Genomic DNA, 60,020 nt, shown 5'->3' with positions numbered 1-60,020 from the left:
AGGGTTGCAGTCACCTTAAAGTTGAATGATTTTAGTCATGGAGACGATGCTATGATGCAGCCTTTGGAACCTAAAGGATTTACATACTTCCTCTTCTTTTCACTCAATTTTATAAAATTGTTACTACTATCAAACAAGATGAATTGGAAATAAATTCTACTCTCTTGGAATTTAGAGTCTATTTGAGAAAAGAGACTACAAACAATTTAGAAATAGAAAGTGTAAAAACATAGGTCAGAAAATGTTACTGTTTGTCTTTTTTTACACTTTAAATTTTTAAAAAATTTTATTGTAACGATTGTACATATCTGTAAGGTACAGAGTTGAGTGCAATATGTGATGCTAAAATCAGGATAATCAGTATATTCAGTATTATACAATGTATCATTTTTTGTGGCCCTTTACCAATTCCTATGTTATTGTAACCTCAGTAAGTGGGGAGTAAATCTGCTTGGAGAGGTCAAAGAAAACCTTCCAGAGGAGGTAAAATCTGAATGAAATTTGACATTTGAGAAAGGCCAGCATGTTGACAGATATAGTGGGGGTGCTAGTGACTTCAGTCAGTCAGATGGTGCATTCTGGATGAGAGAGACATAAATAAAGGATAGAGACAAGAAAGCCAAGTGTTATCTGATAACGACAAGTAACTTGACTTGGATGGACCACAGAGTGGGACTGAGTAGGGCCGAGAATGCTTTTATTAAGACCTTGGACTCGAATCCATCTTCTAGTCAAGATGATAGGATAGACAGTCCCCAGCATCACTCTCTCTGACAAATCAATTTACAACTATAAAAAATCAACAATAGCCAAGCTGGGGCTGCCAGAGCTCAGGGGAAGAGGAGGAGAGGCCTACAGAGAGCATGAAGGTGGGAGAAGCCATGATGAGAGAAAGAAAAAACTGACCATTTTATGCTGTGGCTGCTTTAAGGCTGGAGCTGCTGAGTGCATGGAGCAGGAGCTGGCAAAAGCCACAGCTGTGCCCTTCGGAAGGAGTTGCTTGGAGGTGGCAGGGGAGAAGAGGGCCTTGGTGGACCCCAGGACAGCAAGACCACTAATAGGACTCCTGGGGACTCACATAGGAGCAAGGAGCCACAACAACTGAAAAAAAAGCCACTCAGAGGCTGGTGAGTCATTGCAAGGGACCAGTGTACAGCCCATCCCATGGGAAGTGTTTGCATCACGGGTGGTGAGGGAGATGGGCCCACTGGGGGAACACTGGGACACAGCAAGGACAGCTGATCTGCCCCCCAAGCAGTGTAGAACCACTCAGGGGAGACTGGTCAGGAATACAGAATTGCATGGGGTGCAGTTTGATGAAAAGACTTAGGCCCAGATTAGTTTCTACACAACACAGGTGCACCGGGTCTTTGGAGGGCCAGAAGTACCTACAAAGTCAACCATTACAACCTGAGCTGCTCAAAAAGCCTTTCCTAGGGAATCAGCAGCAAAGCAGCAATTTACCTAAACCACACAGCTCAAGTACTGGTCAGGAAGATCCCCCATTTTAGAAGTAAGCAAAGGACAAAAAATTAGTTCTCACTCAGGCACACGCCAGCACCTTGGGGCACGCTCAGGGACCTGAGGCATGAAGCTGGGGACCAGACCCCCTCCCGCAACTAAGCACACTGCCAGTGCCAAGGAGCATGCCAAAAATATCACCTCAATGTGGGTGGCCCACCACAGCCACCACAATAACCATGGTTGCTGCAAAAGTGGCTAAATGCCACAACCACCACACAGATGGTCTGCCAGTCACTGGAGTTCATTGACACAAGGAGAGTCACCAGCAGAGACCAAAGAAAAGAAGAGGATGTCTCTCTCCACAAAGCCTATTCCAGAGACAGAAGAAGCATCTGCTCTACAATAATGTTGGGGGACCTGAACACACCTCTCAGCATTGGACAGATCATCTAGGCAACAAATCAACAGAGTAACCATTACTCTTTCAGAAAGAGAGAAGAAATCTAGAGTAATTAGAGTGGGGAGAGGGGAGGAAGAGGGGGATAGGGAGAGATTGGACAAGGGGCATAAAGAATAAGTACAATTTGTAACAATATATATGCTAGTAATATTGATCTGGTCAACATATCTCAACATTGAACCCCCAAAATATGTATAATCAATTATGATTCAAAGAAATTTAAAAAAATAAATAATACAAAAAAAAAAAAAAGACCTTGGACTTGACGTTTTGGATGGTGAGTGTGATTTTTTGAAGGGAAAAGGGTCAGGAACATACTTCTAGTTTAGGAAAAACTCTAAATACAAAATGAAATATGGATTGGAGGGACCTGTATAGGAAGGAAAGTAAAGAAGAGTAAGGCTGATAGCCCAGAAAGAAAGGTGGAAGAGAGCCCTCTCACAGGATTAACAGAAGACATTTTCAAGAAGATTCCAATACTTTCAACTGCGGGTGAGGGGGCAAATAAGTTGAAAAATAAAATGCACCTGTGAAGTTCTCAATTAGAAGCTCCTTCCTGATATTAACCAGAGCTTTTCAGGAGGTTAATGGAAGGGGAAATCCTTTTGTAAGAGGTGTGAAGGGTGAATTGGGAGAGCCCTGGGTAAAACAGCAAACCAGCAGGGCCTACTGGATCACAGCCTCCAACTCATCCATGGAAAAACCTCAGAAAAGAGAGGCAAGCATGGATTTGTGGAAATAATGTCAAAAGAAAAGGGCAAGAAAAAAGGAGAAGGGGACAAAGCGGGTAATCTGGGCAGTAGAGACTTTTTTTTTTTTTTTTTTTAAAGATGACCAGTAAGGGGATCTTAACCCTTGACTTGGTGTTGTCAGCACCACGCTCACCCATGAGAGCTAACTGGCCATCCCTATATAGGGATCCGAACCCGTGGCCTTGGTGTTATCAGCACCACACACTCCCAAGTGAGCCACGGGCCGGCCCTTGGGCAGTAGAGACTTTGCTTACATGTGGAAAGTAACATCATGGGGCGTAGGACCAGAGAACCAGGTTACCTTATGAGGGCAATAGTTGGCAAAAGAGCTTTTGAATTTGGCTCTCTTCTCTCCCCCTAGCTGCCCTGGCTGGATTGTTGCCTGCTCAATCACCACCAAGGAATTGAAAGGAGGGGAAAAAAAAGCTCAGGCCAAATCAAGTTTGTAGCATAACAATAGGGCAGTGGGGATTAACAGCACAGTAGGCAGTGCTTGAACATTTCTTTCTTCTCTCTTTATCCCTCTGTAGGCCCTAGGTTTACAAATAATAATAATAATAATAATAATAAAATAACCAAGTGGTAAAAATCAATCTCAGGAGGAGACAAAGGGTGGTTGGGAATCAGGCCTATAGTCACCCAGATGGGGCAAAGTAACAGAAGAGGGTGGATTCTACTGCACCCTAAAACCTGGGCTCTGTTCCTGGGCAGATCACCTCCTTCAATTTAAATTCACCAGGAGTAACATAGGCTAAGACTTGGGCTTTAGTGCCTCTTCCTTATACCTTTTTAATCTGAATAAACTGACACCCTGTGCATTGGTCACAAAAGTAAACAGACACCTATAGAAATGCACATACTACAGAAAGTCATCAAGGAAACACTTTTAACATGAATGAGGACTAATGAGATAGAATATTGAGATTTCAAAATAAGTGTTATCTTCCCAAAGATGTAAGGAAGAATAATGGTAATAAACTATTAAGAGTTTGTTGAACCAAAAGATTTAACAATGGTCTTCAGTGCCCTGCGTAGCTTTCTCCCCCACTTCTTCAAATCTTTGCTCAAATATCATCTTAGCGTGGCCTATACTGACCAGATTATTTAAAATTGTATCCCAATGTCATTGCTTATTCCCATTTTCTGCTTTATCAAAGCACTTATCAACTTCTGACATAGTTCATAATTTATCTTTCTTATCTGTTTCTTGCCCTTAGAACATATTTTCCATGAGGGCATTTGTATTTGTTTGCATCCTCAGCACCTAGAATGTTGCTTAACTCATAGTGGATATTGAATAAATACTTGCAATAAATTAATAAAGGAGGATGGTACAAGAGATATGGGAATTAAGGATAAGGAATGAACTCACAGATTTATTATATAATGAAGCAAGAGCAAAAAGTAAAAAGGAAGGAAGGTAAAAAGGGCAAGAGAGAGGGAGGGAAGAAAAATGGGAGGGAGAAAAGAAGGAAGAAAATAGAAAACATGTTCATATCAACCTGGACCTAAAATAATAAAAGATACTTATGGAGTGAGGATGCTGTGGTTGGGCATTGGGAGAAGGACCAACAATAATTGAAAGCTTGCTAAAGGGCTTGCTTTACATGGGGGAAGATGATGATGTTGATACATTTAAGTTGCAAATTAAAACCAGAATGAGATATCAGTATACACCACTAGAATGGCTAAAATTTGAAACATGATTTCAAGAAATAGGGGCAACTAAAATGCTTATCACTTTGTTGGTAGGAATGCAAAAATAACCCAGCAATCCCACTCCAAGGTATTTACCTTAGAATAATAACATATTTTCACAAAAAATACACATATATGTTTTTCTTAGCAGTTTTACACTTAATAACAGCCCCAAACTGGAAACAATCCACATGTTCATCAATGTGAATGAATGAACAAATTGTGGTACATTTAAATAATGGAATTATATTCAGGAAAAAACTTACTGATACGTGCATGACAAAATGGATGAGTATCAAAAGCATTGTGTTAAGAAGCCAGAAACAACAGGCTATATACATACTCTGTGATTCTATTTACATGACATTCTAGAAAAGGGAATATTACAGCAGCAGAAAGCAGGTCAATGGTTTCTAGGCCTGAGGAAGGTCATTTACTGCAAAGGGGCAAGAGGCACATTTCAGGATGAGAGAATGTTGTGTATCTTGATTGTGGTGGTTATACAACTAGATATATTGTTAAAATTCACTAACTGATCACATAAAAGGGGTACATTTTATTGTATGTAAAATGCGTTCCAATAAACCTGTCTAAAATGAAAAAAATTAATAGGAAAAGAACAACATCTATGCATTGAGTATATCCCAGTTAGCCAGGGACACTCTTGCTTATGCTGATTTTCCTGGCATAATTATTAGTTATGTCCTCAATAAATATTTATCAAATTAATAAATTGATGAGGATGATAAACATCTTTTGTTACTGGAGTTTTTTACATTAGAGTAAAGTGGAAAATTGTCTACATATTCACTATTAAGGGAATATATAAATACATTGTGGTGTATGTATTTGATATAGCTTTGAAAATCCTGTATTTGAAGAATATTTAGTAAGAATGTAAAACAGTCTCAGTGTACTAATAAGCAAATAAGTCAGGATACAAATATGCATTTCTACTATGAGCTCAAATCTGTACCAAGACATGCATACATACTCAGACCACACAGATGCATGTATATATGAGTAGAAGAAATCACTCAAACTAAGAATGTCTAGTGGAGAGAAAAAGATGGAAAGTTCCTCAGTTCATTATTTGAAGTCAGTATGACTCAAATACCAGAACATAGCAACTACAAAAGAAAAGACAACACTACGGGAAAGGGGAGGTTCTCAGCCCAGCCTTGGATCCTGGAACAGGAAACTGTGTATGTACCTCCGGTGTGTGTTAGGGAGGTGGGGACTGTGGGAATTCAAAGCACAGACTGTATATCTGTTTTTACTGAATATTCAACATTCCCACAAAAGGCTTTAGGAACTCCCCCTCTCCTTTTCAGATAGGTCCTGAGGTTTTCAGAATTTTTCACTGATATCACCATTTTAATACCTTTATAACAATTGCAAGCCACACACTCAACAGGCTGAGTTATTTCTCAAAACCATTGTGTTATGTAAAAAATGTGAATGCCTTTCTTTTAAGCAGAAAGAGCCAGGAAAACTTCATCTTCTGTCTGTGTCTTATTGAGGACATGTTCTCCAAGTCAGTGCCACCCATGTTCACCTGCTGAAGGAGACACCTGTCCTGTGGCCAGTAAGTCCTTGTGAGGAGTGGTTATGAGCTACTCCTTCGACACACCCTAGCAGAGGCTCCAGGGTATCCCTGTGGAGGTGCTCCATATATGTGGGCAGTGCCTCAGTCTCCCTCTCCATGATTAAACTAACCTTCTAGATCTTAATCAGTCGATCTCTTTATTAGTTATCTGTTGCTGTGTAACAAATGATCCCAAAGCTTAGTGACTTAACATTTGCCTCATAGTTTCTGTGAGCTGGGAATCAAGAGGTTGCCTAGCTGGGTGCCCCTGGCTCAAGATATCTCATTTAATTGCAAGCAAGCTGTCAGGAGGGGCTATATACATCTAAAGCTTGGTTGGGGTGGTAGGCTCCACTTCTAAGCACACTTTTACGGCTACTGGCAAGTCTCAGTTTCTCACCATGAGTGTTTCTCCACAGGGTTGCCCCAGGACAGGGTATCTAACTGCCTTCTCCTCATCCCCTGCCCCAGGGCAAGAAATAAAAGAGAAAGCAACGAAGGCAGGCCACAGCCTTTATAACCTAATCTCAGGAGTGAGATACCCTCACTTTTGTGTTCTGTTAGAATCTGGTTGTTATATAAATGGGTTAAAGATGACCTCTGTAGTCTTGAAGGCCCAGCTGATAGACGAGGGTTGCAGAAGACATGCCCCAGCCCAGCACAGTGCGCACAGAGTGGGGAGACGTGCGGCCAGGGAGGTGGAGACTCGACAGAAACCACATACCCTGTGGGGTCACCACTGCACGATCCAACAGCCTGGGCCAGAGCACAGGAACAGGGAGAAGTCCTGCACAGGAAGTGAAAGCTCAACAGCGATCACACACCCTGTGGTACGTGATCCACCAGCCCAGCAGAGTCCAAGCTGACCAGAAAGGTGGCTCCCCGGAGAAGCCCAAGACCCGAGGCAACCACACACACAAGGCACTAGAGGCCAACTGAGCAGCCGTGGAGGTAGCCATATGAAATTGGCAACCACAGCAACATCCTAGTTAGTCATTAGTCTCAAACCGGTGGACTGTGAAACCCCCTGCCACAATGAATAAACATCAAAAAAAAGATACCAGAAATACAAAAAATCAAGAAAGTACACCACCAAAAGTTAATAAATCTCAAACTCTAGATCCTATAGAACAAGAAGCCCTTGAAATGACTGACAAGGAATTTCGAGTGATAATTCTAAGGAAACTGAATGAGATACAAGAAAACACAGCTAGACATCATGATGAAATGAGGAAAAGTATACAGGATCTGAAAGAGGAAATGTACAAAGAAATCAATGTCCTGAAAAAAAATGTAGCAGAACTTGCTGAACTGAAGAAGTTATTCAGTGAAATAAAAAACACAACGGAGAGTTTAACCAGCAGGCTTGTTGAAGTTGAAGAGAGAACCTCTGAACTTGAAGATGGGCTGTTTGAAATAACACAAGCAGACAAAAAGAAAGAAAAAAGAATCAAGGACATTGAAGAAAATCTGAGAGAGATATCAGACAACCTTAAGTGCTCAAATATCCGAGTCATGGGTATTCCAGAAGGGGAGGAAAATGGAGATTCCATTGAAAACATATTCAAAAAAATAGTGGCAGAAAACTTCCCAGGTATAGGAAAAGTCACAGATCTTCAGATCCAGGAAGCTCAACGATCTCGAAACGTATTCAACCCAAAAAGGCCTTCTCCAAGACATGTCATAGTCAAATTGGCAAAACTCAGAGACAAAGAGAGAATCTTAAAAGCTGCAAGAGAGAAGCGTCAAATCACCTATAAGGGAGCCCCAATCAGGCTAACATCAGACTTTTCATCACAAACCCAAAAAGCTAGAAAGGAATGGGATGATATTTTCAAAATACTAAAAGATTGCCAGCCAAGAATACTCTACCCTGCAAGGCTATCCTTCCGAAATGAAGGGCAAATAGTATATTTCTCAGACAAACAAAAACTGCGGGAGTTCACTACCACATGACCACCCTTACAAGAAATCCTTAAGGGAGTACTGGGTTTGGTTCCTGAAAAATAACTACCACTGCCATAAAAACCCAAGAAAAATCAATACCCACTAGTAAAATAAAAATGGCAATCATGAAGAGAAAACAAGCAAACAAAAACGCTATCTACAACCTAAGGAACCAACAAACACAGAAACCAAACAGTAAATCAGAAAGCAAGGAGCAAAAGACACCTAAGACAACCAAACAACCAATAAAATGCTAGGAATAAATCAACACCTTTCAATAACAACTCTTAATGTAAAAGGCTTAAATTCCCCAATCAAAAGACACAGACTGGCTGACTGGATCAAAAAGGAGGACCCAACTATATGCTGCCTACAAGAGACCCACCTCACCCATAAAGATTCACACTGACTAAGAGTGAAAGGATGGAAAAAGATTTACCATGCAAACAGAAAAGAAAAACGAGCTGGAGTAGCTATTCTTATATCTGACAAAATAGACTTTAAACTAAAAACCATAGAAAGAGACAATGAGGGACACTACTTAATGATAAAAGGACTGATCCATCTAGAAGACATAACAATCATAAATATGTATGCACCCAATGTTGGAGCAGCCAGATTTATAAAACAAACTCTATTAGACCTAAAGAAGGAAATAGACACTAATACCATAATAGCAGGGGACCTGAACACCCCACTGTCAATATTAGACAGATCATCTAGGCAAAGAATCAGTAGAGAAACACAAGATCTAAACAAGACTCTAGACAAATTGGAATTGGCAGATATCTACAGAACATTCCATCCAACAACCTCAGAATATTCATTCTTCTCATCAGCACATGGATCATTCTCCAGGATAGATCACATATTAGGTCACAAATCAAGTCTCAATAAATTCAAAAAAATTGGAATTATCCCATGTGTCTTCTCAGACCACAATGGATTAAAACTAGAAATTAATAACAAACAAAACTCTAGAAACTATACAAACACATGGAAATTAAACAGCATTCTACTTAATGACATATAGGTCCAAGAAGAAATCAAGCAGGAAATCAAAAAATTTATTGAAACTAATGAAAACAATGATACATCATACCAAAACCTGTGGGATACTGCAAAAGCAGTATTGAGGGGGAAATTTATTGCATTAAACGCTCACTTCAGAAGAATGGAAAGATGGCAAGTGAACAACCTAACCCTTCACCTTAAAGAACTAGAAAAACAAGAACAATCCAAACCTAAAGTTAGCAGACGGAAAGAAATCATTAAGATCAGAGCAGAACTGAATGAAATTGAAAACCAAAAAACAATTCAAAAGATCAAAGAATCAAAAAGTTGGTTTTTTGAAAAGATAAATAAAATTGACAAACCATTAGCATGGCTAACAAAAAAAAGAAGAGAGAAGACTCAAATAACCAAAATTAGAAATGAGAAAGGCGATATTACAACTGATTCATCTGAAATACAAGGAATCATTCGAGACTACTATAAACAACTATACGCCACCAAATTTGAAAATCTGGAGGAAATGGATAAATTTCTGGACACACACAAGCTCCCAAAACTGAACCATGAAGACGTAGAAAATTTGAACAGACCAATAACAATAAAGGAGATTGAAGCTGTTATCAGAAGGCTCCCAACAAAGAAAAGCCCAGGACCAGATGGATTCACAGCAGAATTTTACCAAACATTCAAAGAGGAATTGACACCGATTCTTTACAAACTATTCCAAAAGATTGAAACGGACGCAAATCTCCCAAACTCATTCCATGAAGCAAACATCATCCTGATACCAAAACCAGGTAAAGATATAACCAAAAAAGAAAACTACAGGCCGATCTCCTTGATGAATATTGATGCAAAAATCCTCACTAAAATACTAGCAAACAGAATACAGCAACACATACAAAAATTATTCATCACGATCAAGTGGGATTCATCCCAGGGATGCAAGGTTGGTTCAACATACGCAAATCAATAAATGTGATACACCATATTAATAAAGTCAAACACAAGGACCATATGATCATCTCTATAGATGCTGAAAAAGCATTTGATAAAGTTCAGCACTCATTCATGACAACGACCCTCTATAAGTTAGGTATAGAGGGAAAGTATCTCAACATAATTAAAGCCATATATGCAAAACCCACTGCCAATATCATCCTGAATGGGGAAAAACTGAAAGCTTTTCCTTTAAGAACAGGAACTAGACAAGGATGCCCACTCTCACCACTCCTATTCAACATAGTGTTGGAAGTACTAGCCAGAGCAATCAGAGAAGAGAAGGAAATAAAGGGCATCCAGATTGGAAAAGATGAAATCAAACTGTCCCTGTTTGCAGATGACATGATCCTATATATCGAACAGCCTAAAACCTCTACAAAAAAACTCTTGGAATTGATAAATGATTTCAGCACAGTAGCAGGATACAAAATCAACACACAAAAATCAGTAGCATTTCTTTTCTCCAATAGTGAGCATGCAGAACGAGAAATCAAGAAAGCCTGCCCATTTACAATAGCCACCAAAAAAATAAAATACTTAGGAATTGAGTTAACCAAGGAGGTGAAAAATCTCTATAATGAGAAGTACAAACCACTGCTGAGAGAAATTAGAGAGGATACAAGAAGATGGAAAGATATCCCATGCTCTTGGATTGGAAGAATCAACATAGTGAAAATGTCCATACTACCCAAAGTGATATACAAATTCAATGCAATCCCCATCAAAATTCCAAAGACATTTTTCTCAGAAATGGAAAACACTATCCAGTCATTTATATGGAACAATAAAAGACCACACATAGCCAAAGCAATGCTGAGCAAAAAAAATAAAGCTAGAGGCATAATACTACCTGACTTTAAGCTATACTACAAAGCTATAATAACCAAAACAGTATGGTACTGGCATAAAAACAGACACACTGACCAATGGAATAGAATAGAGAATCCAGAAATCAACCCACACACTTACTGCCATCTGATCTTTGACAAAGGCACCAAGCCTATTCACTGGGGAAGGGACTGCCTCTTCAGCAAATGGTGCTGGGATAACTGGATATCCATATGCAGGAGAATGAAAGTAGATCCATACCTCTCACCGTATACTAAAATCAACTCAAAATGGATTAAGGATTTAAATATACACCCTGGAACAATAAAACTTCTTAAAGAAAACATAGCAGAAACACTTCAGGAAATAGGACTGGACACAGACTTCATGAATACGACCCCAAAAGCACAGGCAACCAAAGGAAAAATAAACAAATGGGATTATATCAAACTAAAAAGCTTCTGCACAGCAAAAGAAACAACAGAGTTAAAAGACAACCAACAGAGTGGGAGAAAATATTTGCAAAATATACATCTGACAAAGGGTTCATATCCAGAATATATAAGGAACTCAAACAACTTTACAAGAAGAAAACAAGCATCCCAATTAAAAAAATGGGCAAAAGAGCTAAGTAGGCATTTCTCTAAGGAAGATATACAAATGGCCAACAGACATATGAAAAAATGCTCAACATCACTCAGCATCTGGGAAATGCAAATCAAAACCACACTGAGATACCATCTAACCCCAGTTAGGATGGCTAAAATCCAAAAGACTCTGAACGATAAATGCTGGCGAGGTTGCGGAGAAAAAGGAACTCTCATACATTGTTGGTGGGACAGCAAAATGGTGCAGCCTCTATGGAAAATGGTATGGAGGTTCCTCAAACAATTGCAGATAGATCTACCATACGACCCAGCTATCCCACTATTGGGAATATACCCAGAGGAATGGGAATCATCAAGTCGAAGGTATACCTGTTCCCCAATGTTCATCGCAGCACTCTTTACAATAGCCAAGAGTTGGAACCAGCCCAAATGTCCATCATCAGATGAGTGGATACGGAAAATATGGTATATCTACACAATGGAATACTACTCAGCTATAAAAACGAATGAAATACTGCCATTTGCAACAGCATGGATGGACCTCGAGAGAATTATATTAAGTGAAACAAGTCAGGCACAGAAAGAGAAATACCACATGTTCTCACTTATTGGTGGGAGCTAAAAATTAATATATAAATTCACACACACATACACACACACACAGACACACACACACACACTCACACACACAAAACCGGGGGGGGGGGAAGAAGATATAACAACCACAATTACTTGAAGTTGATACGACAAGCAAACAGAAAGGACATTGTTGGGGGGGAGGGAGAAGGGAGGGAGGTTTCGGTGATGGGGAGCAATAATCAGCCACAATGTATATCGACAAAATAAAATTTAAAAAAATAAAAAATAAAAAAATAAAGATGACCTCTGTATATTGGCCTCTATGTTGTTTACTTCTTTACAGCTGGCTGAAATCATTAACTCAAGCCTGCCAGTGCCCAAATCAAAATTTTACGCATCCAAATTCTTTAAATACTGACCAAGTAGCATATTTTTAGCCATTTCGAACCTGTCTGCTTTGTGTATCCCACAAAACTGCACTCAATATCTGCCAGCCATGATAAGAAAAACCCTGGGGCTATAAAAGACCCCAAACTGCTGCTGCCTTTCCTAAGCTTTCTGACCCTGAGACTCCTGGCTATGCTGCTGATTGACATGTCCTAGACATGTAAGCCCTCTTCTGATTGATTTCCTTCTCTCCAGAGAGTTCCCTTCCATCCTCCCCTTCTGGGTGGTCACCCTATGCTGTAGTCTCAAGAAAGTCTCTGGCTGGGAAAGACTTCTCCTCTCATCAACCTGTCCAAGTGCAGCCCAAATAAAGCTCCTTGTATGTTTCTGCCATCTCCTAGTCATGCCTTTTCCTTAATCAGCCCCTAAGTCCTTGAACTCACTGAGCAGTCACTCAGTATAGCCTACACTCAAGGGAGGGGATTATACCAGGGCATGAATAGGTGGAAGTAGAGTTCATTTGGGAGCCACCTAAGTCTGATCCCAATCTGCTCTCTGGTTCCCAAAGATTCACATCCCTCTCAGATGCCAGACACATTTCCTAAGACTTATATTCATCTTTGTACACAAGGATAGGGAGGTACTGAGGAGCAAAAGGTGAGGCGAGCCAGGGTATTTGTGTCTCACTTCCCCATCTGCACCTGTCACTGTAGAAGTGGTTGCTGTGCCAGAGAGCACAGTAATATTTGACCTCATCTTTGGGCTGGGCCCCTATGATGGTGAGGGTAGCCTAGTTTCCAAGTAGGGAGCCAGAGAATCAGGCAGGGACCCCTGGGACCCTGTTGCTGGTGTCACCTACTAGACCCTGGGGTACTTGGTTGGGTTTCTGTTGGACCCAGCGGGCATCATTACTGGTGGTGATGGCCCTGGCACTGGAGCCACAGGTGAGTGTAACTGTCCCTCCGGGAGTTGTGGACAATGAAGTTTCCTGAGTCACCACAGCCTGGGAAGTGGCTCCTGAAAACAGATGAGAGACCAAAAGATCCAGAGAGAAGATGGGGCCAAGAAGGTTCAGTGGTTCTTCCTCTCATTCCCAGCTCCCATCCCAGAAAGTCCCCTCTGACCTGTGCAGTGAGCCAGAAGTGTAAGTAAAAGAGGAGTCCAGTCCATGGTGTAGACAGTCCAGTGCTGTGAATTTCAAGACTGCTTACCACAGAGTCAGCCTACACAGCTCTCATTATAACACTGACAGCCTGTGAGGGTGGGGCTGTCATGCAAATGAGCTCCCCTCCCAGGGGGACTCAGCATCTTGGCAATGTCAGAGCTATTGAGTTGTTACATATCAGTGATCACTTGTTGATGGGACCCAGGACTTACAGAACCATTTCACAGCAGACTTGCTTTTCCAGGGTCCAGCTCATACCTCCCTCTAGTGTCCATAGTGGAAATACCACTTATGGAAGGATGCACTCCTGCAGGTCTTTTTCTATTCCCACCCCCGCTTCCCTTACCTCTGGAGCTTTTAGTCCTCTCGGTAGGTCAAATTCAGTGCTTGTGATTCCTTAGGCAGGAAACTGTTTGGAAGAATTTTGGGAAGGAGAGGCCTGAATGAATCACTGCCTCTCTTTCTTTGTTTCTTCAATTCATATACATCAATATGTTTGTTGAGTAGAGGAACTAAGCTCTTGGATTCTCCTGGTGTCTTAGCTTAGGTTTCTCAGGAACCCTCCTAATAATGTGCATACCTAATGACATAGGTAGTTGACTGTCCCATGGTCAGATGCTCAGTTTCTACTATGGCCAAGTAGCATTCCACAATTTATTTCTGAATGTTGTTTAGTTCTCTGCTGCTCCAGAAAACTGGCAGACTACACTGGTTTTTCTCTTAGAGCTTGTGAAATATTTTGTATGTGTGCATGTATCTATGTCTGCTCAGTCATATGGCTTAAATGTCAGGGCTGCGTGTATGATAGCTACAGAACACTTGTCTGCTTTGCCCCTTAAACCTAGTAACTTCTGTGTCACCTGGTAATTTGTTGGAGCAGTATTCCCAGTGGTGGAATATGGGCTTGCAGAAGCTAAAGAGGCCTGCTAAGTGTGTGCTTCTCCCTTAAGGATGAGAATTGTGAGATGTAATATTTTGTCTTACTCTGGAGGGAATGTCCTGTCATGTCACAGACTTATGGGCTTCTGGAAACCTCACAGATATGATGGGCCCTTGAAACTTCACAGTGTTTGTCTTCTATCTAGAGCACTTTTAATGCCAAGGTCGTTACTCTACTTGCCACCTTGTGCCCATCTGGTTTGATTAATATGATATCTTCAATATAATGAATTGGTGTGATGTTTTGTGGAATGTCCAGATGGTCCAGATCTCTTAGGATACTTAGAGTGGATATTAATGTAGCCCTGGAAAAAAATCTTAAAAGCATACCTTTGTCCATTTCATGAATATGAGTTGCTTTTGATCTTCCTTCTTGATAGAAATGGGAAAGTATGCATTCACCAGGTCAATGGCTTTATAATATAGCTGTCCTATATTGGGCTCCTCAGGAAACAGTGTCTGAGTTGGAGATTGTCCTGCAGGGGTTTTATTGGGAATGACCGATAAAAGAGAAAGGGAAGAGGATGGCAAAGAGGGAGAAACTGATTTGCAATGGAGTTGCAGTAGAGATCTCAGCTGGCCCTGTGTAGATTTATGGAGCTGGGAGGGTCCTTCAGACTTATTGCAAATTGTGGCAGGGTGTCTGTTGTACTCCTGCAACAAGCAATCATTTCATTTGGCTACCCTTAGGTAAAGGTGTAATTTTGGGTAAGTCAGTTTATTTAATCTTAGCGGAATTCCCAGAGAGCAATCACTAGCCAACTCTCTTGGTCTTGAAGGAGAGAACTGGGTGTCACACTAACATGTCCATATACCAGTTTCCTGGAGGATGATGATGGGCAGCACTCTTTTCTTTCTGAGTATGAGGAGAGCTTGGGGATAGGCAGGATACATAAAAGAGTGATATCAGAAAATGGGGGCTCCTGGCAAAGTTCTCTGTGTGTAGATCTATGGAACCCTCTTCTCTCCAAGAGGAGGGTTCATGCCAATCTGCTCCCCACGGAATGAGAAGAACTACCAGATGTGGGGCTGAGCCCTTCATATCCTTAAGGCCATTGGAGCTTCTTCATTTTCAGCAGAGTAGTCTAGGTTGTCCAAAGGCTTCTTCTACCTGGGCTCAGCGGGGCACTGAAGGCCTGCCAGCTCATTCATTGCTGGTCCCCAGGGTCAGGACTCCTACACCTCTCACTATGCTCAAATGACCACTGCTCAAGGAGCCCCAAGTCTATAAAGTGAGTCATGAGCAGACAGACAAAACAGCACCACATTTCAGGGGACCCTGAGGCCCATGGTGGAAGGAACAATATAGGATCTGGAAGAGGTGGGGCAGATTGTCAGAACTGCTGGAGGAGACAGAATGTAACTACTAGATAAAAAGCAAATAAGAAGAGTGTATAGGAAGATTCTACTGTGGCACAAAAAGTCCTCTTAAAATTAAGGAGCATTATTTTCAGGAACATATAAGGAACATGTGTTTGCTGAAATCTGAATAATCCATTTAAAGAAAGATTTCAAAACACAAAATATAGAATTTTGAGAAATGTGAAAAGAGATTTGGCATCTATGTCCCGGCATCCTTACATGGGAATAATGAGAATTTCAGAAGAATAAGGAGTAACATATATATTTTAGGGAAAATTAAAGTAAGAAACAGAATAAATTTAGCTGAGTTGGAAAGGTTTTGAGTGTAGATTTGGAATGACCTATGATCCAACTGGGTCCATCAAAAATCCTTGCTGGAGGGCCGAGCCCGTGGCGCACTCGGGAGAGTGCGGCGCTGGGAGCGCAGCGACGCTCCCGCCGCGGGTTCGGATCCTATATGGGAATGGCCAGTGCACTCACTGGCTGAGTGCCAGTCACAAAAAAGACAAAAAGAAAAATAAATAAATAAAATAAAAATCCTTGCTGGAATTAGAGATCCTAGAGAGGCAAATAGAAATACTCTTGGTCCTTTATGTCAGTAGCTTCAATTGTGTCAGCCTGGTAGTCATGCATGTAACATTTTGCTAATCACCAGTGATGTTGAATATCTTTCATTGTGCTTATTAGTCATGCAAAGGGCTTCTTTGTAGAAATATGCACTAAATACTTTGCACATTTCAAAATTGGTTTGTTTGTTTTGAGTTGTAAGAGTTTCTTTTTAAAAAATATATTCTAGATTCAAGTCCTTTATCAGATAAATGTCTTTCAAATATCTTGTTCCAGTCTATGGCTTGTCTTTTTATTTTCTTAATTGTGTCTTTTGAATATTTTGACTAACAAAAGCTTTCGCTTTTGATAAAGTTCAATTTATTAATTTTTCTTCATGAATCCATTTTTTTTGTTGTCATATCTTTGAAATTTTTGCCTAATGCAAGGCCACAAAGATTTCCTCTCAGGTTTTCTTCTAGAATTTTTAAAATTTTAACTCTTACATTTAGGTCTATGACCATTTTGAGGTTAACTTTTGAGAATGGTGTGAGATGAGGGTCTATGTTCTTTTTTTTTGTATATGTATGTCCAGTTTTTTCATCACCATTTGTTGAAGAAATATCCTTTTTTCCATTGTATTACCTTAGCACTTCTTTTGAAAATCAGTTAACCATAAATGTGAGTTTTTAAAAAAAAATCCTGTATCATGTTCTTTTGATCTATATGTCTATCATTATGCCAGTTCCACACATATTACTGTAATATTATAATAAGTTTCGAAATCAGATAGTGTATTCCTCTGGCTTTGTTCTGACTTTTCAAAGGTTTGACTCTTCTAGGTATGTTGCATTTTCATATAAACTTATCAAATAGCTTGTCCATTACTACAAAAAGTTTGCTAGTGATTCCAGTCTGAAAAAAAAAAGCCATAAAAGTTGGGAAACTCTGTTTTACCACACACTTCTTCAAAGTATCACTTTCTATACAGAGTCTTCCTGCTTCTCTTCACTGTCCAGGTTGTTCAGATAGTTGCTTTTTTACTATTTTTTCCAGAATGTGTAGTTGATATCTGAGTAAGGTTCTGTTCAGTAGGAGTATATACAGATATATCCAAAGCAGAGCTATTCTGGCTTTTCAAAGAATACTTCCAGAAATCCTACGCAACAGTTCATATTATGCTTTATTTACTAAAAATTTGTCACATGACCCCAAAGAGTTAGGGAGGCTGGAGAATGCAGCCATGATCCTGCACAAAGTAAGTGTTACTGAGGCTGTCTTACTAAGGAAGGAGAAAGAATATTGGGAGACAGTGCCTTCAACAAACTGAGAGAAAGGAAATATGATGTAGTTCTCTTTATTCAGCAATTATAACTTTGAACCTCTAAAAGTAAGTGTAACTCAGACTTCTGAATCATGATTATTATTAATATTATTTTTGGCAGCTGGCTGGTCTGGGGATCTGAATCTTCGACCTTGGTGATATCAGTACCATGTTCTCCCAGGTGAGCCACTTGCCAGCCCATAGTGAATCATGATTATTGACCATCCTGAGGCCCCCAAACAGGAACCAGCCTCTGAATTAAGAGGAAAGGGCTCATGGCAGGGCACTGAAGCTGAATCTAGGAGGTTTGTATCTGACTTCCTTACTGAGCTCTGTCACAGTGATAGTGATCAGTGAACAAGAAACACAGTAGTAAAATGCTTCGTTTTCAGGCTGGGCTCCTGTGATGGTGAGGGCAGCCTTACCTCCAAAAAAGGAATCCTGACAACCGCTCAGTAACACATGGGTTTCTGTGGGTGTTGTCACCAATCAGACCTAGGGTTTCTGTTGGACCCAGTGCATAGTTACTTGTGGTGGCAGCCCCAGCACTGGAGCCACAGGTAAGCGTGACTGTCTCTCCAGGAGTTGTGGTCAGTGAAGTTTCCCAAATCACTTTGGCCTGGGAAGCGAATCCTACAAGCAATAATAGAGATAGAAATGTCAGGGAGCAATCGTGGACAATGTTGGGACGGGAAATATCTCCACATTTCTCTTCCTCTGACAAAGCTCAGAGAATCTTCCTCTGACATGTGCAGTGAGTGAGGATTGTGAGGACGAGTAAAGTCCAGACCATGGTGTAGATACCCCGGGTGGTGTTTCTCCTGGGACTCTTAAACATTATTCTTGTCTGTCAGGAACTATCAATCCCTTAAACCCAGCAGGGGAAATTATGCAAATAATATCCCCAGGTCATAATGCTTAGTTACTTGAAAAGAAAATAGCTGTTGTTACATCAGACAACAGTGACTATAGGCTAGGTGCACAGCTACTCAAGGCTGGTGAAACCTGGACATTAGCACCCCCTGGTGACCTTGTATGATTCCTTTTTTGTTGTTGGCTGGTTGGTTTGGGGATCTGAACCTGTGACCTTGGTGTTACAAGATTCCTGTTTTTAAAAAATTGTGATAAAAGACACACAACATAAACTATTTAAATCATTTTACAGTGTACAATTCAATAAAATTTAGTACATTCACCATATTATGCAATAATCACCATTATCTAGGTCTAAAACATTTTCATTACTCCAAAAACAAACCCAGTTTACTTTAAGCAGTCATTTCTCATTCTCTCTTTCCCCCAGCCCCTGGCAACCACTAATCTGGTTTTGTCTCTATGGATTAGCCTATTCAGGATATTTAATACAGATTGAAACATACAAGATCTGGCCTTTTGTGTCTGGCTTTTTTCACTTAGTGTAATGTTTTCAAGGCTCATCCACTTTGTAGCATGTATCTGTACTTCATTCTTTTTGTTTTTTTTTTTCTTCTCTGAAAAACTATAGAATTGTTGTACTTCATTCTTTTCTATTGTATGGCTATACCACATTTTGTTTGTACACTCATAAGTTTATGGACATTTGGGCTTTTGGCTACCTTTTGGCTATTGTGAATGGTGCTGCTGCTAGGAACATTAGTGTACAATTTTTGTTTAAATACCTGTTTTCAGTTCTTTTGGTTATATACTTAGGTGCATAAAGCTGAGTCATATAGTTTTTCTGTGTTTAACTTTTTGAGGAACTGCCATACTGTTTTTCACAGCAGTTGTGCCATTTAACATTCCTACCAGCAATATATGAAGGTTTCATTTTCTCCACATCTTTGCCAACATTTGTCATTTTCCTTTATTTTTTATTATAGCCATCCTCATGGGTGTAAAGGGGTATCTCGTGATTTTGATTCTCATTTTTCTGATGAATAATAATGCTTATTATCTTTTCATGTCTTTGTTGTCCATTTGTATATCTTTTTTGGAAAAATGTCTATTTAAGTCTTTTTGCCATTGTTTGATTGTGTTAATTGTCTTGTTGTTGAATAGTAAGATATATATATATGTGTGTGTGTGTATATATGCATACACACGCATGTATTCTGGATACTAGGCCAATATCAGATATATGATTTGAAAATATTTTCTCCTATTTTGTGGCTTTTAAAATTATTTATTGTGACTATCTTATCACTCTCTTCATAGTGTCTTTTGATGCACAAATGTTTTTAATTTTAATGAAGCCCAATTTATTCTTTTTGTTGTTATTGTTGTTTATGCTTTTGGTGTTATATTTAAGAAATCATTGTCAAAGTCAAGGTAGGGATAGATATACTCTTTCATCTGAGAGTTTAATATTCTTAGATCTTTCATTTAGGTCTTTGATCCATTTTAAATTAATTTTGATATAGGCTTTTTTTCCCTTTTTCTGTATATGAACAGCTGGTTATGTCAGCACCCATTTGTTGAATTTATTCTTTATCCATTGAATGGTCTTGGCACCCTTGTGGAAAATCAGTTAACCAAAAATACATGGGTTTATTTCAGAACTGTCAATTTTATTCCATTTATCTTTATGTGTGTCCTTGTGCCAGTGCCACACTATTTTGATTACTGTAGCTTTGTAGCAAGTTTTGAAATCAGGAAGTGTGGATCCTCCTGTTTTTTTTTTTTTTTTTTTAAGATTGTTTTGGGTATTCAGGGTCTCTTGCATTTTCATATGAATTTAAAAACTAGCTTTTGCCGATTTTACAAAAAAGGCCATTGAGATTTCCATAAGCATTGCATTGAATCTGTAGATCATTTTGTGTAATAATTATGATCTTAATGTTAAGTCTTCCAATCCATGAACATGGGATGTCTTTTCATTTATTTAGATCTTTTAAAATTACTTTCAGAAGTATTTTTGTAGTTTTTAGTGTACAAGTGTACAACCTCCTCAATTAAATTTATTCCTAAGTATTTTATCCTTTTTTTTTTGCTATCATAGATGATACTGTTTTCTTACTATCCTTTTTATTGTTTATTGCTAGTAGGCAGAATACAATTGATTTTGCATGTTGATTTTGTATTGTGCAACCTTGCTGAAAATTTTGTTAACTCAAAATTTTTTTGGCATGGATTCTTTAGCATTTTCTCTCTCTAAAATCATGCCATCTGCAAATAGATGTAGCTTTACTTCTGTCTTTCCTTCTGGATGCCTAGTTATTCCCTTTCTTAACAGACTCCAGTTCTCTTTCTGCCAAGCTCCCACACAGCTGCTGCTGCTGCTTCCCCCCCCCCCCACAACTTCTTATCTCTCTTCCTTTTGGAATTCTGAGCATGATCTTAAAATTCATACATTTTTAGCCTTGGTGGCACTTTGATCCCACAGGAGAGGTCCCACAATGGTCTGCTGGGAACCTAAATGCTCATTTTTTTTTCATTACAGGATAAGCTGTGCCACAAAACAGGGAAGACACCAGTTGCTTCAGAAGCATTTCATCAATTGCTTGCTTTTTGGCTGACCTTTATTAGTCTTCCCTCCTTGGGGTGTCTCTAACAGGCATCCTTTTATTTCCTTGAAATTATATGATAAAATAAGTCTACATTTAAAAAATACAGATATTCTCACCAAAAACAGTGCCTTTCATCCATTCTTTAGAGTAATAATAAACTGGGATATATTATTGCAGAACAAGTTTTGTGTATACATGACATATTTATAAAAAAACAGTTCATTGTGTACATGTTGTTCTGAGGTATCATTTTCTCATTCCACAATGTATACTGTGAATATCCTTCAATAATATTATAAACAGAACAAGTTCAGGGATGAAAACCAGATTTATTCATTCGGGACAATTACAAATAAAAATTGTAGGGTCTTGCTAAAACACTGGGTTGAGAACTGTGAGGCCAAGTCTGAGTAGAGTGGGATGAATGCTATGACGCATCAGAAGTAACTACAGAAGAAGTGAAATATGCAAGGCACTGTCTGTAGGATGCCTGTTTATCATTCCTGATATACTTGATAATCAAAGGTCTTCCTTGAGTTACTATGGAGTGTCTTACACTGTGGGAGGACTCATGGAGTCAGAACTGGCTATATCTTTACAAGAGTAGGTTCTGTTTTCCCACTTGTAAAATGGGATTAAGAATAGTATCTACTTAATATCAGTGGAACAGATTCTAAGTATTTCTAAACGCCTTTTCTGGAGAATCTCAAAATTACCTTTCCATAGCTGTGATATTCTATTTAGGATTATGTCCCAGATGTCTCTGTAATTACTAAACACACACACACACACACACACACACGCACATGTACTTCAAAAAGTTCATGAAAAAATATAATTAAAAGATAATATGAATCTTTCCATTAACTTTTGAGGACCCATCATGTGTGTGTTTACATGTATATATGTGTCTATATGTATATATGTGTGTTTGTATATTTCTATGTATATGGATGGGGGAGAGAGAGAGAGAGACAGAGACAGAGAGAGAGAGACAGAGAGAGAGACAGAGACAAGAGAAAGACAGAGAGAGAGACAGAGAGAGAGACAGAGACAGAGAGAGAGACAGAGAGAGAGAGAGAGAGAATGTGAATTGTTTTTGACATTCTTTAATCCTGAGGATCCCTTGAATGGTGTGAGTTACTACATATGTCTCCTCTCTTCTCTAAATGCCAAGCCACTGTGCTCCATCTTGCAGACAGATTGCTCTTGGTACACCATGAGCTTGAGGCAGGGGGAAGAGTCAGAGGGATGAGTACACGTAACTGATTCTACACATCATATCCCAGAAACTCAGTACAGGTCTGAGGGTCTCTGAAATGAGATGGTGCGACCTCTTTAAACCATTTGATAGGGCCCTGATGTCATTGTATTCAATACCTTAACCAAAGCTGTCCTCAGGTTTTGGTAGGAACTATCCTTTTTTTACTTAAGAGAGTGCTTTTTTTATTTTCATACAAATATTTTTCATCTTTTATATTGTTTTTTCCCTTTTATTGAAGTATGACATGTAGAAAATGTGACTCTAATACATATCTGTACTTATTGACTGGGAAGGATGGCTTCAACATACAATTATATTTAAAAAGTCATTTCTATAAGTTCTGTATAGGAACACATACTCAAACTCATTTAATCTTCCCAGAGAAGCCGTGTCAAGAAGGTATTCATCACAAGATTCACATTATTTACTTCTTGACAGTCAATTTTATATGACTGTTTACATTCTCCATTATATATTGCTGTATTTTTCATTTCAAGTGGTTTCTTTCTACCAGGAGAAAGCAGACTCCAGCTGTCCTCTTGGATGACCTCTGAGAGCCTCAATTTCCTGTCTGGAATATATGAGTGATATTGGTGCAACAGACTGAAGCTAGATGTTCCCTGATGGGATATGGAGGGCTCTTGTATGTCAACCTCCTGTGACAGAGACAGATTGCTCTGTTATTCTTGGAGTTAAAAACTATCACACTTTTTATTTTTTCCTTTTCTGAATTAATTTTGATCTGGGTCATGCCTTTCTCACACCACTTCCCTTGTTAGGAGAGCCATGTGACTGACTCTATAACCAGACCACTTATCATCTCTTGTGGGAGCATGTTCCCAGGGGGCTCCACATCCATGTGCCAGCCTGGTTCATGGGGACCTTCTCCAGCACTGCCAAAGGCAGCCAAAGTGCTTAGAGCTCAGGTAATTTAGGGCCCTCCTCACCCACCTCATCTTAGGTCCATCTCAAATCACACTTGCGTGTAGCTCTGCAGTTGCCTGGTGATCAGATTTTGATGCCCAAAGGAACCTTAAACTGCCTACTCCTCTAGTCTTTCAGCCCAGTAAGGCCTCCTGTCCTTTTATTCCTCAAGGGCAAAGCCTGTTTCCACTCCTCTGATCAAACAACCTGGCCCAGTTCACTTGGTGGGACTCTAACTTCACAGCAGATGATTGTTCTGGGACATTATAGAGACGTTCTGTTTCCTGAGAACCCACTCCTGCATGGCACATTTTTCCATCTGGCTTTGAAACCAGCAGTTGAAATGCTTGGGATTCTGAGGCAGGGCTCCCATAGCTCCTACTGCCTGTCACAGGATGGTCTTTGGTCAACTCCAAAGCATCGACGGTCGTAAAGGGCTTTTGTTGCTGGTCTAGCAGTATCCTTAGACATGGAGATGGGGGGGGGGTGTTCTCAGCAAGATGTGCAATGAAGCCTGGAGGTGGACAGGTTCTCCCAGGATCATGTAGGCACTGAGAAAGGACGAGGTCTAGGTCTGAGGAACTGACATGGATGACTGAACAGAGAAAGGGCATACTAGGAAGGACCCCGTGAGCAGAGGCCAGAGAGGGAGGGGAACCCAGGAGAGTTCAACTGAGGCTCTTAAGAGCTGGGTATATATTCTGAGAGGCACAGGAATCACAGAGTATTATAGTCACAGGAATATCATGCCAGAACCCATCAGGCCTTTCCGCAGCTGGCTCTTCAGGTATATAAGCCCACCAGTTAGATGCCTTAAAGATGTGGAGAAAGGCTGTCCTGAGTCCATAGACCCAGACAGCATAGCTGGTTTGGCTGTGTACAGCCATAAGCAGGAGCACAGAATGCCTCAGTCCCTTTCCCTGAGGGACATTTGTGAAATCAAAGGCTGTTAAGGAACTTGGATGATCTAGTGAGGGGCCCTTGCTAGTGTATTTTTCTAAAGTCCCCAGAACTTTCTCTAAAGCAGACAGCATTGAGGATGAGGGGACTAAGGTGTTCTTTCACAGGGCAAGATAGTAGGAGGAGAGTAGTAATCTAGAGATTCTCATTTCTAGAAGTTCTGATGAATATGTTGACTTGTTCAGGTACCTGAAGTTTTCTTGAGAATGTGTAGCTACAGTAATCTTGCTTTAATATGATGGGTGAATCACATTTCAATTTATGGATTGGATCTCACTAGATGGTATAAAGAAGGCAAACAAAATCAAAACATCACCATTTTCAAGCAGAATCCCTAAGGGCACCTGGACAATTTGGTTCCTTTAGAGGGTTTAGTCATCAGACAACCTCTCTGTTGCTCTGTTTGTGATGCAGAAAGAACGGCAGAGACACAACAGCTCCAGAAACTTGTCTTGGGAAGGAGGGAAGAGGGGCAAAGAGGAAGGTGGATAAGGATGCCTGGGTGGGGCTGGACCCACTTCCCTTGCCCAGACATAGAATCCTGCCTTTCTACTGCTCTCAAGCTTTTCAATTGACCCTCCCCCCACCCCATAATGACATCTCAGTAGGTTCTTGCCTGTTCTGGGCCATTGCCATCACTCCCCTGCACCCCAAACCAGGGCTGCACACACTAACACATCCTTTCCTACGGTGTCTGACCATAGCTCAGGGAATGTTTGATCACATGCTTTAACTGGATACATACAGACCCTTCAGTGGGTAAGTGCATCCCGTGTGCTCTGGAATACTCTGCATTTTCTCTCAGTAGCAAGCAACCAGCTCTCTCTCACCTTGTCAAGAATGATTGTTCATATAAATCTCAGTGAATAAGTGTGAAGGGTAGCAACGATTCTTATGTGCTGTCCAGAGAGCAGAACATTCCTGTGACACCCTTAAACCAGGATGAGAAGGCTGTTGTTCAGGTTTCCATCACAGGGATGAGCTTGGGGCCTCAAACCCAACACCATCTCCCATCTATCCCTTCTCACCACAGTGTCATACACATTCCTCTCATTTCAACTGCTATGTCACTCACCTGAGACATCATTCTCTTATGTTATAATGCCACCATCTCTTAACTGGATCTCCTAACAGGATCCCAAGACCCATGCTGCATGTTGGTGCTGCTTCCAATGCAGGAGATGGTGAATGACTTAGCAACAGATTCAGACTATGCAGTCTCCTTAGTCAGCCCTGACTGTGCCCAGGACCCTGAGAGTCAGCAGGGAAACCAAGGTCAGGAGCAAGGCGGGTCAGTGGGCCAGAGGAGCAAGGCAGAGCCCTGGGCCCACACAATGTCAGCCGCTGATGCCCCATTTCCAGCCACCTGTGCAGAGAGTGAGGAAGAGAGGGGTATGGGCCATGGTGGGGATGCCCCCAGAACTCTGCTTTCTGAGCCACAGAGCTCAGGGTGAACAGCCCACTCCCACTCCCCCTGCCTCTCTTATTTCCTCCAATGCAATGAAAATATATCCTGCTCCCCCTGGAGTGCCTCCTAACATAGGATGATGAGTCTGGTTATTCTTTTTGAGGTGGGAGTGGGTGGGAGGTGAGGAGGCATGGTCAGTGACATTCCCTGAGCTATGGTCAGAAACTAGGGCAAAGGATTTGACAGTGTGTGCAGCCCTGGTTTGGGGTGCAGGGGAATGAGGGCAGAGGCCCAGCACAGGCAGGAGACTACTGAGATGTCCTGGGAGGACATAGCTGCTGGGCTCTGTGAGCACTAAACAGAGAGACAGGGAGACAGGTGTCTGGTGTGCCACTTGGGAGTTCAGCTATAAGCTCACTTCTCAGACTGCTCAGGAATCCATGTATTTCTTTCAGCCGGATTTTCTTACTAGATCAACACATAAGGCAGAGTGGTGGGTGTTGAGGAGAACAAATTATCATGTTTGTGTGGTTTACTGGATTTACTGGAAAAGGAGAATCCCAGGGTTAAGAGTCTCAGGAAAGAGAATGAGAGGGTGTTGGCTGAGGTGAAAAAAGAGAATCAGCTGACTTGAGGGTTCTTCAGAACTAGGGTATTAGAGAGGTTCAAGAAGAGGAAGGAAATATGGGTGTCAACTTCCAAAGAAAGATCTGGAAACGTGACATTGGTTTTCCTGATGTAAAGGCCTTTTTAATTAACTGAGAAGGTCGCAAGAAAGAATGGGGGTGGTAGGAAAGGCAGAGAGACCCAAGAATTGAGAAGGAAAATCATGAATCAGATATGGGGAAGGGGAGAGGGTTAAGATGGTCTGAACTTTAGAAAAGACCAGAGGAGAAGCCAGTAGGGAGATCGGACAAAAGCTAGAGGGGAGTTCAGGTCTGTTTGTTTCCTACACAAACAAATTTGGTTTTCATTTTCTAAGGAAAGAGGAACCTGTCCCAGCTTTGCATCTGTCCTCTGTTAGTCTCCCTGCGTGCAGTGTGGGGTTCTTCTACATTCCAAACTCATCAGTTCCCTATGTCAGGGATCTCTCTTAGGTTCTTGTCTGCCAAGTAGTCTTCTTATTCTATGTACTAAGACAGTTGTATGATCTTATTTATTTATTTATTTATTAAATTATATTTTATTTTATCAATATACTATGTAGTTGATTTTTTTTCTTCCAAATTTTATTTTATTTTGTCCATATACACTGTGGTTGATTATTGTGGCCAATTACCGAAATCTCCCTCCCTCCTCCCTCTCCCCCGTCCTTCCCAATGTCCTTTCTGTTTGATTCTCATATCAACTTCAAGGAATTGTAATTGTTATGTCTTCTTCCTGCCCGCCCCCCCCCCCAGTTTTTTTTGTATTTATTTATTTATTTATTTTTAGCTCCCATAAATAAGTGAGAATATGTGATATTTCTCTTTCTGTGCCTGACTTGTTTCACTTAATATAATTCTCTCTAGGTCCATCCATGTCGTTGCAAATGGCAGTATTTCATTCTTTTTTATAGCAGAGTAGTATTCCATTGTGTAGATATACCTCAGTTTCCATATCCACTCATCCGATGATGGACATTTGGGCTGGTTCCAACTCTTAGCTATTATAAAGAGTGTTGCAATGAACATTAGGGAACAGGTATACCTTTGACTTGATGATTTCCATTCCTCTGGGTATATTCCCAGCAGTGGGATAGCTGGGTCATATGGTAGATCTATCTGCAATTGTTTGAGGAACCTCCATACCATTTTCCATAGGGGCAGCACAATTATGCGGTCCTACCAACAATATATGAGAGTTCCCTTTTCTCCACAACCTCGCCAGCATTTGTCATTCACAGTCTTTTGAATATTAGCCATCTTAACTGGGGTGAGATGGTATCTCAGTGTGGTTTTGATTTGCATTTCCTAAATGTTGAGTGATGTTGAGCATTTTTTCATGTGTCTGTTGGCCATTCATTTATCTTCCTTTGAAAAATGCCTATTTAACTCTTTTGCCCATTTTTTAATTGGGTTGCTTGTTTTTTTCTTGTAAAGTTGTTTGAGTTCCTTTTATATTCTGGATATTAATCCTTTGTCAGATGTATATTTTGCAAATATTTTAGCCCACTCTGTTGGTTGTCTTTTAACTCTGTTAATTGTTTCTTTTGCTGTGCAGCAGCTTTTTAGTTTGATATAATCCCATATGTTTATTTTTCCTTTGGTTGCCCGTGCTTTTAGGGTCATATTCATGAAGTCTGCATCCAGTCCTACTTCCTGAAGTGTTTCTCCTATGTTTTCTTTAAGAAGTTTTATTGTTTCAGGGTGTATATTTAATTATTTATCCATTTTGAGTTGATTTTAGTACCTGGTGAGAGGTATGGGTCTAGTTTCATTCTCCTGCATATGGATATACAGTTATCCCAGCACCATTTGCTAGAGAGGCAGTCTCTTCCCCAGTGAATAGGCTTGGTGCCTTTGTCAAAGATCAGAGGGCTGTACGTGTGTGGGTTGATTTCTGGATTCTCTATTCTATTCCATTGATCAGTGTGTCTGTTTTTATGCCAGTACCATACTGTTTTGGTTATTATAGCTTTGTAGTATAGTGTAAAGTCTGGTAGTATTATGCCTCTAGCTTTATTTTTTTGCTCAGAATTGCTTTGGCTATTGCGTGGTCTTTTGTTATTCCATATAAGTGTCTGGATATTTTTTTCCATTTCCTAGAAAAATGTCATTGGAATTTTGATGGGGATTGTATTCAATTTGTAGATCACTTTGGGTAGTATGGATATTTTCACAATGTTGATTCTTCCAATCCAAGAGCATGGGATATCTTTTCATCTTTTTGTGTCCTCTCTAATTTATCTCAGCAGTGGTTTGTACTTCTCATTATAGAGTTTTTTTCACATCCTTGGTTAACTCAATTCCTAAGTATTTTATTTTTTGGTGGCTTTTGTAAATGGGCAAGCTTTCTTGATTTCTCTTTCTGTATGTTCACTATCGGAGAATAGAAATGCTACTGATTTTTGTGTGTTGATTTTGTATCCTGCTACTGTGCTGAAATCATTTATCAAGTCCAACAGTTTTTTGTAGAGGTTTTTGGCTGTACAATATATAGGATCATGTCATCTGCAAATAGGGACAGTTTGACTTCATCTTTTCCTATCTGAATGCCCTTTTTTTTCCTTCTCTTCTCTGATTGCTCTGGCTAGAACTTCCAACACTATGTTGAATAGGAATGGTGAGAGTGGTTATCCTTGTCTAGTTCCTGTTCTTAAAGAAAAAGCTTTCAGTTTTTCCCCATTCAGGATGATATTGGCAGTGGGTTTATCATATATGGCTTTAATTATGTTGAGATACTTTCCGTCTATTCCTAACATATAGAGGGTCTTTGTCATGAATGAATGTTGAATTTTATTAAATGCTTTTTCAGCAACTATAGAGATGACCATATGGTCCTTGTGTTTGATTTTATTAGCATGGGGTATCACATTTATTGATTTGCGTATGTTGAACCAACCTTGCATCCCTGGGATGCATCTCACTTGATCATGGTGAATAATTTTACGTAGGTGTTGCTGTATTCTGTTAGCTAGTATTTTATTGAGGATTTTTGCATCTATATTCTTCAAGGATATCGGCCTGTAGTTTTCTTTTCTAGTTGTATCTTTTTTTTTTTTTTAAAGATGACCAGTAAGGGGATCTTAACCCTTGACTTGGTGTTGTCAGCACCAATCTCACCCAGTGAGCAAACCAGCCATCCCTATATGGGATCCGAACCCGTGGCCTTGGTGTTATCAGCACCACACTCTCCCGAGTGAGCCACAGGATGGCCCTTTAGTTGTATCTTTACCTGGTTTTGGTATCAGGGTGATGTTTGCTTCATAGAATGAGTTTGGGAGATTTGCCTCTGTTTCAATCTTTTGGAATAGTTTGTAAAGAATTGGTGTCAATTCCTCTTTGAATGTTTGGTAAAATTCTGTTGTGAATCCATCTGGTCCTGGGCTTTTCTTTGTTGGGAGCCTTCTGATAACAGCTTCAATCTCCTTTATTGTTATTGGTCTGTTCAGATTTTCTACGTCTTCTTGGCTCAGTTTTGGTAGCTTGTGTGTGTCCAGAAACTTATCCATTTCCTCCAGATTTTCAAATTTGTTGGCATACAGTTGTTTATAGTAGTCTCAAATGATTCCTTGTATTTCAGATGTATCAGTTGTAATATCACCTTTTTCATTTCTAATTTGTGTTATTTGGATCTTCTCTCTTCTTTTTTTTTGTTAGCCATGCTAATGGTTTGTCAATTTTATTTATCTTTTCAAAAAGCCAACTTTTTGATTTGTTGATCTTTTGTATTGTTTTTTGGGTTTCAATTTCATTAAGTTCTGTTCTGATCTTAATGATTTCTTTCTATCTGCTAACTTTGGGTTTGGATTGTTCTTGTTTTTCTAGTTCTTTAAGGTTAAGTGTTAGGTTGTTCACTTGCCATCTTTCCATTCTTCTGAAGTGAGCATTTAATGTGATAAATTTCCCCCTTAGTACTGCTTTTGCAGTATCCCACAGGTTTTGGTATGATGTATCATTATTTTTATTAGTTTCAATAAATTTTTTAATTTCCTGCTTGATTTCTTCTTGGACCCATATGTCATTAGGTAGAATGCTGTTTAATTTCCATATGTTTGTATAGTTTCCAGAATTTTGTTTGTTATTGATTTCTAATTTTAATCCATTGTGGTCTGAGAAAATACATGGGATATATTCAATTTTTCTCAATTTGTTGAGATTTGATTTGTGACCTAATATGTGATCTATTCTGGAGAATGATCCATGTGTTGATGAGAAGAATGAATATTCTGAGGTTGTTGGATGGAATGTTCTGTAGATATCTGCCAAGTCCAATTGGTCTAGTATGTTGTTTAGATCTTGTGTTTCTCTGCTGATTCTTTGCCTAGATGATCTGTCCAATAGTGACAGTGGGGTGTTCAGGTCCCTGCTATTATGGTATTAGTGTCTATTTCCTTCTTTAGGTCTAATAGAGTTTGTTTTATAAATCTGGCTGCTCTGATATTGGGTGCATATATATTTATGATTGTTATGTCTTCTTGATGGATCAATCCTTTTATCATTATGTATTGGCCCTCATTATCTCTTTTTTATGGTTTTCAGTTTAAAGTCTATTTTATCAGATATAAGAATAGCTACTCCAGCTCGTTTTTCATTTCTGTTTGCATGGTAAATCTTTTTCCATCCTTTCACTCTTAGTCTATGTGAGTCTTTATGGGTGAGGTGGGTCTCTTGAAGGTAGCATATAATTGGGTCTTCCTTTTTAACCCAGTCAGCCAGTCTGTGTATTTTGATTGGGGAATTTAAGCCTTTTACATTAAGAGTTGTTATTGAAAGGTGTTGATTTATTCCTAGCATTTTATTGGTTGTTTGGTTGTCTTAGGTGTCTTTTGTTCCTTGCTTTCTGATTTACTGTTTGGTTTCTGTGTTTGTTGGTTCCTTAGGTTGTAGATAGAGTTTTTGTTTGTTTGTTTTGTCTTCATGGATGCCATTTTTATTATACTAGTGGGTTTTGATTTTTCTTGGGTTTTTATGGCAGTGGTCATTGTTTTTCAGGTACCAAACCCAGTGCTCCTTTGAGAATTTCTTGTAAGGGTGATCGAGTGGTAGTGAACTCCCACAGTTTTTGTTTGTCTGAGAAATATGCTATTTGCCCTTCATTTTGGAAGGATAGCCTTGTGGGCTAGAGTATTCTTGGCTAGCAATCTCTGTCTTTTAGTATTTTGAATATATCATCCCATTCCTTTCTGGCCTTTAGGGTTTGTGATGAAAAGTCTGATGTTAGTCTGATTGGGGTTCCCTTATAGGTGATTTGACGCTTCTCTCTTGCAGCTTTTAAGATTCTCTCTTTGTCTTTGAGTTTTGCCAATTTGACTATAACATGTCTTGGAGAAGACCTTTTTGGGTTGAATACATTTGCGGATCTTTGAGCTTCCTGAATCTGAAGATCTGTGACTTTTCCTATACCTGGGAATTTTTCTGCCACTATTTTGTTGATTATATTTTCAACGCAATCTCCGTTTTCCTCCCGTTCTGGAATACCCATGACTCGGATATTTGAGCCCTTAATGTTGTCTGATATCTCTCTCAGATTTTCTTCAATGCCTTTGATTCTTTTTTCTTTCTTTTTTTTTTTTCTGTCTGCCTGTGTTATTTCAAACAGCCTACCTTCAAGGTCTGAAGTTCTCTCTTCTACTTCTGCAAGCCTGCTGGTTAAAGTCTCTGTTATGTTTTTTATTTCACTGAATGCATTCTTCAGTTCGGCAAGCTCTGCTACATTCTTTTTCAGGGCATTGATTTCCTTGTACATTTCTTCTTTCAGGTCCTGTATACTTTTCCTCATTTCATTGTGTTGTCTAGCTGAGTTTTTTTGTATCTCATTCAGTTTCCTTAGAATTATCACTCGAAATTTCTTGTCAGACATTTCATGGGTTTCTTGTTCTACAGGATCTAGAGCTTGAGAGTTATTACCCTTTGGTGCTGTACTTTCTCGATTTTTCATATTTCTGGTACCTTTCCTTTGATGTTTAGTCATTGTGGTAGGTTTCACAGTCCACAGATTTGACACTATTGTCTGGCTAGGATGTTGCTGGGGTTGCCAGTTTGGCATGGCTACTTCAGTGTCTGCTCAGTTGGCCACTAGTGCCTTGCATGCGTGGTTGCCGCAGGTCTTGGGCCTCTCTGGGGAGCCACATCTCTGGTCAGCATGCACTTGGCCAGGCTGCTGAGTCGTGCAGTGGCACCGCAGGGTGTGTGGTCTCTGCAGAGCTTCCGCCTCCCCTGCGGGACATCTCCCTGCTCTGTGCACACTGGACTGGGCTGGGGTTGGAGACGGGTGGTGGTGGTGAGGCCTACCTGCTGGATCACACAGCAGCGGCACTGTAGGGTGTGTATATTATTAAGACTTTAAAAGAGAGAATCCAGTCACATGCTATAGGATGAATTAGCCATAAGGACATTATGCTAAGTAAAATATTTCAGTCTCAAAAAGACAAGTACTATATGATTTCCATTTATATGAACTACCTAAAGTAGTCAAGTTCATAGAAACAGAAAGAATAGTGGTTATCAGCAGCTGGGGAGGAAGGAATAGGGGTGTTGACTTTTAATGGGTATAGAGTTTTATATGTAAAAAATTCCTGAGGATCAATTTCACACCAATATAAACATACCTAACACAACTGAAATATATTTAAAATTGTTAAGATGGTACATTTTATGTTATGTGTTTTCTTCCCCAACAACAACAAAAGGAAACGAATAAACAAAAACCATTGCATAAGTACAATGATTCCAATATCAATATAAGCATGTATCATGATCAGAATTGTGTAAACCAGTGTTCACTCCAATAGCACATATACTGAAATTTGAACTATACCAAAAAGATTAACATGATCCCTGTGCAAGAATTGTGGAGACCATTCAGAAAAAGAAAAAAAGATTAAATGGTCTCAAATCTGAAATCTATATATGATAATAATAAATAATATGTTTTCTAAAGCTTTGCATTATTCATTTTCTTAGGTTGTATTCAATTAAATTGCATTTATTTATAATGCAATGAAGTGACAGAACTTCAAGTCATGTACAGAATGAGTGTTGCTTTCATTTCGACTTAGCTGGCAAAGTACATCAAGGGACACCTATTTCTAGAGAAAAAATGTTTGCCCTCAGCACATTCAGCTGATTCAGGTTTTACTGCTTCCTGTGAATTAAAAAACAAATGGGCTCTGGCTTAAATGGACCAGCTTCTCTTTAATCATTCACTGAGATTTTCTCCACTTTAGGGCTCAAAGTGGGATGAGAATCATCTGAGTGTCCTTTTTTCTTTTTCACCTTTCTCTCATTTAGAGTTCCTGGAGAGTTGAGACCTCTGAACATGTTACCTCCAGTTTGGGACATCATTCAGAGACTCAGGCTGGGCCACTGGCTGGTTTATATCTTGGTTCCTCATCTGAGTTTGTCACTGTGTCATACTCCATTATATACCAGCCAGCAGTAGTTCCTGGGAGGGCCAGGGCAGCTTTACCCCTAACGAGGGAGCCTGACAACCGGACAGGGGTCCAGGTGTGTCTGTTGCTTGTATCGTAAGTCAGTGTCCTGTGGGCTTGGCCAGGCTTTTGCTAGAGCCAGTATGGATAGTGACCACTCCAGTGCTGGAGCTACAGGTAAGAGTGACTGCCCTTCCTGGGGACATGGTCAGCAAGGGCTTCTGAGTCACCACAGCCTGAGAATTGGACCCTAAAACCAAAAACAAACACATGACAGGAATGATGAAGGAAGACAGAGGGATCCCTCCAAAGCCTGGACAGAAATCTCCATGAATCTGAGCAAATAGTGATGAGGGTGTACAGGAGAGGCGTCCAGGCCATGGTGTGGACGTTGCAAGATCCCTGGCCCTCAAACTGATCCTGGATTCCCTGAGGGCCCTTTTATCCTCTCTCAACTCCCTGGGTGAAAGGTTGGTATTTGTGTGGTGCATTATGCAAATCTGAGCCCTTTGTCACCATGACAAACACTTCTGAGTCCTCAGCCCTGAGAACAGCTCCATTCTGAGAGGGAGGTGTGGAGTGGCTGTGAATGCAGAGTTTGCCCCTGGGAGAAAGCATCTGCTCTAATATAACACGGGTCTGTAAGCAGGAGTGCAGGGCCATTTGAGTTTGCTTCAGGCCTTGTTCACCTCTGAGAAGTTCCACATTGCTCCCTGGCTACATCTTCCTTATTCATGGTGATAGAAATAAAGCAGGGAGACAGGTCTTCCTTTCTTTCAACAAAGAAATGGGATATCAAGCCTGACAGGTACAACCTTGCTCAGTCTTGTTGATGCCTTGTGGGGCGGAGGCTCAGCTCCCACTGAACCCCTCTGACCCTACCCCAGCTGGGCAAAGTGAGAACTACCCACTTGTGGATGGAAGGACAGCTCTCTGCCCAGACTACCGAAACCCGTGGGGCAGGAGGCAGAGTTCCGGGATATTCATGAAACAGGCTGGTGTTGGGTGGATATTGACAAAATGATTTTCTTTTGTTGGGCCATCTGATTTCCAGGTCATTTCAGAAAGTGGATAGGCTTTTCTTGGAGAGCGTTGTTTCACTCTATGCCTCTAAGAATTTCTGTGTTGGACGTTTCTGCAGCATCCTGCCCTGGATATTGGGGAGGTGACAAGGAAATCAAGGGGACTGACTGCTGTGTTGTTCCTCAAGTTTTGAGGTGTGTAGGAAGTCAGACTTTTTCTTTGCACATTTTAGAATCTTTCTATACTTCTTTCACATATCGTATCCAGATTTTTAGTAGTAACACAGAAGAATGAGGCCCCAAATGGAAATTCTCGTAGTACCTATTCTTAATGATTTTCTTCAGTAACTGGACTGATAAAAGATTCTCCTTTTATGATTCTGTGGAGGTTATTTACCTCGATCATCAAAATAAATAAACAAACATATAAAACAAATAACTACTTTCATCTATTTCTTCAGAGAGTATTAAAGGGAACATTGATTACATGACCCAGGATTGAGTGTGAAAAGTTTTATCAGCAGGCCTGGGAACTCGTAGAGCAAAAAAATTAGACTTTGGTTTCAAACTCAGAGGAGCCAATAGCGGGTTTTTTTGTTTTGTTTTGTTTTTATTGTGTGTTTGGGTGTGTGTTAAAAGTTTGCATTCTGCAGTATTTTTTGTATTAACTGAAAACTTGCAAAGATAGTACGGACAACTCTTATGTATTCTTCACTCTGTTAGCATCTTGCATAAATATGTATTTATAAAAAGTAAGAAATTATCATTGGTACAATAATATTATCTATGATGAAATTTTATTCAGACTTCACAATTTTCTCCACTAATGTCTTTATTTGTAGCTGGATTTGATCAAGAAATCCACATTGCATCATTCATCATGTGTTCCTGGACTCCTCCAATCTGTGATTGATTTTTAGTCTCACCTTGATATCTACAACTTTGAGATTTTAAAGACTACTTTGTGGAATTTTTCTAATTGTTCAAAATTTGGGTTTGTCTGATATTTTCTCATGATTACATAAGGTTATGGTTTTGGTGAAGAATAGCCCAGAGGTGAAGTGTCCTTATCCTTCCTTTATAAGAAATTACTTCATGCTAATATGACTAATAACTGACGATATTAACCTTCATCCTGTGGGTAAGTGGGTGCCATGTTTAGGTGCCATTTTAATTGGTGGTTTTGTTTTTCCTTCTTCAAATTCCAGTTGTTGTTCATAGTTGATATTTAGAGATATGTTTGACTCTTATATACTGTCCTTGTGTTCCTTTAATTTGCTGAACTTAATTATCAGTTTAATGAACTTTTTTGTGGTTTCTTTATAATTTTCTGCATAGAAAATTTCTGTGTAGACAATTATGTTCCCCATACAGGACACATCTTCTTCTGTAGGTATTTAACTTCATATTTTCCAGTCAGTTAAATTGTATTAGAAATGAGTCATCCTGAATAATCCCATAATATGCCCTTTATCACTTGCCTTTATGCCAGAAACATCGGCAGGAATCTGGTGAGTACAATGTCTCAGAAAAGAGTCTGAACAACTCAGATCTAGTCCTGAGAACACTTGAGGTGCAGAATAAAGGAAAGATTTTCTTAAAATATTCATTCTATCTCCAGATATGCTTCAGTACAGACAAAGCCCAGGGGGTCTCACAGGAGTTCATTCAGGTGCCCTCTCCTTCACTGTTCATCCCAATCGCAGAGTCCAGAACCTACAGGAGAAGCACCATACTGGTGAATTTCAATGTCCTCCCTTCACCGACTCCCTGGGTTTTGTTGTTATGGAGCCCCTCCCAGTCAGGGGTGAGGACGTTGCTCAGTCTGTCAGAGTAAGGATCTGGAAGAGAGATGACAGACACAGAGAGACACAGTGAGAATAAGAGAGAGACAGGTTTGCTGGTGCTCCAAAGCTGCCCTTCCATGGTTAAAACGGGACCCCACAGTCCTGAGGGTAGACCAGGGAGTGAAGGTGGTGTGGGGCTTCATGGTAGGCTTAAAGTCTTGGAAGAGGCAGTTGTGCCTGCGTCTCCCAGGCCAAGACCACATCCCACTATGTGCTCTGGTCCTTGGGGAGATGCTCTGACTTTGTGTCTGTGTCCCAAGCACCCCCAGACCTCATGCAGCACCACTTTAGTGCTGGGTCCTGTGTTTGAGGTGTCCAGAAGGCCGTAAGCTGAGCCTCCCTGCCTTGTCTTCCTCATACATCAGAGTGAGATTGTCCTGGGAGAGACCTGGAGTCAAATGATCCAGAACTGTGTCATCTGTAACACTTAGGGTGACTGTAACTGAGTCATTTAAAAAGACGTGCATTAAGTTCAGGTCAGAATGAAATTCCAGGTGATGAAGGAGAGAGGATATCCCATTGGCTATTTGGTCACCAGGTGGAGCCAGTGAGTCCACGTCCTGGGGGCAGCCTCCCTTCCGTACTGAGAAGCTCATCTTTGGGGTCAGAGGTACCCAAGTTCCAAGACTGATGCAGCCCCTGACTAGTGAGACCCCTGAGTGAGTGATTCCAACCCCATGAGCCTCAGCGTCTAGTTACATATAATAAAGAAAACACCGATCACACAAACAGCCCTCAATAAATGTTTTCTAGCTATTTGTAGTATGATCGTTTGTGGCTATTTAAGAACAAAGCTGTATGATGTAGGTTAGGTATTTGATACGAGCCATCTTTTCCAAGTCCCCTTCCAAAATCCTGGGGAAACACTTAAGAATCTTCTTTGTTCTGGTTCCAGAACTTTCCCTCAGAGCATATCCTAAATTTATTGCACTGTCCCAGAAGGTCTTCCCTTGTCCAGGCACACAAGGGATGCTCTGTAACCTTGGTCTGAGAACAGATGACCTTCCCTCCTCCAAGACCTCAGCTGTGCTGATCTCTGTCTGTTCCCACATAAGGTGAGGCAGCCAGGACCTGTGACATTCTCAGTAACCAGGAAAATCACACGGTGGCTCAGGCTCTCATTATGTGCAGGCACATAGGGTGGGTCTGTCCTGTTTTGTCCCAGAGTCAGGTTCTTGGGTCTCAGTGAGGGCAGCTGGGATCTTACTGCTCTGTGTGCGGAAGAGCTACCCACACACCCTCCTCAATGTGATTTTTCTTTTCTATTTTCAAATGTTTTAAAATCACAAACTGCCATTGAATTATATTGAGTCAGTCCTGTTAATGGTGTTTTGGCAGCATCTGAGATCATTGACCTTGCACAAATACACATGCTCAGTTTAAAATTTTATAAAACACAAAAGTATATATAATTAAAAAAAAAATCTCTTTACACCTTCTACTCTCGTGAAACTCCCCCAAATTATTTTCCCTTCCCAGAAGTAACCACAGATATAATTGTCATATGCTTGGTCAGAAAACTATAATTTCAGGGCCCATCTTTAAGATAAGAATTCATCCAAATCCCCAACCGGATAGATGTTAGTCATCTTAGATTTTTCTCTTTTCCTGATCTCCAACAGACATTCGATGGACACGTTTTGCCAATTACTTCTTCACTTTGAATTTTTAATTGCTCCTCTTTTTTTCTTCTGCACTGTCATGAATCTTGCAAATGACATTGTCATCTCCCCATTAATAATTGTCCCCGGTGCTTAACTAATATTCCTGTCTCAGATATTGGCCCAGTTTACCCTTCAATCCATTCTCCACTCTGCAGTTGGAGAGCTTATTGTAAATGCCAGATCTTAATGATCTGTGCACATCTTCCCTTTACCTCATGCTGACTCTTCTAGAATTGCTTCCCCTGCCCCTGTCCCTCTGAGATATGCCACACCTAGTCCAGATGTAAGTTCTCTTAATTACTAAGATGAACAACCAAATTTTCTTCTCTTCTATTCTTGGCAAATACTGTTACCAACACCTGGCATGCTCTTCCCTCACCTCTCTTTGTAGCTAATTTCCGTTAATTATAAAGGTAACTAATTAGATACCACTGCTTGGGGTCAGGCCCCAAATCCTTCCCAAGCACAAACTGTCACTGGGGACTTAATTCCATATATACCCTTGTGGATACCTTTTATTCTCCTCATACAGCTGCGTTCAGGAGCTGGTAGGAAAAGGTAAAGATGGGGCTCTCCAGGTGTGATTAAGAAAACCAGCGTCCTAAAAACTAAAGAGGAAAGTTGCGCTGGGGCATCACTGTTCCGGTGTTAGGGATAACAGGAAGGGGCCAGTCTACATTGTAATGGTGGGGAAATCACATAATTGATTATGACACAGAATTGAAAGATTGTTAGAATGAACTTGGGTATGTGAATAGTACTTTAGCTATTCTAGGCATTACTATTTATCAGTTTCTTTATAAAAGAGGTTATGTAATATATCTAGCCTCTCTGTTCTTTGTTATCATTATTAATCAATATATGTAAGGACTATAACCAAACAGATCACAACAGGATTAGAATTGGGCTGCATATAGATTTTTGTTGAATAAGTAATTCTTTTAAAAATTTTTTCATTGAATCAAAATTGATTATACATATTTTGGGGGTTCAACATTGAGATATGTTGATCAAATCAATATTACTAGCATATATATTGTTACAAATCATAATTATTCTTTATGCCCCTTCTCCAATCTCTCCCCATCACCCTCTCCCTCCCCCTCCCCCCTCTAATTGCCCTAGATTTCTTCTCTCCTTCTGAAAGAATAATGGTTACTCTGTTGATTTGTTGCCTAGATGATCTGTGAAATGCTAAGAGGTGTGATCAGGTCCGCCAGTATTATCACATAGCAGATACTTCTTCTGTCACTCTGAAATGGGCTTTGTGGAAAGAGACATCCTCTTCTTTTCTTTACCTCTGCTGGTGACTCTCCTTGTGTCAATGCACTCCAGTGGTTGGTGGACCATCTGCATGGTGGTTGTGGTATCTGGCTGCTTTCATGGCAGCCATGGTTATTGTGGTGGCTGTGGTGGGCCACCCACATGGAGGTGATGTTTTTGGCATGCTCCATGGTGGTGGTGGTGGTGCGCCTGGTTGTGGGGAGTGTCTGGTCCCTAGCTCCACACCTCGGGTCCCTGACTGGGCCCTCAGGCGCTGGCGCAGTGTGCCTGGTTGTGGAAGGGGGTTCTGGTCCTGAGCTCCATATGCTAGGTCCCTGGGCAGGCCCTGAGGTGCTGGTGTGGTGTGCCTGGTTGAGGGAGGGGAGTCCGGTCCCTGGCTGCATGCCCCAGGCCTCGGAGTGTGCCCCAAGGTGCTGGCAGTATGCCTGGATGTGGGAGTGAGGTCTGATCCCTGGCTTCATGCCTCATGTCCTCTTGCAGGCCCCAAGGCACTGGTGGTGTGCCTGGGCTTGAACTAATTTTTTGTCCTTTGCTTACTTCTAAAACGGGGGAACTTCCTGTGGGAACCAGTACTGGAGCTATGTGGTTGAGCTAAATTGCTGCTTTGCTGCTGTTTCCCTAGGGAAGGCTTTTTGTGTAGCTCAGGGTTTAATGGTTGACCTTATAGGTACTTCCGGCTCTCCATAGACCCAGTGCACCTGGGTTGTGTAGAAACTCTGATCTGGGCCTGAGTTTTCTCATCAAACTGCACCCCATGCAATTCTGCATTCCCGACCAGTCTCCTCTGAGTGGTCCTGCGCTGACTGGGGGGCGGATTGGCTGTCCTTGCTGTGTCCCAGTGTTCTCCTGGTGGGCCTGTCTCCCCCACCACCCATGTTCCAAACACTTCCCATGGGACGGGGCATGTGCCGGTCCCTTGCGATGACTCACTGGCCTCTGAATGGCTCCCCTTTTACAGCTGTGTTCTGGCTCCTTGCTCCTGTGTGGGTCCACAGGAACCCTATTAGTGGTCTTGCTGTCCTCGGAGCCACCAAAGCTCTCTTCTCCCCTGTCACCTCCAAGTAACTCTATCTGAAGGGCACAGCTGCGGCTTCTGCTGGCTCCTGCTCTATGCACTCAGCAGCTGGAAGCTTAACGCGGCCACAGCCCAAAACATTCAGAGCAGTTTTTTGTTTCTGTCATCGTGGTTTCTCCCGCCTTCATGAACTCCATATGTCTCTCCTCCTCTTCCCCTGAGCTCCAGCGGCCCCAGTGTGGCTGATGTTACATTTTTATAGTTGTAAATTGGTTGATTAGTGGGAGAGAGTGACACTGGGGACCGCCTATTCCACCACCTTGACCGGAACTCTTGAATGAGTAATTCTAATCATTCTTAATTGAATTTATTGAGTTTTGTTAGTAGTCCCAATTTAAAAGAGACCCTTTTGTAAAAGTACCTTCAAACCCTGAATATTGCCCACCAGGAACCCAGCCTACATCCTCTAACAGGTCCATTGCACCACTATGCTCAGGATAGTGAATAGACTAGACAGGAGGAAGTTCAGTGTTTTTATCTGATTTCCCCTTGGACCTCCAACACAAGCATCCATTTCACTGTCCTGTCCTAGCTAGTGATGATCAACCTTGTCCCCAGGCTGGAGCCCAGAGATGGTCAGAGAGCCAGGTTGCCTTACCTGGAGCCGGAGAATCTCACTGAGATTCTTGCTGGCTATTATTCCTGTGGGACAGAGGTTTGGGGGTTGGTGCAGCCAAGCTGTGCCCTGGTTGAAAACATTGTTGTTGTTTCCAGTGCAGGTGTCTGTGACTGTTTGTCCAGCAGACTTGGTCACTGAGGGAGGCTGAGTCAGCCCCACCTGGGCCACAGACATTGGAGTGGGCAGTGACAGGGAGAACGATGAGCCAAGTGGATAAGGGAGTGGAGCAGAGGTGGCTAAGTTCCCCCATGGAGCCTTCCACCCAGAGCAGGTTGGCCTCACCTGGGCAGAGAATGAGGAGGACAATGAGGAGAGGGACCCAGGTCACGGTGCAGGTGCTCAGGAGATCCACATCCCAAGATTCCAGCATGGACATTGGGGTCCCCTATTTCTCTTTTAGTCTGTGCAAGTCCCAGTGGGGGAGGGGTTTCTACATTCAAATACATCCCTGCACCCTGACCACCTCCAGCGCCCCTCAGCCCTGGGCAATGCCTCTGCTGACTGGAGGAGGAAAAGGAGGATGAAGATTTCACCTGAACCAGGCCCCCTGGGGTGAAAGAGCCTGGCCCTTGATGGCCTGTGAGTCCCAGGAGGTGCTGACAGCTGCAGTCACAACACATCACAGCTCAGTGAGCTCGCTGTTTGCTCAGCTCCCCTGAGCTGACCATGGACACAAACATACACGAAGGCCACGTGCCCAGGCATCTGGGATGAAAAAGAGCGTTTGTCACCAGAGCTGCATGTCTGTATGAGGTTGAGCAACAACCAGGCTCACCTTAATCCTTATAGCTTAGTACAAAGATTGGGTTGAATAGAAAGTCACAGGCCCAGGGAAGGGCCTCAGAACCTTGGTCCTAGAGGGAGAAATGCCTGCAGGAACTGGGTGAGAGTGGGTCTATGGGTCAGGCTGGGGATTAGATGGGGGCTTGTAACTCATTTTCCTGTGGGGCAGGTGCACTAGGTTAGCACTGGGCTCCTTCAACATCTTGAATTGTAATAATCACCCTTATCCTCAGATAGGAGTTCAGACAATTACAGGAGCCCATGTGGCCAGATCTGGAGTCAGAGAAGCAGTTAGGGATATAAACCAGCAGACATCACCATTTGGGGCTTCTCCTGGGAGCTGGTGGTGCCACCCACACTGTCCTCCCAACTCTGCTGCTCTTTCCAGTGTAGGGGGAGGTGACCAGATTATCACTTCCAGATGCTGGGGCCAGCTGAGTGAACACAGGCTGCATGCAGGACCCTGGAAGGAGCCCACGGGGCTCATCACTGCTGGCACAGAGCCTGACACAAGGAAGGCATAGTCACCCTGCGTGTTGATAAGTGACTGGTGTTTGCCATTTACCAATCCCTCCTGCTGATGTCCGAGGTTCTGAGCTGTCTCCTTGGCTTACACCCACCCATGTACCTTCTCAAGGCATAAGATATGTAAATAAACAATAATGAAATAAAAGAGAAACCCAACGCCACGAATGTATGAGTCAGCACAGCCTGAAAACAGAAACCTTAAAGATGTAAAGACAGAGAGAGGTGAGATTGGGGTCACTGCTCGCTTTGTCCACAGCCTAACTGACTTTAGTATTCAGAACTCAAGGTTTGGGACTGACAGAGAGGTTGGTTAAAGAGGGGTGGGATTACAGAAAGAGAGAATCACTGAGAACGGGAGCCCAAATTCTGAATATAAACTAAGAACAAAGCCTTGGATTTCTCTACAATATGAGTATACACATGTGGGAAAACTGGATTGAAGGGTAAACTGGGCCAATATCTGAGCCAGGAATATTAGTTAAGCACCAGGGACAATTATTAATGGGGAGATGACAATGTCATTTGCAAGATTCGTGACAGTGGAGAAGAAAAAAAAGGAGCAATTAAAAATTCAAAGTGATGAAGTAATTGGCAAAACGTGTCCATCGAATGTCTGTTGGAGATCAGGAAAAGAGAAAAATCTAAGATGACTAACATCTATCCGGTTGGGGATTTGGATGAATTCTTATCTTAAAGATGGGCCCTGAAATCATAGTTTTCTGAACAAGCATATGACAATTATATCTGATCATGTGATATGTATTGTTTTATTCACCCAGATATACTAAGTAAGATATACTATTTAATGGAATATGCTATTCCATTAAAGCAGTTGTTTTCCACTTACGTTACCATTAAAAAATACCTGTCTTTTAAATATATAGCACAAGATTCATTGAAAAGAAGGATAAATTGGCATATTTACAGTTATCATGGGTGGCATTAAAACTATCGCAAAATCAGTTATTATTTTGGTGTATAAAGAATACATTTACAAAGCAAATGTTAAATAACTTTATTGGAAAGAATTACTAAATAGGCTGATAGGCACAAGGACAAGTTTACCAGTACATTAAGAAAACACATAATTTTTAAATACCAGAAAAATTTTTTGAAAATCACATGGTTTTAGGCTCCAGAGTTGCTAATAATGTATGAAAGCAGAAATATTACAGGTTGTACTTTCTGTCAACTCTTAAGTAACAATAAAAATTACTAGTTAAAGTATAGCCAACAAGTATTACCTAGCCACATGCAAATGTAATTTTTGATCTTTTAAAATCTAGATTAAATAGAAAATTTTAAATGAGATTCCTTTGAAGGTTAGGAAAGTGCTAAGGAGAAAGCATGTGATTAGAACCCATACCTGAGTTCAGGTAACAAACTCTACAAAAATATGTTAAAATTACTAAAAAAAATAAATTTTTGTTATATTCAGTACTCTTCACTAAAGTGTAGTGTTATAACTTTAGAAATTTGTTCAACACATGAAACTATTTCTAATATATTAAAAAATTTCAGTCTACAGTCATTATTAATATATGGTATATTGTCAGAGCCAGAGGATATTCTGAAAGAAGAAACTTGGTATTTGTTATGAGACACTACTGTCTGTGATGGAATATCTATGTGAAATACCTTACTCTTGAGCATTGTGGATATGTGTACTTTTGGAACAAATATACTACATAACTCCAAATCTCTTATTTTATTTTATTTTTGATTGACATTTTCATGACTGTTTGTTTTTTTCTTTTTTTTAATTGGTTGTGAATATTCATGGGATACAAAGCTGACTGTCATCCCTTGTGCCCAAGATGTGATGGCCAGATCCATACTGGCAGCATGCCTATTATCACAAATTGTGATTATACCCTGTGTTCCGCACCCAATTATCGCCAACCTCCCTCCCCATCTCCTTTTGCCCCACCTCACATTGTATCCCTAGGTATGTTCTCTCCCTTTGTAAGTTCAACACACCACTGTGGTCTTTTTTTCCTTCCTTCTTTCTCTTTTAGCTCCCACTTACGAGTGAGTACATGCAGCATTTATCCCTCTGTGCTTTGCTTATTTCACTCAACATAAGTTTTTCCAAGCTCATTCATGTTGTTGCAAGTGGGAGAATTTCATTGTTTCTTATGGCAGAGTAGTATTCCATGGTGTATATATACCACATTTTCCTTATCCAATCATCCATTGATGGACATTTAGGTTGGTTCCATATCTCAGCTATTGTAAACAGTGCTGCAATGAACATGGGAATTCAGGTATCCCTTTGACATGATGACTTCCATTCCTTTGGGTATATCCCAAGAAGTGGGATTGCTGGATCGTATGGAAGATCTGTCTATAGTTGTTTGAGAAACCTCCATTACTGTTTTCCATAGTGGTTGTACCAATTTACAGTCCCACCAGCAGTGCAGGAGTGTTCCCTTCTCTCCACCCCCTCGTCAGCATTTGTTATTCTCTTTTTGATGATAGCCAGTCTAACTGGGATGAGGCAATATCTCAATGTAGTTTTAATTTGCATTTCCCTGATGACTAGTGATGTTGAGCATTTATTCATGTACCTGTTGGCCATTTGTATGTCTCCTTTGAAAAATGACTACTCAGCTCCTTTGAATAGTTTTGAATTGGGTTATTTGGGATTTTTTTTTTTTTTAACTGTGTAATTGCTTGAGTTCCTTGTATATTCCGGATATTAATCCTGTTTTGGATGCATAGTTAGCAAAAAGTTTCTCCCACTCTGTAGGTTGTCATTTCACTCTGTTGACTGTTTCCTTTGCTGTGCAAAAGCTTTTGAGTTTCACAACATCTAAAGATACTCAGGAAGTTTTAAGAATCCTTCAAAAGCCCAGTAGAGTTGGAAGGAAAATATGGATATGGAAACTTTCCAGGAACAAAAGTAAGTCAAGAGAAGGACCTAGAAGAGTAATCAAACTGAGAGTCAAGTGCTGCCCATAGGACACTGGATTATTCTGTGATTCTCAGACCATGAGGCCCTCAGGTCAATCAGAATACACAAGAAATATACAAACTGGAGACTTCCCAGGCATTAAGGTATCTCAAATGTGAGAATCAAATTAGAAATTATGAATCACACAGGAAATAAGTCACCAGAATGGAAGTTCATAGAAATTAGATATCCCCCAATGTAGAGGATTCATAAAGCAAATGTACCTCAGAGGGCCTGGTTTTCCAAAGCCTTGCAGTTTCAAATATTGACCTTGCAAAGGACAGGAAACTTCCCCCAGGCTATTGAATCTCTGTTGCAAGATAAGAATCCTAACACAGCAAGGCTGCTGGTTCTAAGACAGACAAATTACTAATTGATATGTAAAGTTACTAAAAAGCTGCTGAAAAGGAATGTCAGCTAAATCAAGCCTTTGTTAGTGCATCACTTAATTGCCTAACAGAATGTCATCTGACTTGTTTTTACTGAATGTTACCAGCTTCTATTGTAAAACTTGTAAAACTGTACTTAGCAAGACCCTACCTATGTCTCTTCCTGTGACTTCTTGGTCTGGAGAATAAATGCAGGAAAATAACCCCAATTCGTGGTTAATTTCCCAAATGGAAGGAATGCCTCTATCTTGAGGGTTCTGGGAGATTAACCCCTTTCTGGGGCTTCTCACTGCTCAAAAGAGATAGGCTTTGAGTAATCTTTGGTGGCTGCATCACCCAGGGGAAAAGGGGTGACAAATCCGTGGCAGGCAAAACAACACCCCAAAGTTCAGATGTTGGGATTATTTTTTAAATTAATACAAAGGGAAAAATGAGAAATCAAAATAATGTGTAAAGAGCAAGAAAGTACAGACTTTATAAATCATATTTGGAAAAGATCCAAATAAAATTTATACATTTGAATAACATAATAAAGTTAATATATGATGCACAGGAAAACATTAAAGAAAGTTGATGAAAGGATTACTTAAATGAAAGACTGTGCTGCCAAAATGCATTACTGCATGACAATTAAATAAAAAGTACAAATATAGACATATGATAAATAGAATGAGAAGGAATAAAACTCATCTATTTTGATTACAAGAATTAGATAATTTATAAATTATGAAAGATAAAAAACCAATAAAATGATTTCTAAATAACTAAAACAAATGATTTATATCTATCTTATTTTATATAATTATTCTACTATTTTAAATATATGGCTTATACAACATGTGGATTTCTCGTGGGTTTTTACTTATTTGTATTAAAAACTTTTGAAATACATTTTTCCCATAAGCACAAATATCCACATGTGTAAAATATTTGACATATGTATTTTCCGGGAGACAACATCATCTCACAATATATTGCAAATTTCTTTATTTAGAACATTCCTCCCCCTCAATATACCATATGTTAACAATAAATTGTAGAGAATGATTATTTTTAATGCATAACAATTTATTCCATGTTATGCAAATTTCTGAAACGATATACTCCACTGCAGTGAACAGTACCGGCGTATGGCCAGAATTGCTGTGTTTATAGAGCGTAAGCTAATAGGGTAGAATTATTTACCTGAGCTCAGGTCTCTTGGCTTCAATCACCATGCCACCTCCTTAGCATGTACCTAACTCTGTAAAAATAATCTGTTTGCCTTTTCCATTTAATCAAGAAGTTAATTAAAAGGGTTTTAAATGAAATCAGCATGAGGCTAGATATTACTGTTTGCTTACACATTAATTCAGTTTCTAAAATTTCACAGTGCCTAGAAAATACAACCTCTTTGGTTTTGGCTTTCATGAAGTTAGTGAGACTTTTAGGTCTAAAATCTTACCATTTTAAATAATTTTCTCTTGTATTACAAAATAATGTGTATCTCATGTTTATTGGTGAATAATGTTGTCCATCTGTCATTATGCCTAATTAGTCAAACTTTCTAATAATGTTACTTAACATTCTTTATGTTCATTTACGTGTCGTAGACCAAAACATTTTATTTCTGTAATGGTTTTAATATCACCTAATATGATTATGTGTCAACGTGTCACTGTCTGTGAATTGGTGTGTCATACTCTTTAAACTATTAGCTATTTAATCTATATGTGTAAATGAATTATAACAGTGACTACTACATTGCATGGACTAAATAAGTACTTACCTCTCTGATTCATCAAATTCCCATTTGTTCTTCTGTTCTATCTAAATATTGATGAAAAAGAGGAGGTATTCTCAGTATACTATCTGGATAAAATACAAACTCAAATGGCATGCTTCACTAATTTCCATTAGATTGAATAACTCACGTGACTCTCTCAATGAATATGAGTGTAAAGCAAAGAATTTATAGTTATATTCTCCATCCTACAACAGAGAAACTTTTGCTCATTCATTGAGGACACCAAACCTCATTCTTCTACATTAAACTTCCTGAATCGTCAATGTTAACTGCCTAGAAAATCTAAAAACATGGAATACCACAAATTCCAAATAAATAACAAGATAGGCACAAATTATCAAAGTATACCCAAGAAAAAATAGAATCTGTGAATACACATATAGCAAGTAAAATGATTCATTTAATTAAAAATCTTTCCACAAAGAGAAGCCTAGAGCACATACCTTAACTGGTAACTTCTACTAACTTTAAGGAACAATTAATACCAATTCTTCACAAGCCTTTCTGGAAAACAGAAGAACACTACTGGGAACACTTTCTAATTCATTGTATAACAGCAGTATTACCCTGATCCTAAAGCCAGACAAAACCAATACAAGAAAAGAAGATTATGCATGAATATCCCTGGTAAATACACGCACAAAATCCTACAAAAAATTAGCAAACTGAATCCAGTAACATATAAAAATGATTGTACACCACGGCCAAATGGGATTATTTCATAAATGCAACACCGACTTAACGTCCAAAAATTAATCGGTGCAATACACAAAATAATAAAATAAAGAAAAGAGAAGATCCTTTCAATAGATACAGAAGAACATGTGACAAATTTAACACTAATTCACGACTAAGCTCTCTGGAAACTGGGAATACAAGGAAACTTCCTAGATCTTCTAAAGGGAATCAAAGAAAAACCTATAGCTAACACATAATGGTAAAATACTGGGTGTTTTATCTAGACATTTGGGAACAAGGCAAGAATATCTACTCTACCACTCTATTCACCATGAAACTGAAGGTATCTTCCAGAGAAATTACACAAGAAAATTAAATAAAATCCTCCATATTGGAAAGAAGACGTGGAATTGTATTTTATCGCAGATGACAAAAACTTGAATATAATAGTTTTTAAGAAATTCACTGAAACCCACTAACGTTAATAAATGAGTTCAGCAAGGTCACAAGATATAAGATCGATACACAAAATTTAATTGTACTTTTATATACTAGCACTGAACAATCTTAAAATTAAATTAAGAAAACAATTCCATAAATAACAATATAAAAAAATATTGGGAAGTAAATTTAACAAGCCAAGTGCAAGTCTTGTATGCTGAAAAATAATTTTTCAAAAACATTGTTAAAAGAAATTAAAGAAGAACTAAATAAATAGAAAGACATTCAATGTTCCAAGATAATAAATTTAATATTGTTAATCCTTCACAATACTCCACGATATGTTGATGCTCCACAAATTGGTCTAAAAATTAAATGAAGTCCCATCAAATTCCATTCAATACACAATATTTCAGGTAGGGTGAGTTGTGATAGATTATGTTATTTTAAGGATTGGTCTATTTTGTCTAGGTTGTTAAATCCATGGGTGTGAAGTTTTCCATGGTCTTCCTTTATCATCCTTTATAGGTCTATAAGGTCTGTAATAACATCAGCTCTTTCATTCCTGATATTGGTCATTTGTTCCTTCCTTGTCAGTCTTGTTAGCAGTTTGGCACTTTTACTAATCTTTTCAGAAAACCAATTATTTGTTTCATGGATTTTTTCTATTCTTTTCCTATTTTCAATTTTATTGATTTCTGCAAGTGTATGCAATAGTCCATCCTTACGTTTCCCTTTTGTTTATTTTGTGCTTCATTTTCTAGTTTCCACTTCCTTACTGAGACTGTTGATTTGAAAAGTTCTTCTTTGTTAATGTGTACCTTTATGTCAATCTCAGCACTGCTGTAGCTGTGTCCTACAAAGTTTTAAGTGTACACTTACGCAGCACTGACAGTGGAACAGTCATTTTTTTTTTTCCCGAGGGTTATACCTGTATTTTGTCATTTATTCTTTATATACTGTGGTATGTGAAGTGGTAGCAGAAAATATTTTTTTCTGCTTCATTCCCACTGTTTCCAAAATGAGAAGTCTGAACAGCTCTTCATTATTGTCTTTTGAGTGCTGCTCCTCTAATCTGATGGATACATTTCTCTTAACATATTTCCTACTTCCTACTTGATATTCTGTTTCAATTTGGCATTCAGATATGTGAATCTGTTTTCTCATTTGTTGCATTTTTGATGCATTTAGAATAGATACATATTAGTGTATAAAATACTACAATTCAAATGTATATTTATGGTCTTGTATGTATTTTTATATATGCATATATCCATATATATTTATATATATTTGTTCAAGCTGGAGTCCGTTAACACTCTCTGTTTACAACAGTATAGAATCACCTGTCCTTTCTGCACCTACCCAGTCACTCCCTCAGGTGGATAATAACTGGAGAAAATATGGGACCATTGATATTAGTACAGTTTTTATGAATCATTCATGATCTATCTGATTTATTTGTGGTAGAAGTTTTGAAGGATCAGCAGAGATCAGCATCTATAATGTGGTATTTCATACCATTAAAGGTACCTATTCTCTTTAAACATGGCAGATCTCTCATCTTCATCCTAAATTTTTACTCATTCCACTTATTGGGGGGCTAGTCACTAATTTCCTTCCAGTAGCTTGTTTTCATGAGCAGATCATATGAATATATTGGATTGGGTGTTGATTTATGAGCCAGAATACCCATTAAATTTAACATTATGAAGATGCTTTGAAATTCTACTTATATGTTTTTTCCCAAAATTTTCACCCCCCCCCGCACAAGAATGAACTAATTAAAATATAGTGATTACAGTATTTACTCATATACATGCACAATAACAGGGAAATTTCTCAGTGAATTTAGAGATTGAGAGGCAACTAAGTAGAGAGTAATATACATTTATATGATAAAAATATAGTTTAATAGTTATATCTTTAGAAAAATAGGACTTTAATAACTGAATATCTGTTAATGCTGCCTTTTATCTAATCTAGGGCAAAGTTTAATTAGTGGTTCTAGAGATATTTGGTGATTCAGGAATGGTAGAAATGGGTGGGGATGTTATTATTTTATGTTATTTTATGTATTTATGTATTTATTTATTTATTTTGCTGGCCAGCACAAGGATTGAACCTGAACCTTGGTGTTATTACCACCATGCTCTCTAACCAACTGAGCAAACCAGCCAGCTCAGGGATATTGTTTTTAAATCAATGATGGAATCTTTGTCCTAAACATGTCAGCTTTGTTCCTTTGAATTTGATATTCACTACTGACTTTATTTGTTGGTATGACATTTCCTCTAATATAATTTGTTTTCAAAAACAGGGAGTAACAATGTGTGGGTTTTGGAATCACTTTTTCAAATAAAACATTTATTCTTAAATGACATGATTGTACATGTGAAAACCATTGTCTGTATAGAAGCAGTTGGCCTCACACAGCAGACTGTGCTCTCACTCTGAAAGTTCTGTGATGCCCTGTCGCCGTGGTGATGTGATTATGTAGGTGCAGCCCTCGGAACTGATTGCCACTGTCTGTGTTGAGTTGCTCAAAGCTCATAGCAGGTAGAACATTTCTTGCTTTTTGTCTTCATCATGGGGAACCTGTGTTCCTGCATTAGAGGTATGTTAGATATTAGCCTCACAAATGCTGTCCTTTTACATGGACTAGTTAATATGTCTAAAAATATTTAAAATATTTTTCTCTGTATTTTGTCATATACAGTTATAAATGTGTTCTGTAGTTCAGTTTTATTTTTCAATTTATATACGTAGTAGTTATCAAGCAGTTTGCCTTTAAACTTTATTTACATATAAGAAACATATCATTTTCTATTATATTCTGCACCCCTAAAGCTCCCCATCATTAGGTATTCCCTTGGGGAAATTAGTACAAATTACTTTTTAATGCAGTTTGACATAAGTAAAGATCTAGTACATTTATTAATTTCAGAAATTTGAATAGAATCCAAAATGGGGGAGATGGTTTTGAGGTATTTTACACAATAAAGTGTATCTATCTTTGTTATTAACATGCCTTTCCTCTCCCCATTTCCTAAAATGAGTATTTAGTTTAGGAAATTTTCGGTATGTCATTCTCATTCATATAACTCGTTTTAAAAAAATAGATCATGAGAATGTGTACTGTCTAAGTTTCAGTGTATGAACCAAAACACAGTTTGGGGTTTATTCAAAATTACAAAGCCATCAATTATAGGTGATTAGTCAATCTTTCCAGAGGTAAACATAATCAAATGCAATGATTTTTTTTCCCTCAGTTACCCAGTAAATAGCCACTATTTCAACACAGAAAGATAAATAGGACGAATTTGTAGAGACTAATAATCAAGAACAGAGATTTATTTAATCTGAGAAACAAGTAGATAACATATGTACATATAAAGCCAGATAAAAATTGTATACAGTGACAATTGTATAAATTTGCATGTAGAGTTGTAGCTTTAAAAAATGTGCTGTTAATGCTGTGTTCATGTATTGTGTGACTCAGTTCTCCTGACCCTTCATCCACAACTCTCCGAAACCTCAGCCACGATCATTTCCATGATGTAGCAACTAAGTTTAAAGGCATTTATATTTTTGAAAAATAATCCAACATGCTATTTTTTTCACAGATTTTAGAATTCAGACTTTTAAATAGATCATGCTGCTCCCCCCAGTAAACTAGTGTTCATCTCATTTGAGCAGGTATCTGTTGACCATGGCTCAGGCAACTGGATCATTCTGGTGAACAGTGCCGCCCTTTTCTGTAGAATGGCCACTGAGTGGGCCCTCAGGCAGACACAGACAGTGTTTTTGACATCTTTATCTGACTCCTTCAAAACTCGGTCTGTGTTAGGATAAACTGGTTGATTTTAGGCCAAGCAGCTATATGTCATAATAAGAACAATGGTCTGGGAATTTGGAATCCTGGGCTTGCATGAGTCTCTGAGTCTTGGTAAGCTGTGAGATCTAAGGCAGGACCTTTCACCAATAATCCAGCCTTATGAATATTTATATTTTACACTTAACGTACATTGAATCATTCAACACTTGCCACAGACATATGTCCTGGTTTATTTACTATCCCCGTTTTCTGGGTGAAGGAAAAGACATAGAGATGAATGTGTCCAAGCTCATGTGCTCCTAAGTAGAAGAACTAACATGGAATGCAGGCATGTGACCCCGATGCTGAGGCTCTGAACTACTGACCTGCACTCATCTCTCAGTTGTGGGATCACTGGTCACCATGCAAGGAATGTTCATCATCTGTATATATGCCTGAATTATCCGAGCATATGGAAATCCTTCACGCAATCCATATTATATGGTAGTGTCAGTGGTCACAAAGCCCAAGACATGTATTAGTACATTAATGTCACATATTTTGTCATAGTCATTATATGGAAAGCACATAGAAAGCCCCAATGTTTTTGGACAGTTCGCAGATTCTGAGAGTTAGGAGGCACTACTTGGGGGAACTGGTCAGTCTCTTATCAGTGCTGAGTCACTTGTTAGCGCCTGTCCTAAAGCTGATAATAGGGAGATCATTTAGTGATATTTGATGGCATTATAAATATGATCCTTAGGCTGAAATCCTGTGAGATACACACCTGGAGACAGCGACAAGTAAAGACTCAGAGAACACTCTGTTATTAGCCTGGTGTGTCACCTGCATGCAGCTCTCACGTACAGCTGGGTTAAAGAGCCTCAGTGCTCAGCAGGGGCCTGCTCCCTGCTATGCCCCTCTCACTGAGGGTTGGCCAGTCTGAAAATGGACAGCCAGCTCACACAACAAATACAAATGCATGACACAGAATCGGAAGGCTGGAAGGAAATTATGACTTATAGTGGTTATTTTTAAAAGTTAGAATTTCAGCATTTTCTACTATTTAGTAACTGATCACTTTATAACAAAGGACCAGTGAATAAATACAATTCTCTCTTGTGCCCAGTGTTAAAGCCAGTTCCCTGATTAAATTTTGCACAGATCAAAGGCAAAATCCTATCCACGAGACAATAAGTGCAGTAGCAGCAGATGTGCACCTGTGCAGGTTGAAGTAGACTTGGTAGAGGTCAGGAGAGCAGTGGCAATTCTACTGGGCTTCAACATGGGCTGAAGGAGTGACAGGACTCTGTTAATTTGCCATCACCCAGAAAGCCAGCACTGTATTCCTCAGTTGTTTCCCACTCATCTCTTTGCCTTCCTTGTTCCATTAAGCAGGATGGTCCTGCAGCTGCTTAACTCCTGCTTCCTACCACACCCATAAGTTCCAGTCCTTGGTGCACATCAAGCAAAGTTCCCTGAGTAATCAGTGAGCAGCACCACCAATAAACTGACAGTTATTCTGTGTCCTTCTCCCTTCCCCAGGAGTTCATGTTAAAAAGATATCGCCAGAGAAGGCAAATGAGGGCATACTCTCCATCCCTGCGGTAAGAATCACGATTCTTTGTTTAAAGTAGAAATGTTGCTTTACTTCTGAATTGATATCAGATTTGAAAAAAACTGATCATGTGTATTGTAGGTGCTAGATAATGTTTACATGGTGGGTGGTGGAGGAGAATCTTACCAACTGATACCTCATTCAAGAAAGCACGCAGCATTGGCGGTGTCAGGTTACACATGGCACGTTAGGGGGCCTTTTCCTAGTAACAAGTTTTCCATTCTAGATGAACAATTTTGTAATTGCTGCTTAAAAATTGACTTGACTAATATACCTCCAAGGAAAGCTCCTGTGTTTTCCATAGGTGACACCTAGTATGCCTTTTGGGGCCTTTGACTTAAGAATTCTCTCCCACCTTGATTACTCAGAGTCACCAAAAGCACAAAGGCCTGAGCAAATAGCACACATTATCTAGTCTTCACAGTGTTTTCTTTTTTCTAATTGCAGGTGGCCTCAAGCCAAAAAAGAAAGGGTATGTATCTTGAATCACCCACTGGCTAAAAAAAGAGAAATGTACAAAATATGTTGAGCTGACTTGCTGGCTTTTGTCTGCAGAGGTATCAGGATCCCAGCCACCTGGTGGGAATGAGGATTGGGCTGTAGTTTAAAAAACTGGTTTTCAAGGTAGCAAACTCTGGCCATGTGTCTACAGTCTCTGGAAACTCCAGTGTCTCCTTTAGGTGGTATGGGTTTGTGCATCAGTGTGTTTATGTATAAGCCTGTTTGGTGTGATTGTAAATGTGTTTCTATGTGTGTTTCCCTAGAAAAATATCCTGGTTACCCAGCAGAAATCTCAGTGGCAACTTCCTCAATTTAAAAAAATAGACTATATACTTTACCTAAATTAACTATTCAAATCTTGTCACAGTCATGTATGGTGGGCTAGTTTACTATACCAACTTCACAGATGGAGATACTAAGCCACAAAGATCAATGTGCCAAAACTCACTACCTTCTAGATAGAAGAGCCAAGTGTACCCAGGCATGCGGTCCTGGTGTTGATGCGCAGAACTACAACCTCCCATCATCACCCAGCCAAGGGATCATTAGTCACCACGCAAGTGAGATCCAGCTTTCCAGTATATGCCTGGAATAACCCGATCCTACAGCAATTCCAAAACTCATCCATTATGTAAGAAAGATAGCCTCAGTGGTCACATAACCCAGGATAGCTACCTATGCATCTTGCTGCAGATTGTCACATAGTCGTTAGTATGAAAAGACATTTCCTACATGCTCCTGGTCAGATCACAAATGCTGACAGACAGAAGGCACCATGTAATATACAACCTGGCGGAAATATGTCACGCAGCTGGTTCTCTTCTCAACACGTACACTTCTTGGCCCAAATTCCAGTAAGAATTGGGGAGATGCTTTAGAGTGGTGGACAATGTTTTTTTACCATGAGCCCTAGTAGCTATACCTTCAAGGATAGTGACCATTAGAACACAAATTACCACTTGATTATTAGCCTGGTGTCCATCATCCTTGTTGCAACCTTCTTGTAAAGCTGGGTGGGAGAACCTCAGTGCTCACACAGAGCCTCCCTGCTTAATGGACTGACCCGATGCCAGCAGCTAGGTGCAAGCACAGGGAGCCTATAGCCTCAATGGATTTACACACGTAACATTGAAAAGTGAGCGTGGGTTTTATTATTCACAAATTTTCAATAATTGATTATCTTTACAACATAATATTAATGATGAAATAATCTTATATTTAAGGAGAATATTGTACCTCATATTAATTATAGTCTTTTAATATAAAGAGTTTTAAAAAATCAGATGCAAAATCCTGTACAGCAGATGATAGTGTAGCAGTGGTTAAAAAAATCATTTGAAAAGGCATACAATCTGAACCTATGGATGAGCTATAAAGACAATTAGGTAAAGAGCTAAAACACATCATTTGGGTCCCCTATACAATGTTTATGTTATATGCTTTGTGGAATACAATTATACAGGGGGTTGATGGAGTAAAGGCAACAAAGGGTTGCATGGGTCAGCTGAATCCAAAAGACTGTGGTGAGATTAGTGAATCAGACTGCTCATTTTTAATTCAAATTTTACCTAGTTTGTCCTTTATGTGCTGTCTTCTGTTGCTACTTGGTCAATGATGCTATAGTCTTTGCTAAAAGATGGCAAAACCTTGTGATAACAAATTTAATCATGTAAGGTTTTGATAGGTTAAATTTTATAACATAATAAGGGCTTTTGTTTATACCTGATAGCCCAGTTAAGCAAGAATGTGTGGGGTCCTTTGAAGGCTGTTGGGTGTTCTAAGACTAGAGATGTAACTCTTCTCTGAGGAATATGGGGTCACCCTTAAAGCAGTGTCATGGTTGTCTCTAAGTAACATGGGAGGCTCTGAGACAGGAAAAAAAGGTCGCTACAAACAAGGATGTGGGTCTCCACTGGGAGATCTGCATCTCTTTATGAGAGCAAGCTGGAGTTCTCAGAAGGATCCAGAGTTGCTGAGAGAAATAGATAATTCACCATGCCCTCACTACTGTATAGTATAAATTATAAAATCCCAAGCTAGGTCAGTATTTCAAGTATATAAAAATGCAATCAACACTACTATTGATTAGTAAAAAGCTATTGAAATCACCACATCGTATTCATGCACCCACAAGAATGGACACAGTATCGGGGTTAACATTACCAAGGGTTGGTGAGAATGTGAAGGAACTGGAATTGTCACATGTTCCCGTGGGAATGTACATTGTTTCAGCCACTTTGGTAAATGGTTTTCCAGCTTGTATTGTACTTATCTGTACCCATGACTTAGCCACCTCACTCCTGCCACCTGTATCCAAGATATGTGAAAGAGACAGAAATGCTTATGTCAACCTTGAGACTTACACAGAACCATTCATTGCAGCCTCATTCTGAGCAACCACTGTGGAAAATGACAGTGTATTTGAAATGTGGAAAGAGTAAATTTTGGTGCTATACGTTTACAATGTCCCATACTGACACAGCAATTCAAAATAACAAACTTTTACAACACAAAGCAACAGGGCTGAATTTCACATAGTAAACAGACAATATTCTGATGGACACAATGGATTTTATATTGTATGTTATTATTTATTTAACACTGAGAAACAAATACATCTAAAATATGGTGGTCACAGTTAGAGCAGTGGGTACTTACTGGGGGCTATTGACTGGGAAGTAAAGGAGAGGCTGCCACGGCACTTCAGACATTTTTTGTATTGCTCTGTATGTTGGAAACACATGCTCATATTTAAAAGAAGCCATATGATGTGCATTTTAAAATACATAAAGTGACCATTGACAAAAACAAGTAAAACATAAGAAATACAAAAAATAAATTGTCCTACAATGTAAATAGGATGCAGTGACTTCCTCAGATTTCTATCAGGTATTAAATAGAAATAATGCCAATCTTGTGCATGCCATTCCAGAGTATTTGTAGAGTAAACACACCCAGACTCCTGTTATCAGATCACGAGCATCTTGATATTCTACCCAGCAGTAGATGTTACAGGAAAAGGAAATGACAAAACAAACAAAATAACAAACACCTTGTGAATTTAGAAGTCAAAATCAGATTTCAAATATTAGCAATATAGAATCAGAAATGTTTTAGAAAAAAGTAAGGTGGGATTATATGATTAGATTTCCATAAGATTCATGCAGAGAGGATCACTGGGCTGTTGGGGATCACTACTGGAAGAGTCATTGGGTTAGTAGAGTAAACATTTGGTGACAGAGGGAGAGAAGGCCTGGGTGATCCTCAGAGAGAGACCTGGAAAAGAAGTCTCCAGGCTGTGGCTACAGAGGGGTCTCTCTATGAGGACATGGGACTCTGACCCCTGTCACAGCAGTGTTTATGGATTGATGTGGAATTTGTAGAGCAGAAACTGAACTTTGATGAGAAGGAATGAGCAGGGACGGTGCACACTCAGTGCTGTTGCAGCCACTGCCCATGCACAGGCAGGCTGCACAGACAGTAGCTCAGATTGATAGTCACCAAGACAGTGGGGGCTGCAGACTTAATTCATTGACTGTCATCCCTTGTGCCCAAGATGTGATGGCCAGATCCATACTGGCAGCATGCCCATTATCACAAATTGTGATTATACCCTGTGTTCTGCACCCAATTATCGCCAACCTCCCTCCCCATCTCCTTTTGCCCCACCCCACATTGTATCCCTAGGTATGTTCTCTCCCTTTGTAAGTTCAACACACCACTGTGGTCTTTTTTTCCTTCCTTCTTTCTCTTTTAGCTCCCACTTACGAGTGAGTACATGCAGCATTTATCCCTCTGTGCTTTGCTTATTTCACTCAACATAAGTTTTTCCAAGCTCATTCATGTTGTTGCAAGTGGGAGAATTTCATTGTTTCTTATGGCAGAGTAGTATTCCATGGTGTATATATACCACATTTTCCTTATCCAATCATCCATTGATGGACATTTAGGTTGGTTCCATATCTCAGCTATTGTAAACAGTGCTGCAATGAACATGGGAATTCAGGTATCCCTTTGACATGATGACTTCCATTCCTTTGGGTATATCCCAAGAAGTGGGATTGCTGGATCGTATGGAAGATCTGTCTATAGTTGTTTGAGAAACCTCCATTACTGTTTTCCATAGTGGTTGTACCAATTTACAGTCCCACCAGCAGTGCAGGAGTGTTCCCTTCTCTCCACCCCCTCGTCAGCATTTGTTATTCTCTTTTTGATGATAGCCAGTCTAACTGGGATGAGGCAATATCTCAATGTAGTTTTAATTTGCATTTCCCTGATGACTAGTGATGTTGAGCATTTATTCATGTACCTGTTGGCCATTTGTATGTCTCCTTTGAAAAATGACTACTCAGCTCCTTTGAATAGTTTTGAATTGGGTTATTTGGGATTTTTTTTTTTTTTAACTGTGTAATTGCTTGAGTTCCTTGTATATTCCGGATATTAATCCTGTTTTGGATGCATAGTTAGCAAAAAGTTTCTCCCACTCTGTAGGTTGTCATTTCACTCTGTTGACTGTTTCCTTTGCTGTGCAAAAGCTTTTGAGTTTCACAACATCTAAAGATACTCAGGAAGTTTTAAGAATCCTTCAAAAGCCCAGTAGAGTTGGAAGGAAAATATGGATATGGAAACTTTCCAGGAACAAAAGTAAGTCAAGAGAAGGACCTAGAAGAGTAATCAAACTGAGAGTCAAGTGCTGCCCATAGGACACTGGATTATTCTGTGATTCTCAGACCATGAGGCCCTCAGGTCAATCAGAATACACAAGAAATATACAAACTGGAGACTTCCCAGGCATTAAGGTATCTCAAATGTGAGAATCAAATTAGAAATTATGAATCACACAGGAAATAAGTCACCAGAATGGAAGTTCATAGAAATTAGATATCCCCCAATGTAGAGGATTCATAAAGCAAATGTACCTCAGAGGGCCTGGTTTTCCAAAGCCTTGCAGTTTCAAATATTGACCTTGCAAAGGACAGGAAACTTCCCCCAGGCTATTGAATCTCTGTTGCAAGATAAGAATCCTAACACAGCAAGGCTGCTGGTTCTAAGACAGACAAATTACTAATTGATATGTAAAGTTACTAAAAAGCTGCTGAAAAGGAATGTCAGCTAAATCAAGCCTTTGTTAGTGCATCACTTAATTGCCTACCAGAATGTCATCTGACTTGTTTTTACTGAATGTTACCAGCTTCTATTGTAAAACTTGTAAAACTGTACTTAGCAAGACCCTA

General features: G+C 39.8%; 1 non-coding gene across 1 annotated transcript; it reads left to right on the top strand.

Moving 5' to 3' along the window:
- The first annotated feature begins 33,123 nt into the window (after positions 1 to 33,123).
- Positions 33,124 to 33,230, top strand: LOC134371353 (U6 spliceosomal RNA). Its single transcript, XR_010022782.1, has one exon. It is a non-coding gene; the product is annotated as a U6 spliceosomal RNA (small nuclear RNA).
- The last annotated feature ends 26,790 nt before the right edge of the window (positions 33,231 to 60,020 follow it).

Source organism: Cynocephalus volans, chromosome 2, assembly GCF_027409185.1.
Source record: "Cynocephalus volans isolate mCynVol1 chromosome 2, mCynVol1.pri, whole genome shotgun sequence".
Taxonomy (NCBI): domain Eukaryota; kingdom Metazoa; phylum Chordata; class Mammalia; order Dermoptera; family Cynocephalidae; genus Cynocephalus; species Cynocephalus volans.
Note: the sequence above shows the minus strand (reverse complement) of the source record. Positions and strands in the feature narration are given on the sequence as shown.